At 40.3% G+C, this 70,822-nt stretch overlaps 1 protein-coding gene and 1 long non-coding RNA gene across 2 annotated transcripts; one reads left to right on the forward strand and one right to left on the reverse strand.

The window, feature by feature from the left end:
* The first annotated feature begins 3,115 nt into the window (after positions 1-3,115).
* On the forward strand, positions 3,116-40,413 carry LOC137636159 (uncharacterized). The gene is made up of 4 exons (XR_011042974.1): positions 3,116-3,222; positions 9,157-9,300; positions 19,683-19,820; positions 38,565-40,413. It is a non-coding gene; the product is annotated as an uncharacterized lncRNA (long non-coding RNA).
* Positions 40,414-49,914: 9,501 nt separating this feature from the next.
* LOC137636160 (uncharacterized) lies at positions 49,915-50,670 on the reverse strand. Its single transcript, XM_068368559.1, has one exon. It carries the CDS (start codon positions 50,668-50,670, stop codon positions 49,915-49,917), a length of 756 nt encoding a protein of 251 aa, XP_068224660.1.
* Positions 50,671-70,822: the final 20,152 nt, after the last annotated feature.

Genomic DNA, 70,822 nt, shown 5'->3' on the forward strand with positions numbered 1-70,822 from the left:
GTAATGTATTATAAATGGTATCACAATAAAAACAGGACATTTACACATTCAACAATTAAGTACAGATTGACCACTGAAATTGAAACGCCATGAACCATAATCGGTTCAGGCCACTCTCGTCCAACTCCGACCAAGTTGACCCCCCGTCCCACTCCCTCCCAAAGAATGATACCACCCACAACCGACAAAACCGAACCACACACACACACACACACACAAGGCCATGCAACTTCCCACCAATTTCCTAGACTGGTCCCTCCAACTTTTTTGTTCTATTGTTAATCCATATATATTAGTATTTGCTTCTTATATATATATATATATATATATATATATATATATATATATATATATATATATATGTGTGTGTGTGTGTGTGTGTGTGTATATATATATGTATATAGATAGATAGATAGATAGATAGATAGATAGATAAAATGAACCAAATGTTAAAATACTATTATAACAAATAAACATCTTTTTCGTACTACAAAATATCATGTGAATATTGTAATTCTAAGATAGTAATAAATGAATATGATTACGTAATATTCTATGTAGCAATATGCTATAGATTTTATCAAAAACTTTTGAATCTATTCAAACGAAAATTGCTCAGTGGCTACTTTCCATTTGGTAAGGGTAGCAGCTTTTCTAGGAGGACACTCCATAACCAAACCATTGTTCTCTAATCTTTGGTAGTTCCATAGCCTCTGTACCATGGTCTTCAATTGTCTTGGGTTAGAGATCTCTTGCTTGAGGGTACACTCGGGCACACTCTTCTTTCTTGTTTCTCTTCCTCGTGTTATTTTATTTCAATGTTGTTATTATTCTTGAACTTCTTGTAGTTTGTCCTTATTTCCTTTCCTCACTGGGCTATTTTTCCTGTTGGAGCCTTTGGGCTTATAGCATCCTGCTTTTCCAACTAGTTCAATACAATATTTTCCATCGTTTATTTATCAAAATTGAGATACAAGTAATCAATTTTATAAACGAAACACGAATGGAAATCTTATTTCATAATCAGGGAAATTCGTCAACTTCATGTATTGAATAGTTTTTATATGAAAGATCTAATTTAATGTTGTTACATATTTTGAAATATTTTATTTTTGGTTATATTACTTCTCATGTAATGTATTCATTTCCTTGTTTCCTTTCCGTACTGGGCTATTTTTCCTTGTTGGAGCCTTTGGGCTTGTAGCATCTTGCTTTTCCAACTATGGTTGTAGCTTAGCTTCTAATAATAATAATAATAATAATAATAATAATAATAATACATACATACATACATACATACATACATACACTGAATAGGCTGGCGTATTCTTTGCACATTCTTGTCTTTCCTCTTACACCTGACAACACTGATATTACCAAACACTTCTTCGATCAAGGGACTAATTTCTATACTGTAATTGTTCAGTGGCTACTTTCCTCTTGGTAAGGGTAGAAGAAACTCTTTTAGCTTTTGTAAGCAACTCTTCTAGGAGAAGGACACTCCAAAATCAAACCATTGTTCTCTAGTCTTCGGTAGGGCCATAGCCTCTGTACCATGGCCTTCCACTGTCTTGGGTCAGGGTTCTCTTGCTTGAGGGTACACTCGGGGACACTATTCTATCTTATTTTTCTTCCTCTTGTTTTGTTAAAGTTTTTATAGTTCGTATAGGATTTATATATTTTAATGTTGTCACTGTTCTTAAAATATTTTATTTTTCCTTGTTTCCTTTCCTCACTGGGCTATTTTCCCTGTTGGAGCCCCTGGGCTTATAGCATCCTGCTTTTCCAACTAGGGTTGTAGCCTAGCAGGTAATAATAATAATAATAATAATAATAATAATAATAATAATAATAATAATAATAATAATAATAATAACAATAACAGGGTTAGAGTTCTCTTGCTTAAGGGTACACTCGGGCACACTATTCTATATAATTTCCTTTCTTGGTTTGTTAAAATTTTAATAGTTTATGTAGGAAAATACTGTTCTCAAAATATTTAATTTTTCCTTGTTTCCTTTCCTCACTGGGCTATTTTTCCCTATTGGAGCCCTTGGGCTTACAGCATCTTGGCTAGTAATAATAATAATAATAATAATAATAATAACAATAATAATAATAATGTTAGTTCTCTTGCTTGAGGGTACACTCGGGCACACTATTCTATCTAATTTCTCTTCTTGTTTTGTTAAAGTTTTTTTTTTCTTTTTTTTACAGTTTATGTAGGAAATATGTATTTTGATGTTACTGTTCTTAAAATATTTAATATTTCCTTGTTTCCTTTCCTCACTGGGCTATTTTTCCCTATTGGAGCCTTTGGGCTTACAGCATCCCACTTTTCAAACTAGGACTGCAGCTTGAATAATAATAATAAAAAAATCAGTAATACAGTAATTCATTTTGTTTTTGGACAAGAATGAAAATAGCAATTTGCTGACTTATGAAACCGGTTTTAAATATCTTGGACATATAACAATGTATGAAGGAAAGCAAATACATTAATGTATGTGTTTTTATATGATTATGTATATACGTATCAACATGAATCTTTCCCATTGTACTGCAATAACTAAATCCTTATATATGGAATGTACATCTTATTTTAATGTTCTATTTGTCATTTATACATAATATAATGTACATTTAATTAAAATAAATGATTTGGTTTATCTTTTATTGGAGATTGAAATTATACCAGCCAGAAATGAAAAATAGTAGTGATCTTTATATGTGAATAATATAATTTAGCATAACTTTATTAAAATGTTATAATAAAGTAATTATTGTGATAAAATATAATACTTATTGTATTAAAATAACTAAATTTATTATATTATGATGTATAAAGTAATGATAATATACTGTAAAATGCAGTACAATACACAAAATTGGCATCTTCGGTTGGCCCAAATAATGCCAGCATATGTATTAACATTTCATATTCCGTACTGTATTTTAACATAGAAAAGCATAAGATAAATCAAAATAGAACTGAATTTTATATTTAATCCTTTTAAAAAGTACAAAAACTCTCATAAATTATAAATAAGAATTTAAAAAATATAAAATAAATTTAAAAATTGGAACCATTTTACTTATCTTCCCGATATTGGATCCCAGAATGAATGTAAACAAACATTCGGAATTCGGATGATTCTGTCCTTATTTAAAAAAAAAGTATGTTTTAACAAACGGTGTCTATTTTACATAGGAAATTTAAAGGTAAGATTAATGTAAACTTTTGCATAAGTTTATAAATGTCATGTATGTCATATATATATGAAGATTATAAACTTAATTTCGTTGATTTTACTTGAATCTTAGGGCCTAGGGTCTTGGCCCGCTTACGATTCATATTAACTTAAGCTATATAATATTTTGAGAACATAATAAATATTCGTATCATATATCACGTTTCGGTTTTATTTTAGTTATATACAGTAAATGACCAATCTAGTATAACTAGGGAGCAGTTATAGTATTGTTTTCATATAACTGGCTTATGGATGCTATCGCTTATATTTACCCTGGCACCGCTAACCTAATCTGGGAAGGTAGCTTTACCCTGGTACCCCAATGACCAAATATCTGTTCAGTGACTCCGTTCCTACCCGCCACACCTCAAAGTATCTCGGGACAGTGCACTGACAAGGGGTGTATGTTTGATAGCGGCCACCTGTATGTATGATGACGGCTGGGGAAGAATATGCCAGTGTAAGGGGGATTGTAGGGGGCCGTTATACCCCCCTGTTAGGTGAGTAGGTAAGGACACGGGTTGTAGGTTAGGTTAGGGGGAAAATTTAAGTTAGTTAATGTCAATTTTTAAACTGAATGGGAGGAAGTGGCCGCTGATGTACAAAGGCTGCAATAGCTATTCCCTGGTACCCTAATGACCTAATGTCAGTTCGGTGACTCCTTTCCTACTCGCCAGACCTCGTAGTGTCTCTGAACAGTACACTAATAAGGGGTGTATGTATGATAATGGCTGACTAAGAATACGGCAGTGTAAGGGGGCGCTAAACACCACCACCACCACCCACCCACCCACCCCCCCGTTAGGTAAGTAGGTAAGGACATGGCCTGTAGGTTAGACTGAAATCTTTCTATCCGGAGATAGCTACCCGAGGATAGCGTTATGTTCGGCTAGCAGTAAATAACTTTCTCGATTAGTAAGGCCAGGTAATAACAGACGATGCTATAGTACAGTGTATCGATAGGATCCTAGTAGGGAAATAAGGAAATGAAAAAAAACGATATAAATAATGAACAATCAAAATAAAATATTTTAAAATATTAGCATTAAAACAGAATAGAGGAAAATTTCCCTGTTTTAGGAAAATGAGAAGAAATCTTCGAAATCATCAGAGAAATTTTACTGTTTCGGATTTATGAAAAGCACGAGACTTAAATGGGAGAAGCTACAAAATAGTAGAGAAGTTGGTTCTATTAATGAGGGTACTAATACTCTGGTGTATATATAGCCCTAACCACTGATAGTCATAATGTGGCCAGTTGGAGGAAAATTTCCGTTTTGGGGAAATTTTGAGTCCAAGAGGGTAAAAAGGGAAAAAAATACTAAAATCAATTTGGAAATTTTATTCAAAGGTTTCATATTTATGAAAAGCAGGATATATGTAAAATGAAATTGGGAGAAGACACAAAATCTATAACAAATAGCAAAAAGATTGTTTCTGTTAATGAGGGCACGAATTCTGAACAGATTGTAGTGGGAGTAGATCGACAGTTTAACTGTTATGTTGTTGCAGATTAACTATTATCCCTCCCGGCAAACAAAGGATTAACAAAGCTTTTAATCCGACCCAAAACATTCCTATTAGACAATAAATAAGCTTGTAAACAACAGAATCAGTTTTCATGTTAGATAATTTTACTATTTATTTGGAATTTACTCCTCAAATAATTAGAATTATCTTATCGGCATGCATTCAACACATTGTGTACTTCCTTTTTTTCATAACTTTATGTATGATATTTTCTAAAATATCCATCCTTGCTCATTATCAAATATTATTTTTCTTCCCTCACACTAACGGAAAAAAAAAATTGGTTTTCAAAGAAACGAAGTTTTTCTTTTAGTAAATTCGTAACTTTTTCTTCACAAATATTTGATTTGTATCTAGATTTCTATTATGCTATAGGCCTACTGTATTCCTATTGTTGAATGTACCCCAAGTTCAGGAGATAGCCATGAACCAATTTTGAAAGACCAAAACAGGGATATTTAGTCTAGCCCATCATGCAACACTGTCACTATGCCTTTTCATTCAGACTTGTTAATGATTAAGGGAAATATTGTTTGCACAAAGCTTACTCATCTTAAAATCGAATCAAAATACTAATACACCTATCACTGTATCACTCACAAATGTTGACGAATGAACTGTGGGGTTAAATGACTGCACAGATATTAAAAAAAAAAAATCTCATTCCTAGGTTTGCTCACAATGTGGAATAAAGAAAGAATGAAAGCAAATTAAAAACAATGAGAATGAAATTCCGTTTTGGCAGCATGTTGCATCCGGAAGCAGGACTGGTGGTTGGGCGATAAAATTTGTAAATTTTCAAGTTTTTGCCATTTTAAAAAATTATTATTATTATTATTATTATTATTGTTATTATTATTACTTGCTAAGCTACAGCCCTAGTTGGAAAAGCAGGATTTGCTATAAGCCTAGGGGCTCCAACATGGAAAGCAACCCAGTGAGGAAAGGAAACAAGGATAAATAGAATACTGTATTTTAAGAACAGTAACAACATTAAAATAAATATTTCCTATATAAACTATAAAAACTTTAACAAAACAAGATGAAGAGAACTCTAACCCAAGACAATGGAAGACCATGGTACAGAGGCTAAGGCACTACCCAAGACTAGAGAACAATAGTTTGATTTTCTTAGTCACAGGTGAAATAAAACTTCTAGAACACAGTGTAGTTTTGAGCCTCATAGTGGAGAAGGCCTGCCTATTAGAATGAACTGCATGCCTAGTAATATGAACAAGATGGAACTGTCCGGGAAGATTTGAATGTAAAGGATGGTCAGAATTATGAAAAATTTCATGCAACATGCATAATGAACTAATTGAACGAAATGGGTTAGATACAATATTATTCATGATTCTGATTATACTATGTATGGGGCTCAAATTCTATACCAACTCAATGTGACGCAAAAATTGTTTCTATGTCTGGCAACCAGATACTGTATGTATTTCAGTCGAGAAAAGTAAAAAAAGTGAAAATTACCCGTTTTTACCCCTCTATCGCAGAATTCTGAAATGGGTTAGATACAATATCATTCATGATTCTGATTATACTATGTATGGGGCTCAAATTCTATACCAACTCAATGTGACGCAAAAATTGTTTCTATGTCTGGCAACCAGATATGTATTTCAGTCGAGAAAAGTCAAAAAAGTGAAAATTACCCGTTTTTACCCCTCAATCTGCAGAATTCTGAAATGGGTTATCTACAATATTATACAATGTTTAATTCAATATTCTCTATTCTTGGGTAGTGCCATAGCCTCTGTACCATGGTCCTCCACTATCTTGGAGTAGAGTTCTCTTGATTGAAGGTACACTCGGGCACACTATCTTATTTCTCTTACTCCTGTTTTGTTTATATAGGCGATATAGGAGATATTTATCTTAATGTTACTGTTCTCAAAATATTCTATTTTTCCTTGCTCCCTATCCTCACTGGGCTATTTTCAATATTGGAGCCCCTAAGCTTTTAGCATCCTGCATTTCCAACTAGGGGTGTAGCTTAGCAAGTAATAATAATAATAATGTGTAGGAATGAGAATTTTTTTTCTTCAATGTCTGTGCAGTCATTCAAACCCACAGGTCGCATGTCAACATTTGTAACTGATACAGTGATAGGTCTATTATGATTATCAGTGATAGGGGCCTATTGATACAGGTCGGGGCCATTATATATGAGTGGCCACCTCCCCAAAACGTGCATAAAAAAGGGATACTAACTAATTTCACCCCCTCTAACCAAACCTACAAGCCATGCCCTTAACCCTTTTACCCCCAGGCTATTTGGAAATTTCCAACCCTTAACCCCCAAGGGGTTATTTTTTCCCAGTACATTTTGCAGTATATTTTTTTTTAATTGCTCTAACAGCCTTATTTTTTGTCATAAAGAGGTCAGGTTGATCTCATTCTCTTGGAAAATGCCTGAATTTTCTCAAAAAATTATCAAAAATATGAAAAAAAAATTTTTATAGCATTTTTTGCAAGGACGTACCGGTACGTCCATGGGGGTAAAGGGATGGCATTTGTGAAACGTACCAGTACGTCCTTTGGGGGTAAAAGGGTTAAACAGCCCTAGTCTTTGTCAACCGTCACTATACATACAGGTGGCCTCTAATACCCTCTATCATACATCCACCCACACGTCTACTACCGTAATAGTGATATATTTAATAGATAAGTGAACATTGAAACACTATACAAACATTCTTTATGTATTTTCGTGTATAAGTACCTCCAGATAAACACATTCGAAAGCATCGTCTGCTACTACCTGGCCTTACTAGTCGATAAACATTTCTTATGTCCAGGTAGCTATCTTCGGATAGAAAGATTGTACCGTAGGTTAGGGTGGGGAAGTTTAGGTTAGCCGGTGTCCATTTTCTATGCACTCATGAGGAACTGGCCGCCGATATACTAAGGCTCCTTTGATAAAGTTGAACCGAAGGATTTTCAGAAAGAAATGCACTTCAATATAGCATACAAAAATAGATCAAACTGATTACATTACTGATTTCAATTTATTCTTTGTAGTTTGAATGTTGTGAATTCCTTGAAACCAATCCAATACTCTATTCTTTCCGACTTATATGGGAGTAAGTTTCATTGGAATATTCTTTTCATGACCTCAACATTTGTCGCCATGATGCCTTTCAATTGAAAGGATCTTTTTTGAGAATGGAGAGTTGAAACTGATTAGTATTTTGAGAAGCGGTGCTTTGGTGGGCCTTCTCTTAGCTCGATATATACAGGACAACGCGCTAGCATTGTAAACATTGACCATGTATTATCATTGTCAATATTCTGTTCTGAATCAAAGTCATCGACGAGGGGTCTGATATTGCTGTTACTTCAACAATATCTTCAATATGGATAAGAAGTTCTTCTTTCAAACCATTAATAGAGGAAAGAAAAGAACCAAAATAACATGGAACATAAAAAATCAATTTTCCATCTATATAGAATTCTCCTTCCCGATTCATTCCTCTTTACGTAAACAAAGCTTTTACCGAGTTTTGTCTGCCTGGTGGACGGTCGGAGTTTGCGACAAGCTTGCATCTCAATAGTTCCCAGTAGTGACCACAACTATACTTTCTTACAAAGCTGAGGAAAATTTTTTTTTTGTGGAGAGATGAGGTCATCAGAACAAATTTCCTTGTCTTCCCTGGTCTTACCATGGGTGGAGAAGTATTGTAGTCAATGATCAAGTGTGCTGGATATGTATAATTAGGACATTATTACTGTGACATTTCCGTTGTCGCTGTTTCCCATGGTCCCACTTTGGCAGCACGGATGTCAAAAGCATTTATCCCTTTTACCCCCAGGCTCTTTGGAAATTTCCAACCCTTAACCCCCAAGGGGTTATTTTTTCCCCAGCACATTTTGCAGTATATTTTTTTAAAATTGCTCTAACAGCCTTAATTTTTGTCATAGAGAGGTCAGGTTGGTCTCATTCTCTTGGAAAATGCCTGAATTTTTTCAAAAAATTATAAAAAATATGAAAAAAAAATTTTTATAGCATTTTTTTGCAAGGACGTACCGGTACGTCCATTGGGGTAAAGGGATGAGTTTTGTGAAACGTACCAGTACGTCCTTTGGGGGTAAAAGGGTTAAATATGTATTGTAATGCCATTATCGTGTCATTTATTTTTCTCTAATAATAAGTGTTTTTGTGAGGACTAGAGCAAAGTATATAGAATAAGATTTTTTTATCCTAATGTTTACAATCTTTTTTTTCATTCTAATGTATTTACAAACTATCGTCAACATTTAATCATTATTAACAGGGATATGATTTCTTAAACTGTATGTGTCTGTTAACTTCTGTGGCAACATTCTTATAACAGGTTTTAAACCATATTTTTCTTTGCAGGCCAGTAAAGGCGAGAAAAATGCAACTATCCACAAAGATGAGTAAGGAACCAAAAATATGGACGTTAGGGCGGTCATTAGTGAAAACTTGAGGGTACAGATGACCAACTTTTAGCATTGCGTCTCTGCTCTGGTTGTTCTTTAGGTAAGCATATTATTATTACTTGCCAAGCTACAACTCTAGCTGGAAAAGCAGGATGCTGTAAGCCCATTGGCCCCAGCTAGGAAAATAGTCCAGTGAGGAAAGGAAAAAAGGAAAAATAGAAGATTTTAAGAACAGTAACATTAAGATAAATATTTTTTATATAAACTTTAAAAACTTAACAAAACAAGGGGAAGAAAAATAAGATAGAATAGTATGCCCGAGTGTTCCCTCAAGCAAGTGAACTCTACCCCAAAACAGTAGAAGACTATGGTATAGTGGCTGTGGCGCTATCCAAGACTGGAGAACAATGATTTTATTTTGGAGTGACCTTCTCCTGGAAGAGCTGCCCTTACCAAGAGGAAAGTAGCCACTGAAAAGAGTAGCTGCAGAGAGTAGTTCTGGAAATTGGTGGTTCTTTGCTTTATGGTTTAGAAGCATATGTTTCCTCCGGTCATTCTTTTCTCTCAGTTAAAATCTTTCATCTTCCAAGAGATGTGACTTGATGTTCTTGAGTTTAAGATTTACTGTAATCTTTTTTTCTGTTGTCTCTATCTCGCTTCCATTGTGGCTCGGCTTGACGAGATCTTTCAGTTGCCTGTTCCGTTTACACACACACTACGTTGCTTTGTTGACGCAGCATCGGACGCACCGCCAACAATATGCATTCTCATACCGAACGCGCGTCCACCATTCTGCATATTCCTAAAACGCATACGATCGCGCTACGTAATAATAATTCCCCAGCTTCTAGATCTTTACCATCTTCAAGAAGGTTGACAGTCATTCCACAGTTATTCACAGGTCAAAACCAACAGATGTTAATGAAGAATCCTTGTTATTATTGTTATTATTATTACTTGCTAAGCTACAACCCTAGTTTGAAAAGCAGGATGCTATAAGCCCAGGGGCCCCAACAGGGAAAATAGCTCAGTGAGGAAAGGAAAAATAAAATATTTTAAGAATAGCAACAACATAAAAATAAATATTTCCTATATAAACTAATAAAACTTTAACAAAACAAGAAAGAGAGAAATTAGATAGAATAGCGTGCCCGAGTGTACCCTCAAGCAAGAGAACTCTAACCCAAGACAGTGGAAGACCATGGTACAGAGGCTATGGCACTACCCAAGACTAGAGAACAGTGGTTTGATTTACGAGTGTCCTTCTCTTAGAAGAGCTGCTTACCATAGCTAAAGAGTCTCTTCTACCCTTGTTTTACAGGTTAGACCAACACATTAGCTAAGGAGTACTGAACCATATACCCAGTACTCCTTTTCCTAGAGTTGACGCTCCTACTTCTTGTCTTGTCCAACAAGCTCTTCGTCAGCGTCAGAGACAAAGGGAATTTTGATGGGATTACGCAGAAGGTCCTGATTATCACAGATATGAGGATAGATTACAGAATTCAACTTATTATTATGCCTTGGCTGAAAAGGAAACCAAATCTTTGTTGCCAGCGCCTTCTTACTCTGACTAGGTCGCACCTGATCGTGGTATTTCAAATTACGATCAATCACCATATGTACCCTCTGCTTAGTTTTTATTTATTTATTCTGTATTGACGAAACTTTATATACATTGTAGTACAATATTTGTATTTGGTTTGCACAAAACAGTGGGTTTTATTCTGTAACAATTATACACCTTCCCCCATTACATTATAAAATATTTTGTCCAGAAAAATTAAATTATTTTCTTCCATAAAGAAATATAAGGCTATTAATCAACCATCACAACAAAACCGTCGTACATCAATACCAAAACAAAACAAATATTTAATTATAAATCTTTAATACTTCAAATATATACTGGCACAGGTCAATTACGTGATTTTCTTCTCCAAACAGTGCTTCCATGTTCGTATAATTAAGATTACTAAATTGCTGCCTCTTCGATCGTGACATTGTACATTTAATTAGGACATGCACTTCATTCTGAGACTGCATAATAAATCTCCTTACAAATTTCAGACTATACTAACTTATTTTGTGTTGTGACCGCTGTTAATATGGGAGAATATCTGATTTGCTATGACGTCATCAGGGGGATGGTCTTATTTCGCCCTGAATCTGCTGCGACTATAGATGGCAATGAAAAGATATTCCAGAGGAGTAGAGAGTTCCGCAGTATATTTGAAACCAAAACTCCTTTGCTCCGTAACTGAAATACAAACCACGCTATTTACATGGGGTAATTACTTCGGCGTAGCTGAATGACGAGCCATAAAAGTTTTAACGAGGGTTTACTACCCCACCGCTAGTTAGCGGGAGGTAGGGAGGGGTAGCTAGCTACCCCCCCCCCCTCACACACACCGGTGAATGCTTCACTTTACTTTTGGCTCGGGAAGAGAACAGACCTGTGTGCGCTCTCCCTCGCTTTGACTGCCATGTTAATCTGTTTTTGCTTTTTCTCTTTTGCAGTGTGCTTGAAGTTGGCCTCTACTGACAATGCGTACTTGCGTACTTGCCCTGGACTTCCCGGCCGCCCTTATGGGACCTTTATTTCGGCAGTCGACACCGATCCCCACACCTTATGTCCTCACTGTAGGGGCCAGCGGTGTTATAGTGATAATGTATGTATTGAATGTAGGGATTGGTCTACCTCCCAGTGGGAGAGGTTTGCCCGGTGCCGGAAGAAGAAGGCCAAAAGGGATCTTTCTCCTTCAGAAGCTTCTCTGAAGAGAGAAAATTCCAGGACTTCTTCTTCCGTTGCCCTTTCCTCCTCTGAAGCTCCCCCTCGAACGGTCTCTTCCGAGAGGCCGGCGAGTGGTTGCGTAGACCGCTGTGCTGTTGACCGATCCCGGGGTGTGGGAGAGGTAGTTGCCTCCCATAGCGAGGCGGCTGCCCCTTCTTCCCCCGGAGGAGGATTTAATGTCTAATCATGATTTGTTTCAGCTTTGGGCTTCCTTGGGGCTGCAGGGTTCGCCCTCGAAGGAAGCCCTGTTTGACATGATCAAACTGGGTGCAGCCGTCAAACAATCGCCAACTACAGCAGGGATAGATCCTCTGTCTGTGGTTGACGTTGTTGTGACGGAGTCATCTCGTGGGTCAAGTCAAACCCCCGTTCCTGTGGCTGAGGTAGCTGACGGCTTAGATTCCCCCTCCGAACACCCTTCGAGGGAGGATCTAAGTCCCACGGTCTCTCCTGCCGGTGATTCTCCCCCTCGGGGGAGTTCACTTACAGAGACTCCTCTTCGGAGGCCCCTTGATGGTCAGCTTGCTGATCCCACGGCCCCTCGTGGGCGTATAAGGCGGAAGGCTCATCCTCCCCTTCGCCGTAGAGGCCTTCCTTCCCCTTACAAGGGGGTTAAGAGGCGCCTCTTCGGCTCGTCGTCAGCACAGTCCTCTGTGGAGGAGACGACTCGCCGTTCACCGATCCTGCCAGCTACCACCCTAGACCTCTCCGGGGATCGTTTGCGATCACCTTCGGATGATGGTCGTCCTTCGGGACACAGTGACCAGTCTCCCAGACCTTCTACATCTAGTGTTCCTGATGCACGTGACGCGCCACCTGATCCTGCCACTGCGCAGTCTCCGGGCCTTTCGGGGCTGAAGGGTCTTGAGCCCAAAACCACTCCTCTCGCCCTCAAGCGCCAGGTTCTTCCTGTGCGCTCTCCTGCTGCTGTCGCTGCTGTGCCTGCCGTTGCTGCTGTTCCTGACTTAGCGCCACGGCGCTCACCCTCGCGCGTTCGCTCCACCGTTCCTGCCACGCATCAGGGTTCCCCTGCGCGCCCACGCCCTTCTGCGCCCTCCAGCAGTTCCTGTTACAGCGTGCCAGCGCTCAACTGCGCACACGCGGCCACCTGCACTCACGCGCCCACCGGTGCCCCAGCGTCCCCCGGTTCCTGCCTCATCGCGCGCAGTCCAGGAGGCTCCTTCGCTGGCGGACAGGCGCCCACAGGTTCCTCCGGACTCGTTGCGCCCGTCTGGAGAGACGCGCGGTTCCAAATCTAGCGCTCACCAACGTGCTTCAACATCTCAGCGCGTCGCCCAGGAGGCTCCCAAGCTAGCGCACGGGAGCTCACGGCCGCCCCTGGGCTCTCCTTCCAGACCAGCATGCGCTGCAACCGCTCGTGACGCCCCAGTTACGCACCCTGTTCCTGTCACACGCCCCGTTCCTGTCCTCAAGGCGCCTAATGTAACGCTCCAGCGCACACCTGTGCGCCCTCATCCAACCGCGCGCCCTGCGCAGCCGCCGCAGCAGCGCACCCCAGTGCAACCACATCCTGATGCGCGCCTAGCGCGCCCACAGGCGAGCATGCCGGTCCTATCGTACCAGCGCCAACGCGCCATCCCTGCCGCACGCGATCCTGCACCAGCGCTCACGCGCCCTCGCCCTGTTCTCCTGGACACAGAGCTCTTGTGCAGGTGATTAAGCCCGCCCTCTCTGATGGGGTCACAAACCAGCGGCAGCTTCCATCCCCCTGAAGAGGAAGAGAGGAGTCTCTCCCGTGGAAACTCCTACGAGGCCTATATTGTCTCCTCACAGGTCCTTGCGCAAGGCTCCTTCTCCCCCCCAGACTTTCTCTCCCTCCCCTGCGGATGAGGACTACCCATCCTCAGGAGAGTCGGATAAGCCGGACCATTCCCCCATCGCACCAATGGGGGAAGCGCCACCTCTCCCTGAGAAATCGTCTCGTCCAGGGGTGGAGAAGAGCCTGCCCCCTTCGTTGCTCGAGTCCTGTATCCTGCCCAGGAGGGACCCTAAGGACTCTAAGACGATTCCCAAATCGTCAGCAAGGATCAGGCAGGAACCGTCTAGAGCCGCCAAGGATGTCCACGTGTCCCCCCAGGAAGAGCCACTGGGGATGGGAGACATCGCTGCCAGTCCTTCAGGAGGAGAGCACCAGGAGTCAGAACAAGCTTTCTGGCAAGTCCTGACCCTCATGAGGAACCTCAATGGGATCCCAGACCCTGAGATTCCCTCTTGTGAAGGTAAGGACACGGTCCTGGACTGCGTCTATGGCACCCAGAAACCCTCTAAGGCCAGTGCAACTTTGCCCGGGTCTCAGGGGATGAAGAGTGCCAGGGACAAGGTCGAGGGCCAGCTCTCTGAGCTTGCCTCCTCCAGCAGATCGAGTGCCGGTAACAAGCTCCTTCCTCCTCCTCGAGTCCATCAGAGGAGGTACTTCGAGATCCTTGAGGAGTCTTGTCTGAGTCTTCCGTTGCACCACACTGTGGAAGAACTCACAGGAGGAGTCCCTCTTGAGAGACTCTCCAACTGGCACGTGTCCTTTTCAGCCACTGAGATCTTGAGCCAGGAGAAGGTCACCAAGTGTGCCATCGAGGCAACTTCGTAGCTCGACATATGGCTGGGGTCTCTGGGCTTCCTGGTGCAGTCCGAGGACCTCTCCAAAGAAAGCACCAGGAAGGCGCTGGAGACTTTCTTACTCTTGGGCACACGGACCATTGAGTTTCTGGCCCACCAAGTCTCGAGCTTGTGGGCCAATACGGTTCTCAAACGTCAGGACGCTGTGGCCGAGAGGTTCCACCAGAAGGTCCCCAGTTCGGAGGTTAGCAGGCTCAGACACTCTTCTGTGTTTGGTAAGAGTCTGTTTGAGCCTAAGGACGTAGAGCTCACCACTGAGAGGTGGAGGAAATCCAACCAGGATTCCCTCATCCACAGGGCCCTGACATCGAGGCCCTACGAACCTCCAGCGGTCCAGCAGCCCCGTCCAGCTAAGGACACGAAGAAGACTACTGCAGCGAAGCCAAAGGTGTCTAAGCCCTTTCCTGCCAAGAGCAGGAGCAGCAAGAAGTCCTCAGGGGAGGCAAGAACCCTAGAGGTAACAGCCGAGGCCGAAAACGCTAGGGTTGGCAATCCCCCTGCATGTCCACCAGTGGGGGGATGCCTACAGAGTTGCGCGACAAGGTGGCAGCAACTCGGGGCAGAAGCCTGGACGATCTCCGTGATAACTTTAGGTTATCGCGTCCCGTTCACAGCCTCTCTACCTCCCCTAACAGCGAATCCAGTATCGTTGAGCTCTTTTGCCATGTTGAAGAAGGACGCACTCCAGGAGGTTGTAGACGGGTCCCCAGGCTTCTACAGTCGAATCTTTCTTGTGAGAAAGGCGTCTGGAGGCTGGAGACCAGTCATCGACCTCTCAACCCTGAACGGGTTTGTCAAGCAGACTCCGTTCAGCATGGAGACGGTAGATACGGTCAGACTTGCGGTGAGACCACTAGACTTCATGTGTACACTGGACCTGAAAGACGCGTACTTCCAGATCCCAATCCATCCGTCTTCAAGGAAGTACCTAAGATTTTGCCTAGACAACAAGATCTACCAGTTCAAGGTGCTGTGCTTCAGTCTCTCCACAGCCCCTCAGGTGTTCACCAGAGTATTTACCCTCATCTCTTCGTGGGCTCACAGGATCGGCATCCGTCTCCTTCGTTATCTGGACGACTGGCTGATCCTAGCGGACTCAGAGGCAACCCTTCTTCGCCACCGAGACAAGCTCCTCGAAGTTTGCCAGGATCTAGGGATCGTGGTAAATCTCGTGAAGTCCTCCCTGCAGCCCTCTCAGAAACTGGTATATCTAGGCATGGTCATAGACACCAATCTCAACAAAGCCTTCCCATCAGATGACAGGATAGCAAGGCTGAGGAAGGTCGCGAGACATTTCCTCAATCGAGAAGAACTCCCAGCCACCTCTCCTTCCTGACCCGTCTCGTTCCCAACGGTCGCCTCAGAATGAGATCCCTCCAGTGGCGGCTCAAGTCCCGGTGGAGTCAAGGCCACGACTTCCCGGACACTTTGATCCCTCTGGGCCCTGCGGAACGGACGGATCTCTGGTGGTGGGTGGCGGACGAGAACCGACGAAAGGGAGTGGATCTTCTAGTCCCTCCCCCAGATTTGATGCTGTTCTCGGACGCATCAAACAAAGGGGGGGGGGGGGGGTCCCACGTTCTGAGCCACAGGACCTCAGGCCTGTGGTCAGAATCAGAAAAGTACCTTCACATAAACCTGCTAGAAATGTAAGCCGTGTTCCTGGCACTTCAGAAGTTCCACCAAGTCCTGGCGGGCCACTCTGTGGTGGCGATGAGCGACAACACCACGGTAGTGGCTTATATCAACAAGCAGGGAGGTACCTTTTCAGAACAGATACCCCATCTTGCAGTAGAGATCCTGAGATGGTTCGAAGTCCACTCGATTTCACTATCGGCTCACTTCATTCCAGGCAAAAGGAATGTGCTCGCCGACAGTCTGAGCAAAGCGACACAGATAGTGAGTACCAAATGGTTTTTGGATCCTCAGATAGCCAACAAAGTCCTGACTTTGTGGGGTTCCCCGACAGTGGATCTGTTCGCTACGGCGCTGAACACCAAGCTCACGCTGTACTGCTCCCCAGTCCCGGACCCCAAGGCTCTCTGGCAGGATACCTTCCAACAACGGTGGGACAACGTCGATGTGTACGCCTTTCCCCCGTTCTGTCTGATGAGGAGGGTACTCAACAAGACCAGAACATCAGTCAATCTCTCAATGACCTTGATAGCTCCGCTATGGCATCACGCAGAATGGTTCCCGGACCTTCTGCAACTCCCCACGGAGGTTCCGAGGGAGCTCCCTCCACGTCACGAGCTACTCAAACAACTACACTCCAACATCTACCACAAAGCCGTGGCTTCGCTTCGATTTCACGCCTGGAGACTATCCAGCTTCTCCTCACAGATAGAGGATTTTCGCAACAAGTTGCTAACAGGATGTCTGGCCACCTGCGCAAATCATCCGCAGGAGTCCTCCAGGCGAAGTGGCGAGTTTTCTGTGGTTGGTGTCGTGGAAGCGGTATCTCTCCCCTCGATGCCACTTTACCAGCAATAGCGGAGTTCCTCGTTTATCTGTGGGAGGAAATGCGCCTTTCAGTCTCGGCAGTGAAAGGCTATCGCTCAGCCTTAAGTCTTGCCTTCAGGCTTAAAGGAATGGACATTTCTTCCTCGCAGGAACTTTCCCTTCTCACACGGAGTTATGATCTTACCTGCCCTCAGTCGGAAGTGAGACCTCCTCCATTAAACGTGGTTCGAGTCCTCAGGTCTCAGAAGAGACCTCCCTACGAACCATTACGCCAGGCTTCCGTTCGCCACCTTACCTGGAAGACGGTTTTCATGCTAGCTTTGGCCTCGGCCAAGCGAGTCAGTGAGCTTCATGGTTTCTCGTACGACGTCGCCCATTCAAGGGGATGGGGGGAGGTAACGTTCAGGTTCGTCCCTGAGTTTGTTGCCAAGACTCAGAATTCGGGAGTGCCGGACCCAAGGTTCGACTCCTTCTGGGTTTCAAGTCTCCGTTCTGTAACAGATAACCCAGACCATCTCCTACTGTGCCCAGTTAGGAGTCTGAGGTTATATCTTAAAAGAACAGCTGCAGTTCGTCCCCATGTGCGAGCCTTGTTTGTGAGCACTGGGGAGACGAAGAGGAGGGTCACCAGAAATACCATCTCGGCCTGGATTCGCAAGGTAATACATCTGGCCTTGAATCCTGACCCTCTTCCGTCACGTCGCCCTAGAGCGCATGACGTCAGGGGCGTGGCTATGTCCCTGGCCTTCAAGAAAAACTATTCAGTGACGCATGTCCTTCAAGCTCGGGTTTGGAAGCGTCAGACCACCTTCACGGCCCACTACCTGCAAGACGTGACACATAGGAGACTCGATACGTTTTCTATCGGCCCTATAGTGGCTGCACAACAGCTGGTCTAACCTCAGGCTCCTTATTGGACAAGTAGCAGAAGGTTGAGGTCATTGTTACCTGGTTTTAGTCTGCGTGAATGAAAAGATCTGCCTGGCCATTATTCTTTTCTTCATCCTCTCCTCCCTTGGAGAAAGCAGCATCCTGGGTTCTCTGCACAGCTGACCTCGAACCTCTGCAGGTAAACCATGCTCCCTTGTGTTCCTAGTATTAAGATGTAATACTGTCATGTCCCCATACCCTGACGAGGTGGTATTGGGAGAGTCCTACCCTAGATTTCCATCTGAAGAATTCCAGGTCAACTTCCTAGGACAAGTCACTTCTCACCTTAACACACAGCTTACGTAGGCCGCAGCAGTTTCACAGCTGTCAGCGAGGAGCAGGGACCCCTTACTTCTTGAGTTCCTACACACTCGAGTTTGGGGTCCCCGGGCAAGCCAAAGCCAGTATGGCAGGGTACTTACCGCCCTTCCTGAGGGTTAAGTCATCCCATGTAAATAGCGTGGTTTGTATTTCAGTTACGGAACAAATGACAAATTCGTAGATAATTTGTATTTTTCCTAACTATACAAACCTTAGCTATTTACACATATGTGCCTGCCAGCCCTGTCCCCCAAGATAAGTCCTACCTCTAAGCAAAGTGAAGCATTCACCGGTGTGTGTGGAGCGGGGGGGTAGCTAGCTACCCCTCCCTACCCCTAACTAGCGGCAGGGTAGTAAACCCTGTTAAAACTTTTATGGCTCGTCATTCAGCTACGCCGAAGTAATTACCCCATGTAAATAGCTAAAGTTTGTATAGTTAGGAAAAATACAAATTATCTCCGAATTTGTCATAGTTTGAATACTACTGATAAATGCTGTGATATTCTCAGACAAGTCCCATGTATGAAGAACTGTTGCCTTATTTACAGGAGCTCAGATTTACTAAGCTACAACTGTTGTTGGAAAAGTAGGATGACATAAGCCCAAGGGATCCAAGTGGGTAAATATTCCAGTTTAAAAAGAAAGTAAGGAAATAAATTAACTATATGAGAAGTAATGAACAATTGAAATAAGATATTTTGAGACCAGTAACAACATTAAATTAGATCTGTCTTAAATAAACAATGAGGAAAGACTTCTGTCAGCCTGTTCAACATGAAAACATGCGCTGCATGTTTGAACTTCTCAAGTTCCACCGATTGAACTGCCCGATTAGGAAGGTCATTCCACAATCTGGCCACGGCTGGAATAAAACTTCGGGAATATTGTGTAGTGTTGAGCCTTGTGATTGAGAAGCCATGACTGTTAGCATACCTGATTATCATGTATTTATTTTATTGTTACTGTCCTCAAAATATCTTATTATTCCTTGTTTCCTTTCCTCACGGAGCTGTTTTATCTGTTGGAGCCCCTGGGCTTGTATCATCCGGCTTTTCCAACTAGGATTGTGGCTTAGCAAGTAAAAATAATAATAATAGTAATAATAATAATGGTAAGATTAAGAAATACTGTAATGAAACAAAATTTTTAGTAACCTGATATCTATTTCATATGAAACCTGACTATTTGTTGACCTTTCTATCAGAAAATCATAGTCTTGGGTTTCAGGTTAGGCTGACCCTAGGTCAAAATTTAACATTTCACTCACAAACAGCATTATGTAACCTATTAAATTTGTAAGGTTAAGGACCTTCTGTACTGTTGATTTCTTCTTTTTGCAGATCTTGTGGAAGATGGGCATCTCACGGCACCCCAGATGTGTGTCCAGCTGTTTCCAGTCCAATCGGAGCCTTGGGCCTCATCTTGGTCCCCTCGTCACCAGAGAAAGACGCTGTCCTTAGTTTGATGTTTGATGGCTGGTATGTAAAATGGAAATGACCTGGGGATTTTCTAGAAATTTAAGGAAACAATCTTTGTTCCGCAACTGAAATACAAACCACGCTATTTAATATGGGTTATTACTTCGGCGTAGCTGAAATGACGAGCCATTAGAATTTTAACGAGGTTTTACTACCCCACCGCTAGTTAGCGGTGGTAGGAAGGGGTAGCTTGCTAACCCCCCCCCCCCCTCCTCGCACACACCTGTGAATACTTCACTTTGCTTTTGGCTCGGGTGATGAACAGACGTGTCTGTTCTCACCCTCACTTGACTGCCATTAATCTGTTTTTGCTTTCTCTTTTTCTACAGTGTGTGTGAAGTTGGCCTCTATTAATAATGCGTACATGTCCTGGTTTACCTGACCGCCCTTGTGGGACTTTTATGTCGGCGGTCGACACAGATCCTCACACCTTGTGTCCTCATTGTAGGGGCCAACGGTGTGATAGGGGTAATGTATGCGGTGAGTGTAGGGAGTGGTCTACCTCCCAGTGGGAGAAGTTTGCCCGGCGCTGGAAGAAGTCCAAAAGGGATATTTCTCCTTCAAAGGCTTCTTTGAAGAGAGAAAATCCCAAGGCCTCTTCTTCCGATCCTCTGTCTATCGTCAACGCCCTCTTAACGAGAGAATGCCTTGATGAAGTCATCAGGCTTCAGCACGGCATATCATTCTCGTGCTGAAGGCTTGTGACGGGCAAGAGGGCTCTCGAACTGGGGAATTTCTTTTCCTCAGTTTGACTCTAAATTTCTCTCATTCTTTTTCTATTACCTCTTATTGCTTATTCCTCCTTCATAATTATCAGCTGTCTCCAACCTTGCTGTCAAAACTCTCTTACCCATTTCACTGTCCAGGTTTTTTAGAGGGGACATTGTATCCATGATCGGTTTTTATTTCAAAATCAATTGTGGGAGCTGTGGTGGTCTTGCCAACTGCCTGAAAATGTTTGGACACCTAGGAGTGTCAGTATTCCCATACTGGCACGCGGAACTATCTCGTAGGAAATTTGGCCTTCGGATTCCAGGGGTTGGCGATTTCATAGAGATAGGACTCACGGCATTCTGTCCGGTTTGCCTGCCACTATGATTAGAGTGGGGATGATTGTATTCTTGAATTGCTCTCAGTCCCATCAAGCGGGTTTGGCATACACTTGAGCCACTCTAATCATAGTGGTACCATCCCTTTGTGGTAGGGTAGGGAGTGGACATTTGGTAAGCAGCTTTCACAGGTGTCATTGGTGGAGAAATTAATTCCAGGAAAGGCTAACGGTGTCTTCTTTGGAATTTCAGACAGTCTTAATTTTTTCTCTCCCTTAAACTTTATTTTTTTCCATTGTTTTTTTTTTTTCATTGTTATTATGACCCCTTCCCTCCCCCTAAAAAAATAATTAATGAGTAAACTTAATATTCCCCGTACCCCTGGATCAAATGGCGAACCCCAGACACCGTTGACGACTTCTGCTTGTTTAAATAGGGAAAGCTCTGTTGACAACCTCGGCAATAAAAAGGACTCCAACAATACTTCTCTGACCAGTGTAGTTAAAGACAATTTATCGGCACTGGTGGAAAATGATTCTTGTAATAACAGTAATACTTTACTCTCTGGTTCTGGCTCATTACCAGATCCAACAAAAAATCTGAAAATTCTCCACTTAAAAAACATACCAATTGGTTGTAGCTATGACATAATTTATGAAGCCTTCTGTAGATTTGGGGCAATCAAAGAAATTTTAATGGAGCTTAATGGTAGTAAAGGCTTTTGGGAAGCTTGGGTATCATTTTCAAGTTTTGAGATTGCTTTAGAAGCAAATAAAAATTTAGAGAGCATAAAAATTGACAATTGTTTGATTTCTGGGGCTCTATGTGATAAAGCACCAAGACACCTAGAGGTATATAAACCAGAAGAATGGATGGAAAAAGAAATAGAGCATAGACTTCCAGAAGTAAGAACCCCCAAGCCCCCAACATGGATAATTGCATCTGGGAAGATAGATAATTATAACTATTATAAGATTAGTAAATTTATACAAAAAAAAAGTTGGTTTAATTAAAAGTAAGGATATTAGTAGATACGGTAAGCAATCTGTTTTGATTAATGCAAAATCAGATACTCAAGCTCACATGCTTTGTGGCAAGAAGATTGCAGAAATTGATCCTATTAAGGATATTAAACCACATATGAGCTTCAGCTATGGTAAAGGAGTAGTTTTTGATAAAGATCTATATGAATTTTCAGAACCAGAAATTCTGGACATGTGCCCTGCTAATGTTTGGAAAGTAAGAAAGATCCCTCAAACAAGCATGGTAGTTTTAACATTTGAAACCCCTGTTATACCAGATCATATAATTATTGAGAATGAAAGAGTACGTGTTCGAGAATATAAACCTAGGCCTTTACAATGCTTTAATTGTTTCAAGTACGGTCACCCTTCCCGGTACTGCAATAATACGAAGATCTGTATTAACTGTTTTTTGTTAGAACATGGCCAATGCAACAGAGATACAACCTGTGCAAACTGTAAAGATCATCATAAATCAAATGATAAAAGATGTAGAGAATACAAGAAAGAAGCTGCAATCTTGAAAGCAAATGCTGAACATATAAGTGTAGGTTATGCAAAGCATTTACTCAATCGGCAACTTAATTTTGCTCGCGCGGTTAAGATGCCAACAAAAGATTATAATCCACTACCACAGGGGGACTAGTGGCAGCACCTGGCCCGTCAGGTGCATCTCCCTTAGTGGTAGTAGCCCAGCCATCTGGGTCAAGTGCTCAGCCTATAAAAGCCAGAGCACAAACCTCCAAAGAGGTCAATATGGTTTCCAACACACCAAAAGTATTGTCACCGATAGGAGCATCTCCCCTAGAGGTAGTAACCCAGCCTTCTGGGTTAAGTGCTCGAACTGTTGAAGTTCTAGCACAATCCTCCAAGGAAGCCAATGTGGCTTCCACCACCTTAAATGGATTGTCTCAGGCAGAATCTCTACCTGATTTGATGGAGATTGGAAAACAAGATCTTCCAAAGAGGAAAAGGTCCCCATCATCCTCACCTTCATCTAAGTCAGGTAAGTGCCCTACTGCTCATGATCCTAAGGTTGACTCTTATAAAGATCCTAGAAAGAAAGAAAAGAAGAGTGGGGGGCTAGTAAAGCCTTCCATCTCCAGGCCTTACATGGCTTCATCTGAAAAGTCCCAAAAGACAAATGAGACAAAGAAAAATAATAACAAAAGATAATGTCTATCATCCAGTGGAATTGCAGAGGTCTAAGTACTAGCATTGAGCAAATAAAAACTTTAACCAGGGACTCAGACATGAAGGTAATTTGCCTACAGGAAACCAAGATCAGTGACAAACCATTTAATCCTGGACTCAATTATCATTTTTGTAGATCCCCTCCTTTGCAAGCTGCAAGAGCTCAAGGTGGTACAGGTTTTATTATTCACAAATCTGTAAAATTTGAGACAATCCCACTCAATACACCACTACAGGCATGTGCAGTTAGAACTCATATCGGAAAAAAAATTACTTTGTGCTCGCTATATATTGAACCATCCTTAGAACTTTTCCTCTTAGATCATGCTGGTAATCCAAGAAGGCTTAGACTTTCTGACCTCCAAGACCTGATCAATCAGCTTCCTGCCCCTTTTATTTTAATGGGTGATTTTAATGCAAAGCATACTTTATGGGGTGGAAATGTGTGCGATAGATGGGGTAATCTTGTTGAAGAATTAATCGACAACAATGATGTAATACTAATGAATGATGGTTCTCCAACTAGGTATGATGTATTCCACAACTCTACATCAGCCATTGATTTGTCAATCTGTTCCTCATCCATTCGATTGGACTACCTTTGGTCAGTAAATGAACACCTACATGGCAGTGACCATTGGCCAATAATGTTAAATTATGTCCATAATCTTCCTTCTCAGTGTCCACCAAAATGGAAGATAGATGAGGCAGACTGGGCATCTTATGAAAACTGTTCACACACCGATAAAGAGTATGATGAATTTATATCTCCAGTGCATGCCTATCAACATCTTGAAAATATTATTGATGATAATGCGAGCAAGTTTATACCTAAAACATGCAGTTTACCTCATTGCTCTGTAGTTCCTTGGTGGAGTAAAGAATGTGCCAACGCAAGAAAAGTGACCCGAACTTGCTTCAGAAGATACTTGAGAACAAACTATTTAGCAGATAAAATAGCATATCTCAGAGCCTGTGCCAAACAAAAAAGAATTTTTAAAAAAGCAAAGAGAGCATCTTGGAAGAAATATATATCGAATATTAATACCAAAACGTCTTCAAAGGAAATATTGGACAAGATTATAAAACTTCAAGGTAAATTCGTCCCTAAGCCTCTACCAATATTAAGGGAAAATAATAGATATATATCTGACCCCAATGATGTAACAGAGGTTCTTGCTAAGCACTTTGCCCATGTATCGAGTGCTGACAACTATTCCCCAGCATTTCAACAAATTAGAGCATCAACATTTGTTGTTCCTCCTGCTTCTTCAAATACTGAAGCTTTTAACCTGCCTTTTAGTATGGAGGAGATGCAAAATGCTATCTTTAGCTCTTCTTTAACTGCCCCAGGTGAGGATGGCATCCGGTATGAAATGATATCACATCTTCCAGTGGATACCAAGGAATTTTTATTAGAAACCTTTAATGGTCTATGGGCTTCCCATACATCTCCTGATTCCTGGCATACTTCAATTGTAATTCCAGGCCACAAGTCTGGTAAAGACCCAGAACTACCATCTAGTTATAGGCCCATATCCTTGACCAGTTGCATATGCAAACTATTTGAGAGAATGATCAACAACAGACTTGTGTGGTATCTAGAATCAAAAAATCTTTTATCCAACAGACAGTTTGGTTTTAGGAAGAACCGAAGTACTCTAGACCCTTTGCTGATGTTATCAAGGGAAATTTCAATTGCTTTTTCTAACCAAAACCAGGTGGTGGGTGTCTTTTTTGACCTCGAAAAGGCATATGACACCACCTGGAGGGGTGGTATTTTAAAGCAATTGGCCTCGTGGGGTATAGGAGGACATATGTTCTCTTTTATTGAAGAATTTTTATCAAACCGCTCAATTAAAGTGAGAGTAGGGTCAGAACTATCTTCATCCTACATGCAAGAAGAAGGTGTCCCCCTCTTGCTTGAGGGTACACTCAAGCACACTCTTCTATCTTATTTCTTTTCCTATTGTTTTGTTAAAGTTTTTATAGTTTATACAGGGAATATTTATTTCAGTGTTGTTACTCTTTCTGAAATATTTTATTTTCCTTGTTTCCTTTCCTCACTGAGCTACTTTCCCTGTTGGGGCCTCTGGGCCTATAGCATCCTGCTTTTCCAACTAGGGTTGTAGCTTAGCAAGTAATAATAATAATAATAATAATATTGAGTGTGACCTTGTTTGCTGTTGCTATTAATAGTCTCATTAGTCACATACCTCCTGGCATACAAGGATCACTATTTGTCGATGACTTTGCAATTTATTGTAGTGGATCATCTGCACTACAAGCATGCCAAAATCTTCAAATTGCAATAAATGCTGCTTCCGCATGGGCAAATTCTCGTGGATTCATGTTTTCTCCTCAGAAGACCAAAGCCATTCGCTTTACTCGTACTCGTAAAAGGGAAGAGATCCCCACCCTTTTCTTAAATGATTGTATTTTGCCATATGAGGATAGTGTCAAGTTTCTTGGAGTCATTTTCGACAAGAAAATGACATTTGGTCCCCATATAAATGACCTATCTATCAGGGTTAAGAAGTCACTGAACATTCTGAAAGTGGTATCGCATTTTGATTGGGGTGCTGATAGAACAACTTTGCTTAGAATTTATACATCTTTGTGTCTGAGCAAGTTAGACTATGCATGCCAAATATATGGGTCAGCTACAAAGACTTTACTTGGAAAACTTGATATTGTTCACAATGCTGGGCTTTGCATCTGCACAGGTGCTTACAGAACATCTCCCATTGACAGTCTCTATGTTGATTCTGGCATACCTCCCCTTTCCATTCGCAGAGAGGAGTTGAGTTTGAGGTTTTTAGCTAGGTCCCTTGCTGTGAGAAACAATTCTAACTGTAAATATGTTAGGGCGCCTTTAGATCGGGCTCCTAACAGATCTAGAGTGCTTAAGCCTTTGGAAGTACAGCTGAAAAATGATGCTAGAGAAGTAGGCTTGTTAACAGCACAGATAGCAGAGGTAGGATATCCCAAGTCTCCTCCTTGGTGTAATCCACCTGTTAACCCTTTTACCCCCAGGCTCTTTGGAAATTTCCAACCCTTAACCCCCAAGGGGTTATTTTTTCCCCAGCACATTTTGCAGTATATTTCTTTTAAATTGCTCTAACAGCCTTAATTTTTGTCATAGAGAGGTCGGGTTGGTCTCATTCTCTTGGAAAATGCCCGAATTTTCTCAAAAAATTATCAAAAATATGAAAAAATAAATTTTTATAGCATTTTTTTGCAAGGACGTACCGGTACGTCCATGGGGGTAAAGGGATGGGTTTTGTGAAACGTACCAGTACGTCCTTTGGGGGTAAAAGGGTTAAAGTATGTTTTACGGCAGGAGGGAAAAATACCTTACCGAGTAGGGTAATGAAAAGTGAGTTTTTAAATCATGCTGCTCAACATCATGGGAAACATGTTTTTACATATGGCTCCAAATCGGCTGCAGGAGTTGGAAGTGCAGCTGTGGTGGGGGATATTGTTATTAGAAGGAAACTCCCATCCTCTTGTTCAATTTTTACTGCTGAGCTGTACGCAATAATTCTCGCAGTCCAACATATTTTTAAAAATGGCAACCAAAATAGTTTTTATACAATTTTTACGGATTCCAATAGTGTTTTACTATCATTAAAACAAATTATGCCAGGCCATCATCTAGTACAAGAGGTGCAGGACTGGTTAGTACTTCTGCAGTCTAGTAAGAGTATCAGTGTTCACTTCTGTTGGGTCCCTGCCCATGTTGAGGTGGATGGAAATGAACAAGTAGATAAGGCAGCAAAGGAAGCTTCAGGGCTAAGTAATCCATCCCCCTTGAGTATTCCTTACAAAGATCTTAAAAGTGAGATTCATCTTTACTGTAAAAATAAGTGGCAAGCTCGATGGTCTGAACTGACCACCAATACAAAATTGAAACAAATCCACCCATTGGTGGATAAATGGTCATCTTGTAATTCTACAAGTAGAAGGGATACCATTATTTTAACTAGGCTGCGTATTGGCCATACACATGCAACGCACAATTATTTAATGAAGAGTGGGGAAGGGAGACAGGCCCCTCTTTGTAATACCTATCAAGTGACAATGGATGTTAAACATATTTTAGTCGATTGTCCTGTTTTTAATCTTCAGAGGAGGACACATTTACTCCAGGACAAACTTTTAAGAGATATACTGGGGGAAAACTGTAATACCCTGAACTTCAGAAAATTTATACAAAGTATTGGGTTATATTACGAGCTATAATTGATTTTATTAATTTATTTATTTATTTTACCCTTTTAATCCCTATTTATTTCACATCTAGATTTTATTGTATGAAAGTGTTATGATTTGTATTAAAGGTTAAAATGATACTAAATGGTGTGAGTGTACAGATATGATTGAATGATTTTCGTTATATAGCGCTGAATGGCCTTTGATGCGCCAGTGCTTGGCTTAATGCCTAAATCCTATATTCAATTCAATCAATTCTTTCTACAAACCCTAGCTACATGCCCATCTGCACCACATTCAGTACACTTACCCCACGGCTCCTTGCACATTCTAGCATAATGACCATCCTTACCACAAATCACATTCATACGATTACTACGGCATCCACTCGCTATGTGCCCAGTCATACCACACCGATAACACTTAACCACTTTCTCTTTCTTACAGTCGCTAATACAATGCCCTGTCTTTCCACACCCGAAACATGCTCCTAATGCCCATCTACACTCGTTCTTTTTATGTCCTACCTTCCCACACCTATAACACCTCTCTTCACGGATACCACTACCTAACCTAACTTGCTGCGTACTAGCACTTCTATCTCTCCAGACTTGATTTCCCTGTCTAAACCCTTCATTTCTCGGCATGGGTATTCCTACATTACTCACCCTAACACTTCTATCTACTACACTATCAGCTACCCTCATCGGCCCTCTCGTAACAGCATCTCTAAAACTACCAAATTCTGGCACACTGTCCTCCATTCCAGTTCTTACACTCACAGATTTACTTTCTCTCATACACCTATCCAACTCGTAATCCTCAACTATCTCTAAAATATCATCCCAAGTCAATCTCTCTCTAGTCCACCTCATTTTCTCCTTCTGTTTCAAATTAATAAACTCACACACACTCTCTGGTACTGTACCCAAAAACTTCTTCATTAGTTCCTTATTTTCATTTATTCCTTCGTCCCCATACTTATTTCTAGCTAATGTTTCTAACTGACATACATACATCGAGATTGTTTCACCCACCTTCATTCGTGCTTCATCAAAATAATTTTTCCGCTTATACCTATCAGTACCCTTCATACGTTTTACCTATTCAATTATTCTCTTCTTTACACTTTCATACTCAACCTCTCCTACACTCATTATCACCCCATACATCGTCAACAAATATCCTGACAAAAATTCTCCTAGCTCCTTAGCCCAAACTCTCTTACTATCCCCATACTTAGCCTGACAAAACCTTTCATATTCCTTAAAGAAGTCATATACATCCCTACTGCTATATTCATTAAAACTTCCGCACCTAGGTACCTCTCTCATAAACACTGTCTTACAAACTTCCTCTACTTCATTCTCACTACTATCTTCACTGCCTACTCCCTTTTTGTTGCCTTCTTCCTCATTTGAATACAATGAATCTAATTCTACACTCAAAGTCCTATCTTTAACTATTCCCTTCTTACCCTTTTTCTTATTTACCACCTTCACCCATTCATGATCATCCTCACTCACACCCTGACCTTTCTTCTTTTCTTTCTTCACATTATCTTTACCTTTCTTCTCAGTCTTCCCATCACCCTTCGTTCCAATCTTACCATGTCTAGTCCCTTTTCTTTCAATATGACTATCACTACCTTCCCCATTATCACTTACCCTATCCTCTTCCACCATCAACCCATCACCCGAAGCCGAAGCTACTCCTCCGACTGCACCTTCACCCATGACAGTTTTCATCATCCCCATTACTTGCCCTATCATAGCTTCCATTCGTTTCTCATTTTCTCGCATCCTCATCTCAACACCCTCTTCCACTCTCTCTACAGTTCCCTGAAGTTCCCTAAGTTTCCTTTGCATCTCCTCATTCTCACAACTTAACCTCGCATTCTCCATTAACAACCTCTCCTCTCGCTCATTAGACAACCGCAATTCCTCCTTTAAAATATATAACTGTTCCTCCATTTCCTCCATTTCAATACCATTAATATCTTAAATCTAATTCCTAAACCTATTTTAATAACCTTGTTCAACAGTCCAATTTCTATTCCACCTTCGACAGTCCCTGTTCGAGCGCCAAATTTATGTGGCGGGATGTAAACAAAAACAAACCCCCACACCTTTGATCACTCTTACTTCCAAAATATCCCACAACACAAACTTTCCCCTTACTTTACTTCAAACTGGACTATTGCACGAAGGGAAAAACAAACAAAACATAGCCTTAAAACTATATTAAGCACAACCAAAAACAGAACACAAATCATTAAACTGACTTAACACTAAAACAAATCACTTATCACTAAACCATCCACCATATGCCATAAACTAGAAACAATCACAATTTTATCATAAATTCAACAGACAAAAATAACAATACACAAAATTTGCTGTAGATATCGGTGCGTGAGGGTACCGAGAACTCGCCAACAATCGGAAAAAAAAAACAATATCCTTTAAATATACCCAACACCGTCAGTCCACGCACAGTATCAAAAGCACTCTTAAGACTAAATAAATTACTTTGAAACACCAATCATATTCTGTAACACAAAAAAAAGTAATACCAAACCAAGAGAACCTCTTGGTTCACATGCAACAGTCCTTTGCGCAAGTTGTAGCCTACTGGCACTGGCCAACAATATCGTACGGCCAATTCGACCGTGCAATCTTATGCGGTGGTGGTCGTCGTCATCAATTGTCGTGAGAAAAATCCGTATTTTATAGCCGGGTCATCAACGTTCAAAAATTCTTTATTTCAGCAGTCTATTCCTACATTCATTGTCCGGTCCGGGTCGTCATCATCAAGAGATTCATATAAAAATACACACGGCTGGCAAACACCACCTTCCAGGCCAAACTAAAACTCCAAGGAGTCTAAAGGAATCCAAAGGAGGAATTCGACATGGAGTTCCCCCTGCTGCGTTGGACGTGTCAGGCGATTCGGCGGATTCCCTCTCCTCCTCCTCGTCATCCTCGTCCTCGGATTCATTGCCATCGGAGGACAGAACCAAGTCCACGAAGAGGAAGCGGGAGAGGTCCTGGAAAAAGAAGAAGTCCCGCTCCCATTCCAGACAAAACAAGAAAGAGTCCAGACCCTCCAAGAAGAAGGCTAAAAGGAGTAGATCGAAGGATTGGGTGAACATCACGGTGCCCCGGAGCGAGCTGTTCAAGGTTACCACAGCCGCGGCTGCTTCCGGTTGGCTCCCTAGAGCCTCATCTCCACTGTCTCGCCCCTCCTTCTCCTCCTACGGACCAGAGTCCCGTCAGGGGAGGTCGATCCAAGCCCCCTGTAACGCGCCTAAGTCCACAAAGGCCTCCACTACATCAACCCTGCGGAGGGAGGCGCTCCACAAAGGGCGCCCGGCGGCCCGGGATAATCCCACGGACACGAGAAACGCCGCAGGGCAAGGTAATCCCATGACGGATACCTTCGCCTCTGCGGGTCTGCCCGTGCCACGGGCAGGCCCGTACAACGTTACCCCCCCACCGTCACCGAAGATACTCATGCGGAGGGACTGGTGACAGAGGCCCTGGTAGAAGGAGGAGAGTGCTCATCGGATGACATCTCCTCCTATCGGAAAGTGTTGGCTCTCATAAGACGGCACCATCGGCTAGATGAGCCCAAGCCCGCGGCGGAACAGACCTGTCTCTTCGGACTCAGTAGGCTTGTGGAGAATCCAGTACAACAGAAGCCCTCCTTAGCTCTACCCTTAGCTCCTGACGTCAAGCTTAGTATGGAGCACATAGACAAATTCTTGGCCGGCCTGGCAGACGCCCCTAGGAGCCAAAGTTCCTCGAAGCTGCTCCCGGGGCTAAGGATGCAGAAGAGGGTCTACGGGCCAGAAGGTCATTGTGGAGGGCCCAGCGCAGTGGAGTCAGCCATTACCACGTTGAACCAGGGTGCCGCTGAAGACAGAGCGTCCACGGCCCCGGTGAGCTTTTCCCCTACGGAGACTTCCATGATGGAGGACATGGCTCAAGACTTGGTTTACGTGTCCTCCTGGTTAGACTGGTGGGTCTGCACTTTGGTAGGCTTTCAGTCGTCACATGATCTCTCCCTCCCAGAGAACCAGTCCTTATTGAAAAAGCTGATTAGGTCAGGGGGCAAAGCCCTAAAGTTTTTATCTTATCAATCTCTCTCCCGGGCCACCAATTGGGTCCTGAGGAAGAGGGATACAGTCCTCAGAAAGTTAGTGAGGAAACTCCCCGACCGGGAAGCGAGAAAGTTGAGGAATACCTCGGTGTGGGACGAGTCAATCTTCCCCCTCAAGCTAGTGGAAGAGATGATGGAGAGGATGAGGAAAATGAAGGACGTGGGAGAGCATAGACCTCCCCCCATGAGACGCCCACCACACAGGAGACCCTCTGTGGATGTCCCTCACTCATCCCGTGCATTCCCTGCCCAACCTAGAAGAGAGGCTTCTTCGGACCCTTGGCTTCAAGCAACACGGCCTCCCCGTAGGGGTAACACGGGCCCTCAGTCAAACTTTAGACCATCCTTCGGCAACTCAAGGAGAGGTCGGTCCGGCCGCTCCTCCAGAAGGAGATAGGAGGTGAGGCCCCCTACTCCTACAGGAGCCTCAAGTATGGGGATGCCTCAAACACTCTTGGCAAGCATGGCGGGATTACGATGCTGATCCCTGGACAGTGACAGTCCTGAGGGAAGGTTACAGACTGCCCTTCCTAGCAGAACCTCCCCCTCTCATTCCGGCCCTACAGGCCGAGTGGTTGATACCCAAGGACCCCTTGAAACGGGCGGCGTTGCAAGAACAGGTGTCGTCCATGATCTCCAAGGGAGCGTTGGAACCAGTCGAAGATCCCGGCCCGGGGTTCTACAGCAGGCTCTTCCTGGTGAAGGCGACAGGGGTGTGGAGGCCAGTAATAGACCTGTCGGCCCTCAACAAGTTTGTGGCAAAAACCGACTTCAAGATGGACACTGCGAGGACAGTGTTGGCCGCCTTGAGAGAAGGAGACTTCATGATATCCCTGGATCTCAAGGACGCTTACTTCCAAATCCCCGTTCACCCCTCCAGCAGGAAGTTCCTCAGGATAAAGTGGGATACCCAAGTCCTGCAATTCAAGACCCTTTGCTTCGGACTGTCGACAGCCCCTCAAGTGTTTACCAGAGTTTTCACGACGGTCTCCGTATGGGCACACAAGCAGGGCATCCGTCTGCTCCGATACCTGGACGATTGGTTGCTTCTTTCAGCCTCAAGGGAAGAACTGAGGGAGCAAGGCGCAAAGTTGCTCCGTCTTTGCAAGGAATTGGGTATCACGGTCAACTTAGAAAAGTCCCAGTTGAGTCCCACCACCAGGGTGACCTACTTGGGGATGGTCCTGGACACCCGATTAGTGAGAGCCTTCCCCTCATTGGAGAGGTTGGAAAACCTGGAGCGAGTTCTGCAACCCTTCCTGACGGACCTACCCAGGAGGGCCAAGGATTGGCAGAAGTTGCTAGGCCACCTAGTGTCGTTAGAGAAGTTAGTGGGGAGACTCAGACTCCGGGCAGTGCAATGGAACCTGAAGGAACACTGGACCCAAGGAAGAAATCCCCACAAGGTGGTTCCGGTCTCCCCAGAAGCGAAGGTGGTCCTACAGTGGTGGCACGACAGAACGAACACCGAGAAGGGGATGCCCTTCGCACCCGACCCTCCGGAGGTGCTATTTGTCGACTTGTCGAGTAGGTGAGCCCCCCAGGCTCACCTACTCGACAAGTCGACAAAAGGAAAATGGTCGCGCGAGGAAGCAACGCGACACATAAACATTCTAGAGATGATGGCCGTACTGAGGGCGAGTCAGGAATTCGTTCACCTCCTCCGGGGAGCACCGTGGCGTTAATGTGCGACAACGCCACGGTGGTAGCCTCCGTAAAGAAGCAAGGGGGTCTAAAGTCGAAGGAGCTATACACGTTATCGACAGAACTGCTAGAATGGGCTGCAAAAGAAGGGTTCAAAATCACAGCAAGGTTCATCCCAGGAAAGAAGAACATCCTGGCAGACGGCCTCAGCAGAGTAGGCCAGGTGATAGGGTCAGAGTGGACTCTACACCCGGGAGTAGCTCGGGCAGTCATACTGAAGTGGGGCTCTCCGGTAGTGGACCTTTTCGCCATACGTCTGAACGCCCAGCTCCCCGTGTTCTGTTCTCCAGTCCCAGATCCGTCAGCGGCGTTCGAGGACGCCTTCCAACACCCTTGGGATGGCCTCGATGTGTACGCCTTCCTTCCCTTCGGGATGATCAGGCAAGTCCTCAACAGAGCGAGAGCAACAGCCAACCTCCAGATGTCTTTGGTTGCGCCTTGGTGGCTGGAGAGGGAGTGGTTTGCAGACCTAAAAGAACTGGCCCTTCTTCCTCCTTGGCCGCTTCCAGACAGGCCAGACCTCCTCCGTCAGCCCCACTTCCAAAGGTTTCACGAAAATCCTCGGTCCCTCCGCCTTCACGCATGGAGGTTATCGAGCGGCTCCTGAAGAAGGATGGATACTCATCGAGGACCGCGGCGAGGATGTTAGGTTACTTAAGGCGTTCCTCAATCGCAGTCTACCAGGAAAAATGGGCAGTCTTCTCAAAATGGTGCACTTCCCGGGATATCAAACCGTTGGGGGCTTCAATTCACGACATAGCGGACTTCCTGGTGTACCTCAGAGACGATGTGGGCTCTTCCATTCCAGCCATAAAAGGAGTACGTGCAGCATTAGGTCAGGTGTTCCTCCTAAAGGGCATTGATTTGGGAGCCTCCCGACACATCTCGATGCTCATCAGGAGTTTTGAGCAGTCATGTCCCCCACAAGAGGTGAGGGTACCGCAGTGGGACCTAGCTAGAGTACTCAAAGCCCTGTCAGAACCGCCCTTCGAGCCCCTCAAGGACATCCTGGATAAGGAACTCACCCTCAAAACAGTCTTCCTCTTGGCCCTGGCTTCGGCAAAGAGAGTTAGTGAGTTACACGGACTATCGTACGAAGTCTCACACTCAAAGGGGTGGCGTGAGGCTTCGTTTAAGTTCGTCCCTAGCTTTGTGTCCAAAACACAGAACCCGACTTGTTGGGATCCTCGGTTCGAGGGCTTTTGAGTGCCAGCGATCCCTCGGTCAGACAACCCTAAAGACTTGCTCTTATGCCCGGTCAGAGCAGTAAGGAAATACCTGGAAAGGACATCCAAGCTCCGACCTGAGATCAAGAGTTTATTCGTTTCGACCGGACATGGGAAGAAACCAGTCTCCAAGAATTCAATCTCCTGGCTACGCCAAGTGATCAAGAGGGCTTACGATGCCTCAGGAACCCCTCTCTCAGGCAAACCAAGGCCTCATGATATTAGGGGTCTTAGCACCTCCCTAGCGTTTGAAAAGAACATGGCCGTGGGCCAAATCCTGAAAGCGGGTACCTGGTCCAGACAGTACATGTTCACGGAGTACTACCTGAAGGACTGCACTAGGAAATTCTTGGACGGGTTCGCCCTTGGCCCGGTCATTTTGGCCCTTCAAAAGATTTAAGGTCATGGTCCCGGGGAAACCAGGGGCGGTAAGCCAAGAGACACATGTTCATCCCTTACCTTTCCCCTTATCATCCTTCCCCTGGCCCTTAATCCCCTGCGTGGAAGTGACTCTAAAGGCCCTAGCGGCCAGGATATACGTCTTTAGCAAGGAATACGTCTCGGAAGTGTCTGTACAGAGGTAAGCCACTTAGACACTAAGATAGTTTTTTGGGTAGTTTCCCCTATTTTCATACAGTTTTCTAGTAGTAGTCGTCGGAACCTAGTCCCCTATCTAGGTTCCTTTTCCCCTCGTGCTTCCAACCTTCGGTCCCTAGTCCCTGCAGGACACTCCCACCTCCTAAAGTTTAAGTCTCCTAAGAAAGTAGTTCTTGGTAAGTACTCTGTGTTGGAACAAATCACAAATTTTTAAGTAATTTGTATTTTTCCTAACATACTTACCTAGAACTACTTTCGGGTTATGGCCCACCCATTCTTCCCCAAGGGCCCTGCAGGGCTGAGGAGAACCTTTCCGACGAAACTTACTGAGGAGCACGACCTGAGCTAGCACGCTCTCCGACCCCGGGTCGCCTCAGGGCACGTATCACTCCGCCTGAGGTTACCCCCATAGAAAACGGGAATAGGGTAAACTACACAAAATTCTGGTTAGTTGGGAAAGAGTTACCAGTAACTCTTAAGAAAGTAATTCTAGGTAAGTATGTTAGGAAAAATAGAAATTACTTAAAAATTTGTGATATTAAAATAAAAATCAATCCTCCACAATCTACTTATCGTGTTCGACTGCCTACAACAAAACAGTCATGTAGTTCGGTACGACAAGTGTACCTTTGGCGCCAAAAAAGTATCGTTCTTAGGGCACTGCATCTCTCCTGAAGGAGTCCACCCCTCCCCGAGAAGGTAGCAGCCATTTAGAACTTCCCTACGTCCTCAACTGTCAAAGTACTGCAAGAATTCTTGGACATCATCGACTATTATCACAGTTTTCTGCCAGCCATCGCCGCCACTCTTGCCCCCCTCTATGCCTCCTCTAGGGCAAGCCAAAAGACCTGAAGTGGGGTCGTCTTCAAGAAGCAGCCTTCTGCAACGCAAAGAATGTCCTATTAACTGCTGCTGCTCTCACTTTTCCCATGCCACTTGCACCTCTCCTTCTCTCCACCGATGCCAGCGATGTCGCTAGTAGGGCAGTCCTTGAGCAGGTGGTCAATGGCTCGCCATGCCCATTGGCCTTCTTCAGTAGAAAACCGTCCAAGGGGTAATCTGGCTACTCTACCTTTGACCGCGAATTGCTGGTGGTGCTCTTGGCTGTCCGTCACTTTTGCTGGCGGTGCTCTTGGCTGTCCGTCACTTTTGCTGGCGGTGCTCTTGGCTGTCCGTCACTTTTGCTGGCGGTGCTCTTGGCTGTCCGTCACTTTTGCTGGCGGTGCTCTTGGCTGTCCGTCACTTTTGCTGGCGGTGCTCTTGGCTGTCCGTCACTTTTGCTGGCGGTGCTCTTGGCTGTCCGTCACTTTTGCTGGCGGTGCTCTTGGCTGTCCGTCACTTTTGCTGGCGGTGCTCTTGGCTGTCCGTCACTTTTGCTGGCGGTGCTCTTGGCTGTCCGTCACTTTTGCTGGCGGTGCTCTTGGCTGTCCGTCACCTTTGCTGGCGGTGCTCTTGGCTGTCCGTCACTTTTGCTGGCGGTGCTCTTGGCTGTCCGTCACCTTTGCTGGCGGTGCTCTTGGCTGTCCGTCACTTTTGCTGGCGGTGCTCTTGGCTGTCCGTCACTTTTGCCACTCCAATTGAATGATCACTACTACACAGTCCATGGAAGTTTTATTCCAGCTCTGACCAGATTGTGGAATGACCTTCCTAATCAGGCAGTTGAATCGGTGAAACTTCAGAAGGCCAAACTTGTAGCGAATGTTTTTATCTTGAAAAGACTGACATGAGTCTCTCTTCATGTGACATTTATTTTATTGCTACTGATCTTAAGATATTTTACATTCTTTATTCATTGCTTTTCATATAGTTTATGTTGTTATTTCCTTTTCCTCAGTGGGCTATTTTTCCCTCTTGGATCCCCTGGGGTTACAACATCCTGCTTTTCCATCAAGGGTTGTATCTTAGCTATTAATAATACTAATAATAATAATAATGATAATAAATTTCCATATCTACTGTAATATAGTTGGTTAATGTCATTAGCTGTTTCATTTCTAATGATGGAGAAGGTCCAGTTTCACACCAGCGGTGCTCAAGGAACCAAATACTGTACATACTTGGATATTAGGAAACTGAACTTTGGTGCACTTCTAGTATGTGGGTATTTCTGCTTCCCCAATTCAGTCCAATGTAAAGCAATTGGTTTGTGGTGAAAGAATTATATATTAACCCTTTTACCCCCAGGCTTTTTGGAAATTTCCAACCCTTAACCCCCAAGGGGTTATTTTTTCCCCAGCACATTTTGCAGTATATTTTTTTTAAATTGCTCTAACAGCCTTATTTTTTGTCATAGAGAGGTCAGGTTAGTCTCATTCACTTGGAAAATACCTGAATTTTTTCAAAAAATTATCAAAAATATTAAAAAAAAAATTTTATAGCATTTTTTCGCAAGGACGTACTGGTACGTCCATGGGGGTAAAGGGATGAGCTTTGTGAAACGTACCAGTACGTCCTTTGGGGGTAAAAGGGTTAAGAATAATGAGATTATGAAAAGAATTTTTTAGCCCATGATTGTATTAAAAGCCCTTTCTGAGTGGGGATACCTTAATGTTGTGAAAGGGTTGGCGTATTGCCATGATCATCAAAGCTGTACTATAGTCAATTTCTTTTAGCGATGCAGATTTGCACCGACTCGCAGCGGTGCCCTTTTAGCTCGGAAAAGTTTCCTGATCGCTGATTGGTTGGACGAGATAATTCTAACCAATCAGCGATCAGGAAAATTTTCCGAGCTAAAAGGGCACCGCTGCGAGTCGGTACAAATCTGCCTCGATAAAAGAAATGGACTATAGTCAAGGCCACCCATGTTAGATTGGTTTGCTGTGAGCGATCAAATGAAAATATCCCACCATCACCAATCCCCTCTGGCCAGCATGGTGATGAAAAACTGGCCAAATCCCAGACATGAATTGACATGACTGAAGCCTATGTCCTGCGGTGGACTAGAAATGACTGCATTTGTTGTTGTTGTTGTTGTAGTTGTATAAAAAGCAAATGAACAGTAACAGTTAAGCAGATTACATGTCACTGTTTACTTTGTCAGATTTCTTAACCCTTTTACCCCCAAAGGACGTACTGGTACGTTTCACAAAAGCCATCCCTTTACCCCCATGGACGTACCGGTACGTCCTTGCAAAAAAATGCTATAAAAAATTTTTTATTCATATTTTTGATAATTTTTTGAGAAAATTCAGGCATTTTCCAAGAGAATGAGACCAACCTGACCTCTCTATGACAAAAATTAAGCCTGTTAGAGCAATTTAAAAAAAGTATACTGCAAAATGTGATGGGATAAAAATAACCCCTTGGGGGTTAAGGGTTGGAAATTTCCAAATAGCCCGGGGGGTAAAAGGGTTAATTCTGGTTTTCAAATTATTGAGAAATTTATTAATGCACAGTTTTTATTACGGTGTTTTGAAATGACGAGCTAAGATAGTGTGATATGTTTGACCTCAATAGTCTTCATACTATAACCTATTCAAGCTTAGTATAGGAATTAATGGAATGATTAGATTATTTCGATTATTTTCAAACGGTTAATGAAAAAAACTCTAAAATTGTAATTTTCTTTTGCAGATTTGAATAGTATAACACAACCACCAAATTCAAGTCTCCATAAAGGGCAGGAATCTCGTCGAGAAGTGTCTCCTATTTCGCCGTTACTTCGAAGTCCTACGCTCCTACAGTCACTTCAAACTTAAAATATAATTTGAAATAGAATTATATATATGAGCTCAGTTATTTTCTTAATGAATTGAGACTTGAATGCCAATAATTGTAGGTTTTAACAAAACATTATTACTATATTATTAAAGTCTTGCTGGTTGGGATCACATTTTTCAGCAGAAAGGTAAAGTCAAACTTGACCGTTCCCAAAAAAATGTATAAAAGCCTTCAGTGCTTATAGTCTGAGCTCTCTATGGAACATTTTAAACCTGAAAAAAAAAAGCTTTATATTGTAATATGTAACAGTTAACATTTAAGCATCATAAAATACAAGGATTAGGGAAGTCATTATTTTTAGAAGGAAGACTTTCCATAGAATTTCTGTAATACTTGTTTAGGTTTTGTTGCCATCGTAGTTAGTTACCGATAAAAAAATTAGTCTCATTAGTTATATTCAACTCAAAGTGCCTATAGTGATTTCATGCAATCCATATTAAGTAGACATCCTGGCACTCTGTTCCTCAGGCGTATTCGAATTTTATGTGATTTTTAGGGCTTAGTAGGTATTTTCATAACATTGTTAACCCTTTTACCCCCAAAGGACGTACTGGTACGTTTCACAAAACTCATCCCTTTACCCCCATGGACGTACCGGTACGTCCTTGCAAAAAAATGCTATAACATTTTTTTTTTCATATTTTTGATAATTTTTTTAAAAAATTCAGGAATTTTCCAAGAGAATGAGACCAACCTGACCTCTCTATGACAAAAATTAAGCCTGTTAGAGCAATTTAGAAAAAATATACTGCAAAATGTGCTGGGGAAAAAATAACCCCTTGGGGATTAAGGGTTGGAAATTTCCAAAGAGCCTGGGGGTAAAAGGGTTAAGTAATTTTGTAGGAAATAGATAATGGTTTTTAGCCTGTTTAGCTCTGATAAATGACTTTTTTATAAATATTTTCATCTTGTATAAATAGATCACGTTTCTCTCAGCTTGCTAAGAGACTTTTAAATGTATTCTGCCTGTTAATGATTATAATAGGGTTTGATATTGTACATATACTGCAGAAGTGGTAACACCTCGCCCAATTGAAAAGGTCTCTAAACTTACTCTATAGTCATGTCCACTGCATCACAGTTATTGGCAATATTAATTTATTAATTTTCCCTATGTTTTCCATATTTGTCTATGTTCATCTATTTTAGCGAAGGCTTTTGTAAGAGGATAATGTCACCTGTAAGGTGTATATCGCTCGTTTGCGACAACGTCGTCATAACTCAAAAATAGCTATTTTTCAGGAGAGCCATTTTAATCAATTAAAACACTTATATTATTGTATGTCGTTAGGAAATTTAGCGCCTCCAGCGATCAATTTTTTAGCCACAATTATGAAACTTTTTGCCAAAAAAATCAGCATTTGAAGATGAATATGTCTATACGGATAACTCATAAATACATTTTTTTTGAGTTATGACGATGTTGTCGCAAGCGAGCGAATTATGTGTTCATATCTGGCCTCACAGATTGCCAGTACAGAAGGACCTTAACATACAAACTTAATTGGTTCTAAAAGACTGTTTTTAGGTCGAATTATGTTAAATTTTGTCCTAGGGTTGGCTTAACCTGAAACCCATGCCTATGATTTCCAGGTACATAAGTCATCAAATAGTCGTGTTCATAGGAAATAGATATCAGGTTACTACAAATAGAAACCTTGTCACATTCCTCCAAAGAGTTCCCTCGGTTTAAAGGTTTAAAGGTCGCTCATGAATGGCAGAGGCAAGGGACAGTGACATTGTCCTAGCAATCAGGACAATGCCCTAGAGACTGACCATATATTGTATGATCAGCGCCCAAGCCTCCTCTCCACCCAAGCTAGGACCAGGGAGGGCCTGGCAGTGGCTGCTGATGACTCAGCAGATAGACCTATAAGCTCCCCCAAACCCCCCAATCTTAGCTCACACGGTGGTAAGGTTGCAGACACTAAGGGCACTAACGAGTCTGAGTGGGACTTGAACCCCTGTCTGGCAAACACCAGGCAGAGACGTTACCAATCAGGCCACAGCAACCCAAGTTGAGGAGCTTGAATAGGAGAAATATTTATGGCTCGCCAAGAAGTTAGAAATGGCTTGTATTCAAGATTTCTTTGAAGGTCTTTCATGATTAGTTCATAGGGAGAGAGGTTTGAACGCTGTCAGATGATTTTCTGACAGTTTCTTGTGAATGGAGAATCTAAGTATGACACTATCAGGGATCCTAAGTTCTGTACGTATTCCTGGAATGAAAACACATTCGTACTTATTTCCTTAAGCAGAAAGGAGAGGATTCTTTTATTACAGATTACAGTAGTACCTTGGTGTACGAGTTTCATTTTTCTTCCAAGAGCAAGCTCGTAATATAAAATAATCATGTTTTAAAAATTTTTTTCCATAAGTAATAAAGGAAATTCTCTCAATGTATTCCATAAATACACATAAACACTCATTTTTAAAGGTTTGTAATGGAATTGAATGAGCAAATTATAACCCCCAACATTATAAAGGTGAACATTAAGTGAAATCTTTGCCTTGTAGACCAATACAATGCCTGTAAACTAATTTGAATCTTTGTGCTTGTACACCAATTTGCTATTACGGTACAGTATGCTGAATTACTCATAAACCGAGGTACTACTGTAGCTTCTTTATCTGTATGGTTGTAGGGAGGTGTAGAATCTGAGAAGACCTTCATTATTCGATTTTTAAGCTCAATATATAATATTTCCCATATCTGAAGTACTTTGATGAACAACAAACATGTTTGTGAAGTAGATTTTTATTTCAGTTGGACTGATGAAATATTGATATACACATTAAATAGAGTTAGAGAATTTGCATATCTTTAAACCGAGTGCTTCCTTGTCGAATGAGATATTTTCCATGAGAATGTAGCCTCATCTTTAGAAGTTTTGAAGGGGACTTACTAAACTTTTAAAAACTGCATCGTAGAGGGATCTCATGCTTGAAATGTTTATCCTTTTGTAGTATTTTATACCCAGAGGATAAATTATCTTCAAAGGGGATTCATTGAACAGAGTTGTGGGATCCGACAGATTACTAGTACCACCAAACCAAAATTTATTTCCAACAAGTTTTATTTTTCCGCTAGTAACCCTCTAGCTATTATGTCAGCCGGACTCTTTGATCAACTACAGTCATGCCAGTGTAGTTGAATCAGTGTAACATACAAACCCAGGTTTATTATTAAAATCAAGAGCCTTTTCAACAAATCTCACCAATCAAGCACTTAGTAATAACTTGGGATGTTTTCGGTTAGGTTTGTCCCACCGTGTGTGGGGGCTCTTTTGCTGGCAGCCCATAAAACGTGGGATACATTTAAGGAATTGTGTGGCATTGGCAGTTTGTGAGTACAGTTTTCCAGAGTTTTTTTTTTATTACATTGATGTTACAATGTTTTTTTTCTCTGGTTTTTAATCTGACCTCACAAATTGCCAATGCCACACAATTCCTTAAATTCAGTTTCTGTAAACTTTTCCAGAATAGTACCTTTCTTGCCGAAGTACAGTTGATAGTCAGGAGGGCTTTGTAAGCCTTTGACATTCTATTCATAGAGCAGAAGGTTGCAAAAGTATTATTACTAGCCAAGCTAGAACCCTAGTTGGAAAGGCAAAATACTACAAACCCAAGGGCTCCAAGAGGGAAATACTGTATACAAAACCCATGTAGTAGTGGTAAGATCACCATTTCCCCCCATTAATATCCTGACCCTGATCATCTTTGGCCATTGGAAAGGAATTGTTTTTCTGGAACTCTAAGGTTATACTTAGGTTTTGTCAGGGAGTCTCTTGTGATTTGTTTCGAGTAATCAGTTGAGATTCTGAGTTGCCGGCATCAGAGCAGGACTTTCCTTTAATAAGATTTTCATCGGTTGAAGTTAGTCATGACATTGATGTTAAAACTAAACCTTTAAAGTATATGTGTTTATGTAGATTACTCTTGAGTCTTTTTTGAAGATTTTTTACATCAGTTATAAGCTTAAAACATGTAGTCAAGCATGTTTATTGTTTAATTGCAGAGAGATATAGGGAGATGTCGGTCAAGACTCTTCACATACTGTCTTGGCTATATAATACTTATGCATTGTATTATGATAACTTTTGATTGGTCCTACAATAGTGGGAGGGTTAACTGGTCACCAAATGTAAACAACATGATATTTAGGGCTTCTTTCTGTCGTACTGAGGTCTGTTCTATAGCTTGACCTTATTCCATAAGTTGTTTATTTATGGACTAACTTAATAGTTGATCCAAGATGACCAAAGATTTCAACCATCTTAGAAGTACCACATAACAGCATTGTAGTGGTCCCTCTTTTGAATGAGCTTGGCAAAATTGTTTCTTACGAGCCAGTTCTACGTGTCGGTTTTAATTCTCTTGGATTATTATTATTATTATTATTATTACTTGCTAAACTACAGCCTTAGTTGGAAAAGCAGTATGCTATAAGCCTAGGGGCTTCATCAGGGAAAATAGCCCAGTGAGGAGAGGAAACAAGGAAAAAAAGTATTTTAAGAACAGTAATAAAATTAACATAAATATTGCCTATATAAACTATTAAAACTTTAACAAAACAAGAGGAAGAGAAATAAGATAGAATAGTGTGCCCGAATGTACTCTCAAGCAAGAGAACCCTGAGAAAGAATGATACTCAGAGTAGTGCAAAGAAGTATAGGGGTCATTAAGCCTATTAGAAATATAAAAAGAAACAGGTTTGTTTAAAAAAGATGTACAGTAATCTTGATTGAATGTTGCATATTACTCTTGCTCAGAGTTCTCTGTTTTTCTATTGTGTGAAATGGCCTTTATTCAAAATGCAAAATGTTGAAGCATAGGCCTTTATTATTTGAGATGGCACAATTTCCATAACAAGTTAGATAAGGTTTGTGTTCATGAAACATAACAGAATTTTTCATTTAAGATAGTTACTTTGATCTTGGTTTTATGATTGATTATATAATGTTCCTTTGTATGTGCCTATGATAAGAACAGGTTCAATCATTTTATCGAATTGATATTGAAGGTTTATTATTAATGTTCACATGCACTTTAATTCAAAATTGTAGAAATTTATATAACATTATAGAGATGAATAGCAGACATTTTGATAATTATGACCTTGGCCACTCCTGCAGTATAGTACAACTTAGTTAATTTAGTATATATTTTGTGTAGGTTGAAAAGGTTGTATAATTTCATGCTGACTGTGATATGATTATTGTTAAAGAGAACTTCTTTATATTTTAATAACTTTGTAAAACTTCTTTTGACATAAGTCTGGTATTTTATTGTTTCAAAGGGAGACCCCTTAAGGGTGTCATTGCTGATGGGATAAGTTTTTTTATCTTATTTGATGTCTTTACAAGTATTTTGTTTTGATATTTGACATTCCTGAGCAAATATTTGTAACAGGTGATTTGTTCCTACAAAACTAGCTGACATACAGCTATAAAAACTCTTAACAAGGGGTAAGCAACCGCCCGTTTGTTAACCAATGGAAGCGGGGAGAAGCACCGTTTCCTTGCTCACTCATACCTTTCTTACTCTGATTTCAGCTGTGGTCGAAGATAGATTCCTTCTTCCATGTAAACTGACTTTAGCTAAACGTTAAAATCTTTCCAGTTTGTCTTTTCAGGTGTAGCTTTCACATTTGTCCAGGCACATTGATGTTCCAGGAGGACACTCCTACACGCAGGCTTCCCATTGCTCAAAATGTTGGGAAAGACTCAAGGAAGAGCCACGCAAGTTTCTGGCTCGTCATTTGCCATAAACTCACCTGTGGCAACAGCGGCTGGGACACCTGGCTTCGTTAGAACGCTCGGTCCGCAACAGTTGTCTTTATAAGTGGTCACTTCAGTGGCAACTGAAGACCTTATGGTTTCAAAACAGGGATCCCAGAGCAAAAGGAAGAAAAGAGTTGGTGTGCCTCAGACACGAAGCTTTTCAGTGATGTAGATCTTCTTCCTCCTCCGCCCAAATTGATGCTCCTCATGGGAGAATCAAGAGGGGTGTGATACACTCTTATTGCACCCTGTGGTCTCTGAACTATAGTCCGAGTTAGCCCACATAAATGCTACATAAACCTCATGGAGTTGAGGACAACCATCCTTGTCCTTCAAAATTTCAAGCCACTCGGTAGTGTTGTTGAGTGACAACACTGCCATAGTGGCATATCTAAACAAACAAGGAGGTTCTATTTCATGTTAACTTTGCCAGACTTTAGAAATATTGCGATGAATAGAAGACAGCTCAATATCCCTGTCAGCCAAGTTTAATGTCGTGGCGGACAAACTGAGCAGACAGGCTCAGATTGTAGCTTCCATCGGATAGTGAAAAAAGTCTTGACTTTGTGGGGTTTGCTGACAATAGACCTGTTAGCAGCGTCCCTGAACCAGAAGCTCTCGGTTTACTGCTCTCCAGTACCGGATCCGCAGGCGGTCTTTCAAGATGCCTTTCAACATCTGTGGGATCACCTAGATGATTATGCATTCCCCCATGCTTCATATTTAGGAGAATCCTCAACAGGGAGAGATTTTCAAGTAACCTATCTATGACATTAACCCTTTTACCCCCAAAGGACGTACTGGTACGTTTCACAAAAGCCATCCCTTTACCCCCATGGACGTACCGGTACGTCCTTGCAAACAAATGCTATAAAAATTTGTTTTTCATATTTTTTGATAATTTTTTTAAAAAATTCAGGCATTTTCCAAGAGAATGAGACCAACCTGACCTCTCTATGACAAAAATTAAGGCTGTTAGAGCAATTTAAAAAAAAATATACTGCAAAATGTGCTGGGAAAAAAATAACCCCTTGGGGGTTAAGGGTTGGAAATTTCCAAATACCCCAGGGGTAAAAGGGTTAATAGCGCCGATGTGGCTCCATGCAGAATGGTTTCTGGACCTCCTTCTGCTTCTGACAGAAGTGCCGGGGGAGCTCCCTCTTATACCCGACTGTGATAGGTTGGAGAGTAAACCCTCTTCATAATAATCCAATCAGATTAGAAACAAAATACTAGAACCCACTTCTACTGTGATGCTGTAGTACAATAGAAAATAACTAAACTTTTAAGGGTTGGAAATTTCCAAATACCCCAGGGATAAAAGGGTTAATAGCGCCGATGTGGCTCCATGCAGAATGGTTTCTGGACCTCCTTCTGCTTCTGACAGAAGTGCGGGGGAGCTCCCTCTTATACCCGACTGTGATAGGTTGGAGAGTAAACCCTCTTCATAATAATCCAAGACTTTGTTAGTATAAGTCAAATATACAGTAGAGCCATGAACATAAGCTAATGCTACGAACTCCAAAGGAATACTGCCCTTAGGTTTAACAGTAAAGTTTAACTTTATGTAAGATAATTATCATAACAGTTATTTACATGTAAAAATAGTTAGGTAGTTAAGGATACTAAACTGCTTAACTAGCAACAACTCGTTACATATCCCCTTCTTCCAAAAGAAGTTTGCATATACAGTAAATTAGTTTAATAATCAATAAAATAACTATATATAAATACCAATGCTGAAAACAGTCATTAATATACAAATAAACTTTAACCCTTTTACCCCCAAAGGACGTACTGGTACGTTTCACAAAACCCACCCCTTTACCCCCATGGACGTACCGGTACGTCCTTGCAAAAAAATGCTATAAGAAATTTTTTTTTCATCTTGATAATTTTTTGAAAAAATTCAGGCATTTTCCGAGAGAATGACACCAACCTGACCTCTCTATGACAAAAATTAAGGCTGTTAGAGCAATTTAAAAAAATATACTGCAAAATGTGGTGGGGAAAAAATAACCCCCTCGGGGTTAAGGGTTGGAAATTTCCAAAGAGCCCGGGGGTAAAAGGGTTAATATACATGTACTATCAACAATCATCTATGCCATAATGTTTAGGTTTACTCTTGAAGCGTGTTGAACGTCTATTTTGGATTTCAGGCTCGGATGTCTCAAGAACATCGTCCTCCAAATAGGCTTCTTTAACGACAAGTGGCTCACAGGCATCCTCGCTTCTCAGCTCAGGTTTACTCTTTTCTTTCCGTTGTGGACTGCAGCTCCGTATCAAATTCTGCTCTTGTAAGATCTGTTCCAGATCATTATCGTCCAATTGCTCGTCAGTATCAACCTCAGTGTTCTCCAAGTCATCCGAACATCTCTCTCCTGTAGCCAATAACTGCCGTCGATTTCTTCTGTACTCTCTATTTCTCACCTTGACTTTGTAAGATCTAGGAGCGACTTCTCCCATGCAAAGCGCAGGAGTCCATACCTGGCAGTCTGAGGCGTAACACCTCTCCTGCGGGTATAGGCTTCAATGCACATGTCCCTCTGTTACAGTAATGGGCCTGCTTGTCCTTTTTTTCCAAGATAACTAAAGAGTCTTGCTGTGTAGGATATCTAGGCTTTAGTAATGCTAACATGCAGGGCATGATAGTTTTACGTCTACCCATAAGTCTTTGGGCTGGGCTAGTTAACATGCCATCTGTTGCTGTGTTATTTCAATTAAGTAAAGCCAAAATTTCCGATTCTCCAGTCAGTTTACACTTTGTGAACATTTTCCTTACTATTTTCACGGCATTCTCAGCCTTTCCATTTGATTGTGCAAACCTTGGACTAGAAGTAATGTGTTCAAAAGACCATATCTTTGCAAAAGAACGGAATTCTGGTGTGATAAACTGTGGCCCATTATCTGTTACTAACTGGTCCGGTATTCCATGACAAGAAAATATAATTTGTAGTTCTCTAACGATGGCAGTCGATGTCATATTATTTACTCTTGATACTTCAAGAAAACTGCTAAAATAATCAGCTACTATAAGGAGTATCCGATTATCAAGATGACATAGATCAGCTCCTACTTTTGACCATGGACGAAGGGCAAACTCATGACTTTTCATCGGTTCTTTAGGAGGAAGGTCTCTAATTGATGAACAAGCATCGCACTGTTGAACCAATGCTTTCAGATCCGAGGACATTCCTGGCCAGAACAGCGCTTCTCTCATCCTTCTTAGACAACCCTCCACTCCAATGTGTCCTTGATGTGCAATGTCCAACATCTGTTTCCTGAGACTCTTAGGAACAATTAAACGGTTTCCTTTGAACACTAAACCATCTTCAGTATGCAGTTCATCTCTATAATCATGGAAAGCTCTAGCACACTCAGGAGCTTTATTTCTAGCATCTGGCCAACCTTTTCTGATCATTTTTGTAACTGCTTGAAGATTGCTGTCACTTCCACTGTGAGCTTTTATCTCTTGCAATCTGCCATCTGTGATCATCAAGGTATCTCCGATCAGTGTTGTAGCCTCATTTTTCACAGTTTGAAGGTAATTTACAAATATAGAATTTTCAGAGCAATTAGGCAAGAACGCACAGCTTAATGTGTCAGCAATGTACATATGTTTTCCTTTGACATAATTAACCTCCAAAGCATAATACTGCAGATGTAGCAACATCCTCTGAAGCCTAGCTGGGGCTGCTGCTAACGGTTTCTTGAAAATGAACTCCAGTGGTTGGTGGTCAGAATGCACCGTGACCTCGTCCCGTCCATATACATAATGGTGAAACCTCTCACATGCAAAAACAATAGCTAGACATTCCTTTTCAATTTGTGCATAACGCTGCTCTGCCTCTGACAAACTTCTGGATGCAAAAGCCACGGGCTGGCCTTTCTGCAAAAGGGCTGCTCCAACTCCATACTGGGATGCATCACACTGAATAATAACCTCTGAAATTAAACTATAATAACGTAGAATAGGTGTTTTACTGACTGCCTCTTTAACAGCTTTGAAAGCTTTTTCTTGAACATCCTGCCACACAAAATCAGAGTTCTTGTGCTGAAAATCCCTCAGAGGAGCGGTCAGTTCAGCTAATTTTGGCAGAAATTTAGCCAGGTGCTGCACCATTCCAAGAAATCTTCGTACCCCTGCAACATCTTTAGGTGCTGGCATCTCCACTAAAGCTTTCACTTTCTCAGGTCCTGGTTTTAATCCTTTGTCTGTTGCTACATGATCCATGAATGAAACTCCCGTTTGTCTCAATTGGAGTTTATCAGTTCCCAGTACCACGTTTCGCTCTTCACAGCGCCTGATAAAGGACTGAAGATTTCTATCATGATCGTTTGTAGCCTCTATGTCAGTAGCTCCTTTTCCATACACCAAAAAGTCTTCTGCAATGACCTCAATTCCCTCAATCAGCTGATGCATACAACGCTGAAAAACTTCCGGTGCCGAGCATATTCCAAATGGCATTCTCAGCCAGCGGTAACGTCCAAATGGAGTATTAAAAGTTGTTAAGTACGAGCTCTCCTCCTCCAAAGGCACATGCCAAAACCCGTGTTTCACATCCAAGACTGTGAACACACGAGCTCCTGCAAGACGAGAGGCAATGTCTTCCAGTGTTGGTAATTGATGGTGCTCACGAAGCACTGCCTTATTTAGATCCCTTGGATCAATGCAAATTTGTATTTCTTTATTTTTCTAGGTATTAATAAAGAGGAGACTCACTCTGTTGGTTGCTGTACCTTAGCAATTATGTTTTCACTTTCAAGCTTATCTAGTTCCTTTTGCAGGACGGAACGTACTGCCGCAGGTACCCTTCTAGGAGCATGCTGCACTGGGTTAACAGACTGATTAACTGATTTTATAACTGTAATCAAGCATACCGGCAACACCTCTGAAAACTTGTGGATGCCGTTCAATCAGAGGTTCCTTTGTGATAGCAGAAGAGCAGGCTAAACTGACGTGCAAGGCGTTGTCACAAATGGGATTAATCTGGTCATTATCCTTTATTTCCAGAATATGAAGTGCCTCACATGCTTGATAACCCAAAATTGAATGAAATCACTGACCCTGCAATAACTCGCACCTCAAATTAATGGTACGAACTCCCCTCCAAACACGAATACACACACTGCCAAATGAACGAATGCCTTTTTGCCCATAAACATACAATGTGGTTGATGACGGCCCTTCCCCCTTCAACTCTGAGTCGCCAGTTGCAGTTTGGTACACATGGAGTGGCAGCACATTACAATCTGCTCCGCAGTCTATCTGGAATCTTATGTAGCGTAGTGGAGTAACTTTAAGTGTAACAGTTTGTTCCTCAGTCATCTTGATACTAGCTACCGTTTTCACTGTGAATATACATGACGAGTGGTTTTCTTCTAAATCAGCCTCCCTCATGCTATTAAGCGATTTCAAATTAGTTTGTTGCACCACTCATGCTGGACCGCTTACCCCAAGCTGGACAAACTTCCTTTACTTTCCTGTGACTTTTACCACAGAACCTACAATCAGTAATCCAGTCCGTTTCTTCCAATTTGCGATGAACATCTGTCACTGGCTTCATTCTTCCAACTGGATCCTTCAGCTTTGCAGACACAGTAATAACCTTGCTTTCTAATACTCTGTTGATCTCCTCTTGCTGTGCTATAGATACCTCGCTAACTCCACAAATCTCTAAGGTTCTCTCCAAAGTTAGATTCCTTTCCCGAAGAAGACGATCTCTGACCTTATCATCCGAAATGCCAAACATAATCCTGTCTCTCAAAATTTCTTCTTGTGTTATATTCGCAATATCACAATCCCACGCTATATGACGCAGAGCCGTTACATACTGATCAAAAGATTCTCCATCTATCTGTGCCCGAATATTGAAATGGTAACGTTCAAATGCGGTGTTTTTGCTTAGGTGAAAATATCTTTCAAGTGCTGCCAGCACTGCATTCTGATCTTTCTGATCTTCATCAGAAAGTTGAAATGTGCTGGAAACCTCATGAGCCTCAGGCCCAATAACTGTAAGTAACACAGAGACTTGCACTTCGGGAGTCTTTTTACTTAATTCTATTGTGACAGCATAGCACTTCCACCTTTCTCGCCATTCCCTCCACCTTTCTGCTGCATTCCTATCATCCACATTGAAAGTGGCGGGTGGAGGAAGACTGTGAAATGAAGACATCCTGGTATTTCTGCACGTATGGGTCCATTAAGATACCGCTGCTCCCATGTGATAGGTTGGCGAGTAAACCTTCTTCATAATAATCCAAGACTTTATTAGTATAAGTCAAATATACAGTGGAGCCATGAACATAAGCTAATGCTACAAACTCCAAAGGAATACTGCCCTTAGGTTTAACAGTAAGGTTTAACTTTATGTAAGATAATTATCATAACAGCTATTTACATGTAAAAATAGTTAGGTAGTAAAGGATACTAAACTGCTTAACGAGCAACAACCTGTTAGCAGCGTCCCTGAACCGGAAGCTCCCGGTTTACTGCTCTCCAGTACCGGATCCGCAGGCGGTCTTTCAAGATGCCTTTCAACATCTGTGGGATCACCTAGACGATTATGCATTCCCCCATCCTTCATACCTAGGAGAATCCTCAACAGGGTGAGATTTTCAAGTACAGTAACCTATCTATGACATTAATAGTGCCGACGTGGCTCCATGCAGAATGGTTTCGGGACCTTCTTTTGCTTCTGACAGAAATGCTGGGGGATCTCCCTCTTATACCCGACCTCCTACACCAACCTCATGCCCAGATTTAAAATCAGATTCCGAGATCCCTATGTCTTCATGCCTGAAGGTTATCCAGCATATCCTCTTGGAGAGAGGCTTTTCGACACCAGTGGCAAAACGGATTTATGGATATCTCAGTAAGTTCTCGATCTCGGTCTACCAGGCTAAGTGGGCGATCTTCTATGGTTGGTGTTGTAGATGGGGTATCTTTCCAGTCAGTGCCACTCTACCCCTAATAGTTGAGTATTTACTGTACCTTCAGGAGAAAAAACTCTGCTCTGTGTCACCAGTGAAAAGCTACCACTCAACCTTGAGCCAGGTCTTTAGACTGAATGGTCTAGATTTCGTTTTAGATGGAGTTTCGAACAAGTTTGTCCTCAATTGGAAGCGAGACCTCTGGAACGGGGGGAAATTCCTTCATCCCCTGAAAGGCGTACCAAATGAGTCTTTACGTCAGGCTTCAGACCGTGACTTCACCTCGAAAATGGTCTTCCTTCTCACCTTAGCCTAAGCCAAGAGGATAAACGAATTGCATGGTTTCTCATAAGACGTCGCCTATTTAAGGGAACGGGGACAGGAGACGTTCAGTTTCATCTATGAGTTCGTGTCGAGGACTTAAAATCCGTTGATGTCAAACCTAGGTTAAATTCTTTCCAGATTTCAAGTCTTCAAGAAGTAGCTAATGACCGTCACAATTGCTGTTGTGTCCTGTAAAGGCTCTAAGCTTAGCATTACCTCAAACGAACTGGAGGAGCTTGTCCACAGGTCAGACACCTGTTTAATAGCTCGGCCAAGTTCAAGAGAATGGTGACAATGAACACCGTTTCCTCTTCGATTTGGTAAGTCATTGACCTAGCCATTATTCCTCTATCTAGAGCTCATGATGTCAGGGGCATCAGCATGTCCCTAGTGTTTGAAAAGAACCCTTCTGTGATGCAGGTTCTACAAGCATGGGTTTGGAATAGACAAACTACTTTCACTGCCCATTATCTGCAAGATGTGACCCACAGGTCCCTAGACACATTCTCGATAGGCTCTGTGGTAGCTGCCGTAGCTCCTTTATAGGATCATCAGCATTCATTTGAGTACATAGTTGCAGTGTTAGTCTGGGATAAATTTAAAAGGAATGACTGGCCTTTCTTATCTTCATCTTCCCTTCTCTTGGGGAATAGCATCCCAATACTGTGTCGGCGAATGCCTACGACTGCAGGTAAGCCCCTCTTTGACTTGAAGCTAGAATATATTTCATATATTCAAGGCATGTCCCCAATCTCTTGGAGATGTTGAAATTGAAAAGTCAGCTGTCAGTATGTACAAACACAAATCCATTATTATACATAGCCTTAACAGTTACACTTGTGTTTTAACACTCATACTCACTTCACTTGAGACATGAACCCATTGGTTTCAGGCCGCTGGTTAACGAGATGTGGATGTACTGTACATCCCTCGCATTATCATGCATGGATGTTGCAATACTGGGAATGTTTTTAGACTTGCACACACTGTAGTGCGAGTCTCATTTTGTAAAGAATGTAAGGGTTTATATGCAGTGTAGGAACAAATCACAAATTTGGAAGTAATTTTTATTTTTCCTAACTAAAAACCTGTACTTATATACACATACACTTACTCGCCATCACCTAACCCCAGAGGAAAGTCTCAACTGCCATCAAAGCATGAAAGGTATGAGTGAGCGGGGGCTGGTGCTTCTCCCCACTACCACTGGTTAACAACCTGGCGGTTGTTTCCACCTCGTTAAAAGTTTTTATGGCCATACATCAGCTAGCGCTGATTTCTTCTCCTATTGTAAAGAACCACATGTATGTATAGTTAGGAAAAATACAAATTACTTATAAATTTCTGATATTTAGGTGATTAGAAATGAGTTAGTTTTATAGGTAATTAAAAGTTAATTTGATTTTGTAAATTACAGTACAGTACAGGCCATGAAGTTAAAAAAACACAATTAACTTTTGCTTAGACTGAGTGAGTAGAAGTTTAGATAAAGTGACAGTATTTAGTCAAAAAGGTTAAGAAATAATCATTGACTCTGTAGAATATCTAGAAGGTGAACTGTAGGTATAAATTAAGCTTGTTTTTCCTGTTTTTGTGCTGGGTTAAGAGCATATTTCTTGTATTATTAAAAAATCTTCATAGTTCCAGACTTATGTCTAAAAGAATTTAATTTTTTTTAATGATGCAACTCGAGTGTATTCTGTAATCTTGTGACTTTATTGTATTCTTGAATCTAAAGTTGAAGTTCTCTTCCAGATTTAGATTGTATGTATTCCGAAAAAACAAAATAAAGGCCGTGTGCCATCACCTAAAGGGGCTGACCTCTGGAACAGGCCTAGCAATATGTGTCTCCCCTGCAGCCTCGCCACCAGAAGCCGCACATGTAGAAACCCTGGACGGTCCCTGGGTCCCTCGTGTGAGTGTTGTGGTGACACAAGGAAGTTGTTTTGAAATCTACGTGCTGTACTCTTTGTTTACTGTAAGTAGTTTCTCACTGGGCCATCTTCCATTTGGTTAACGTGTTGACTCAATATGTATTTTAAAGAGCTTGATACAGTACTTAGCCAAGAAATATTTGTAACTTAAAACTCTGTTGTAATTTTTTTCTTATTGATAGAGTTACAATATTAGCCTGTCTTGAATTCTCAAAGGTGTTTAAAAATATCACAGAAATAAAGATAATTTTTGTCATTGAATGTCTTGAAAGAATTCTTGAGTTGCGGCTGTAACTTATGACTGACGAGGTAGCAAATGGATTTATAGTTTTTAAATTCTTGAAGTGACCTAAGGTCTTTGACCAGTTTGATATGCCATTTGAAGAAAGGTTTCCAATTAGAATGATTCCTTCCTGGTTCCATTGTAACTGATGTAAAGTAGTACCGTGGTTGGATAAGTTTACCGTGGAAGTGAAAAAGTTTCCTTTTCATCTTATGTTTTATAGGATATTCACTTTTATTTGTGTAATCTGACTCTTAAAGTGATTGCATAAACTTGATTATAAGTTCAGTTATTTTGAATAGAATGTCTAGAGAACAAAATAATCGGCTGTAGCTCTAACATCCGCTTTGAAACTTGAATGCTTTAATAAACAAAATAAAAGATGCATAATTTGTTAAAATATGATTGCAATTTGATAATCACTTTTTTTTTTCTGGTAACTGTCTATCCCTGTATTTATGATTTAGAATTGATTACCAAGAAAAACATCTCTATATTTTTACAATGTTATCTCTATTAATTTGATGTGAAGAGGAACAATTTAATGTAAGTTTGATTAGGCTTATGAAGTTGGTGATATTGATTTTTGTGATATTAGTAGTAACCTGTCTGTATTTTATAGTTGAAGACATTAAAAGTCACAGAATGTGAATGCCCAGAAATCATTAATTGTAGGGATTTTTAGTTTATGTACAGTAACTTGTCCCACGAAGGACACGGAAGAGTTTCGGAACATGTCTTTTTATATTGGGATGGTAGAAACTATTTAGAAAGGAGTCCAGTATCACCCTATACATGACAAAGCACAGTTGCAATGCAACGTGTTGTGTTTCTGGAATGTGTTTTTGATTGAAGAAAAGTGCAACATGCACACGGCTGCGTCATTTCGCCCTGATTTGATGCAGTAATCTTTCATTTCATTAATTTTTTGTACACGTAAATTTATTAACTGCATACCAAAAGGTGAAGCAAATATGTTTGGCCATGCCAGGTTAAATTCTTGTGAAAAAAGGTACTATTGAATATGAAACTGAACCTGTATTGTCCTAATAGATTGCCAAATGTGTCACACGTATTTATTACGATGTGGTCGTTAATATTTGTTGAGGTTTTTTGTAAACAGGACATGATTCAAATGTGTCTGATTTGCATGAAGGGACTTTTTTCAAACGCTAAAGTTAAGGCGTAATTCTTAGTCATTCATGGTAAAATTTCATGAATGCTTTGGTTTCAACCAAGTTTGGTCAAGGAAGAAGATATAGCTTCTTTTTTACTTTATTCTTCTATATTTCTTGGTTTTAGGTGGTCTGATTTTGTCAGGTTCTGCTCAAGTTTGGCCTAAGTTAAGCAGTATGGGTTTTGAACCATGTTGTTGTATGACTGTTGAAATAAGAAAGTTTTCAGTTTCCTCCTGAAAGCCTTAATGTCTTCAATCATCCGAATGTTTCGTGGGAGCTTATTATATAGTCTCGGGGCCGCATAATTAAAGGCTCTGGAGCCTAAAGTAGACGTAAATCTAGGTTCCAACAGTTTGAAGCCATCTGTAACTATTCTCGTGTCAACACGATTTGGCTGTGCAATATGTAGCAATTCTCTTAAGTATTTTGGACGCCCGGTTCTGATAACTTGGTGGGTTATTGTACATAAAGAACTATGGTTTAAAGTTTGCTCTTGAATGGCAAAGGCAAGGGACAGTGGCAGTTCTCAAGAGACTGACCATATATGCATATGATTAGTGCCAAAGCCCCCTCTTCATCAAAGTTAGACCAGGGAGAGCCAGCCAATGAGTCCTATAGGGTTCCCAAAACCCCACCATCCCTATCTTACAGGGATGGTGAGGTTACAAACACTGGAAGGAATTATTGGGCTTGTAAGCTGTACTCGAACCTCCGTCCAACGGATCGCCCGGCAGGGACGTTTCCAATAGGCAGTTACAGAGATAAATATGGTGTAGATTTTCACATTGAATATGATTTCTGTGATAAAAATCTTGTTAAGCAATTTTGGTTTCCACTTCAGAAGTGTCCTTTTATTCAGAAATATTTTCTGTTTACTTGAAGGTTACTAGTCATCTTTAATTCTTTTCCAGTTTGATGATGTTTCAAGCTTGTATTTTCTGAGCCAGTCAGGATTACTCTTCTCCTCTTGAAGGATTTAATCTGTTAACTTCATCCCTATATTGTATTTGTGTGAGATTTATTCAACAAAAGTCATGATGTTTCTCTTGTGTGATATGCGGATATTGTGATCATGACCCCGAATAGTCTTAATTCTTCCTTTTGTCTGTTCCAAGGATTTATTTGTGCATTTGATTTCCTTTTGTCTGTACCTAGGAATTTTTTTGTGTATTTTATTTCCTTTTGTCTGTTCCAAGGAAATATTTGTGCATTTGATTTCCTTTTGTCTGTTCCAAGGAATTATTTTGTGCATTTTATTTCCTTTTCTCCATTTCAAGGATATTTTTTTTGTGCATTTGATTTCCTTTTGTCTGTTCCAAGGATTTTTTGAGGCTTTTGGTAAATCTTAGGTAGATTTAATTCCATGTCATGTAAGGAATATGCATATTCCTTGTTATTGTTAAACCTGACTCTGTTTTTCCTGAGGAACTAAAGGAGTAATAAACTTTTGCTTTAGTGTAAGTGACTAAAGCTTAGCTACCGGTATATATATATCCTGTTTGCCTTTTCTAAGCACAGCTCATGAAGATGCATCAAATGTGTGTCCTGTTTGAAAACTGCTCTTTAAACCTTAATTTCCAAAGGCCTGCGTCAAATGCTCTCCGCAGATTTTTGTTTTGATGTTGTTGTAAACAGCTGATCTTTAGAGGAATATTTGTTTAGGTGCTTCTCTCAACAGCTGATTTTTTAGCGACAAATGCTCTCAGCAGATTTCTGTTTTGATGTTGCTGTAAAAAGCTGATCTTTATAGGAATATTTGTTTAGGTGCTCCTCTCAACAGCTGATTTTCCTAACGTCAAATGCTCTCTGCAGATTTCTGTTTTGACGTTGCTGTAAACAGCTGATCTTTAGAGGAATATTTGTTTATGTGCTCCTCTCAACACCTGGTTTTCCTAACGTCAAATGCTCTCTGCAGATTTCTGTTTTGACGTTACTGTAAACAGCAGATCTTTAGAGGAATATTTGTTCATGTGCTCCTCTCAACACCTGGTTTTCCTAACATCAAATGCTCTCTGCAGATTTTTGTTTTGATGCTGTAAACAGCTGATCTTTAGAGGAATATTTGTTTAGGTGCTCTTCTCAACAGCTGATTTTTCTAAATGTTTGTTTTGCTTGTTACCTTCATTAGTTGCATGCCTGAGTACTGTGCCGCATAAGTTATAGGCATTATAGTTTGCTTTTAGAGTCTCTTGCCCTTATCTAAGTGTTTTCATCTGTCAGTGTTCAGAATGCAGTTTCAGCCATTGAAGGAAGGAAAGTCAATATCTGTTTTGTTTGATTTTCTGACGTAAGAACATTGGTTTCTGTGCAACTCAAATGTAACTATACCTCAAATGCATTTGATTACTGTATTTTCAGTATTTTTTACTAGAGAATATATTTCCAATAATCTTCCTTTCATCTGATTTGTGGTTTCGTAAATCCCTATCAGCTTGACCCTGAGTCGTAGACTTTTGTCTTTGGCTATTGAATAAGAGGCCTAAGTCATTTTCATTATGTCTTGTAAATTTTATCCTAATGTGATCGTTGTATAGTTCCCTTACTCATACAAGGTGAACTTAATTCCATTGTGCCTTTTCAAAATTATACATGTATTAATATGAACAGTTGTTGATACAATGAGTCTTTTTCCAAATATCTTTTGGGATCTGTAGCTTCGGTCATAGGTGATTTGTATGCACAAGGCAGCCGCTGATATTTTGTCACACTGCCTCGTGTTTTCTGTACTTATTCATGTTTCTTAATGTGGATACCATTAGGTTTACCATCCTGTTGTCTAATGGAATTGCTGTAATGCCATCAGCTTTTCTTGTGTTTGTTGGTGACATTAGCCATTTTCAGAATTGAGATTACTTGTGCTTCGATCGGTACAGTATTTGATCAAGGAATTTCCATCGACGTTTCTACTGTACTTATTTCACGAATGTCTTTTGACTCTGATTTGGATTTTCAATTATGAATTTGCTTTGAAAATAAATGTAGTTTTGCTAGTATTTTTTTTTCTATAGCTGGCATTTTTATATGGAAGATAATTTCCCTTTGAGCAGTTTGTACTCGGTAATTTTTGTCATTTTGGAGGGAAATTTATTGAAGTCCCGAGCTCTGTTGTAAAACCCAAGGCATATTTCTCTTGAGTTCTGTAGCTATGGTCTTTGCTTAATTCTGTGCGCAGGCAGACTTAGATTTTTTGCCTCACTATCTCATCTCTGCTGCACTTCATGTTGCTTACTGAGGATATCATTAGATTTTTCCCTCCTTCTTGTGTAAGGAAATCGGTCTAGTGCCATCAACTTTTCTTGTTTTTGTTGGTGCCATTAGCTATTTTCAAAATCAAGATTACCTGTGTTTTGACCCGTACAGTATTTGACCAAGGAATTTACATCGACGTTTTTACTGCACTTTGTACGAATGTCGTTTGCTATTGTTTTGGATTTTGAATTCTACATTTACTTTGTAAGTGAGCGTATTCTGCTAGAACTTATGATGGATTTTAATATCTTTTAGCAGTTCGTATTTTATCTGCTGAGGTAATTTCTCCCTGGGCAGTTTGAACTTTCTAACTTTGTCCTTTTTGGACAAAATTTATTGAAATCACCATCTCTGTCATACAATCTAATGACCAGAGATTATAACAGCAAGTTCCAGTTTAAGTTTTGTATTTTACAAAGATCAAGTGAAAATGAATTTGTCTTCTTGCTAATCATCGAAGACATGAAGCAAATATTTATCTCCAATCCTGTTTAGGTGTTGAAGAGTGTAAGCTAGTGTAGGACACTTTCCCTGTTGCAGTGTTGTATGTTTTGGATCACAGCAGTGTCAATAGGCCTCTGGAAGAAGCAATGAGTTAAATACTATAAGCTGTTCATTGTTTCCAAGTACCAAAATCTTTGTTGCAAGCAAGTTTGTTATTGCTAACAACTTGCTGGGAATGTCCTTAGTAATTGGATGATGTTGAAGGATTTTGCCTTCTGTTTTTAACTTTACAATATGCTGTCTTCTAATTACTGGATTAGTGCTCGGATGGTGTAATCTCCTGTGTGGGTTGACATGAATGCCAGTCTCCACTTGGAATTCCTTTCGTGTCGAAAGTCCAGCGTACAGCCCTTTTATTTTCTGCTCTGGTGTCGACTGTCTAAATCCAGAAAATGTGTTATTGTTTGCTGTCTTCAGCTGAGTTTTTGAGACTTGAAATTGCTCCATTTGGCTCAATTTGAACTGTTTTTTTATCCTGTTGGTAGACAAATAGTTTCATCATTATCCTTGTAATGACTTATATCTCTTCAATTGAGAAACTGTAGGTCTGTTGCCTGTAAGAAAGAAAGAAAAGCAAACCAAAGGCAGAGGATCGTGCAGAAATCTGTAGGAAGTGTTGGTTACTAATTTCCTATTGATAAAAGTCTTGCATGGTCTTTATTTCTTTGAAGGGAAAACTCTTCTTGTTTCTTGGGAGTAAATATAGTTTATTGCCGTGTGGAGCTATTCTTGTGGACACAGATTTTCTTAGAGTGCGTGAGTTTTCAGTTGAGTAACTTTCGCACATTTCTGTGCAATCTTTCTAGATTAGAAAACTATTCACAAGTTTTGGAAATGTTTCGGTCTTCAAGTTGATTGTCACATGTCTCAAGCTTATTAGCGAGTAGTAAATTCATGTTGGAGTTGATTGCCATGGGTCTCAAGCTTATTAGCAATTGGTAAACTTGTGTTGTTGAAGTTGATTGCCACGTATCTCAAGTTTATTTGAGAGTGGTAAAGTTGTGTTGAAGTTGATTGCCACTGGTCTCAAGCTTATTAATGAGTGGTAAACTCAAGTTGAAGTAGATTGCCACTGGTCTCAAACTTATTAGCGAGTGGTAAACTCATGTTGAAGTAGATTGCCACTAGTCTCAAGCTTATTAGCGTGTGGTAAACTCGTGTTGAAGTAGATTGCCACGGGTCTCTAGCTTATTAGCAAGTGGTATACTCATGTTGAAGTTGATTACCATGGGTCTCTAGCTTATTAGCAAGTGGTATACTCATGTTGAAGTTGATTACCATGGGTCTCTAGCTTATTAGCAAGTGGTATACTCATGTTGAAGTTGATTACCATGGGTCTCTAGCTTATTAGCAAGTGGTATACTCATGTTGAAGTTGATTACCATGGGTCTCTAGCTTATTAGCAAGTGGTATACTCATGTTGAAGTTGATTACCATGGGTCTCTAGCTTATTAGCAAGTGGTAAACTCAATGTGTGTTTTATCAGTGATTTGCATGAGGTTCTCCTCATAGCTTTGATCTGTTTGGTGTGTTCCTTTATGGTGACACAGTAATTCCAAGGTAGTTGAACTTTCATGTGTGTTAAGTGAGGAATCACACTGGTACAATATTCCTTTAGGAATATGAGTTTTATTATCATTTGCCTAAGGTTTGTTGGCATGGAATGAGATTGAATTATCCAGGTACATTTAACCTCATCTTAAGAAAGGTTTTTGTATTATATTCTCAGCTTTATATGAATATAACGGCAGCTTCTTGAAGGGAATTGAGAGTAGCTATATTTTCTCTTAAGTTTGCTTGAAAAGGAAGTTGCTGTGAACACTTTCTTATAATGTACAGGTTAAAAAGGAATCCATCTTTGGTTATTTCGGCTGAATCAGTTTTTTGGTGTTTTCCCTGTGGTGGGAATATTTTGTCTACAAGTTTATTGCAGCATGATGGGTCTTTAAGAAATTTTTGGCTCAATTTTGCATCAGATGCTTCTTTTGAATCTGTTGTCGCATCAGGAGTCGGTTGAGACAGAATTGAGTTTAGTGAAATACAGTACGGTACCTTAGAATGAAAATGGCAGTCAGTACTATATCGTAAATTAAGGACAACCTGGCAATTAAGACGGCCATTTGCTCAAAAGACAGCAATACGAAAGGGCACATTTCAACTGTCTTTTTATCTTTTGGTATACAGAATATGCAGGAAATTACTTTACCATGTACATAAATTTTAATTTAATGTAAAGGTCAGGTAGTTACCCTCCAAGGGAGTTACTGACAGCTGCGTTTTGGTATTTAAGATTACCTTGATACCAATACCACGTCTTTCAGTTCCCCTCTTGAAGGGTGTGCTGCCTGTGCTAACTCGTCGGTGCAGGGGAATGCGACCTCAGTCCAATCTGGCACATAACCGGCTGGGGTGAAGCTGGGGTGTCAGGGCAGTACCCTGCATTTGATGTCATCCCCTTTTCCGAAGTCTTTTGCGCATTTGAGAACCATCGCACGAATTTACCTTAGTTGTGTATTTGGTCTTACTGCTTTCTAGGGAGTTTCTACCATCCAAATATAATAGACTGTACTTGAAATGAGGACTCCGGTTCTCAGTGGTGACTTGGGACACTAAAGTAAACTATAAATGCCTGAATATTAATGATAATTCATTCACATTCAGGGTTTTTTGCTTAAACAAAGTGACTTTGTTATGTTAACCGATTCAATTATATATTCTTCAGGTTATCTACTGAATTAATCATTTTAATCAATACTGCTTAACTTCACAAGTTTAATTGAGCTAAAACTGTTCCTGTTCAGGTCATATTAAAGAGATATCTGCATGAAAATAGAGAAATATTTTCCTTATAATCAAAATAATCTTGAATCCAGGGAAACATTTGCTTGAAATTAAAAGTATTATTAAGATGCATTCTTACTTTGACAATTATGCATTTATGTGGTTGAATATATTTTGCTTATTGAAGTGGTATTGCTTTAAAAGTGTTGAAGAGTTATGGATAATTCTTCCGCTCTCTGTACATTCTATTTTTTCCTATACTGGACTTAGCATCAAGGCTATGCACGGTATCATTGGATTGGGGTACACAACGAAAAGTGAATTGCTGTTTATAAACGTCTCATGAAAAGGATATATATTTCAACTCCACAGTAACATTACCCAAGTACCTTCATGGTATTACTATTCATATCAGTTATAATGTTAAGCAGGATTTAGTCTGATTGGTAGCATTCTTCAAATGGTTTATGAAACTAGTCAAATATGTTCTTAGGTCATTGAAAGAATCTAAGTCTCAACTCCATTTATTGCTTCAATTAAAAGTCATGAGTTTACAAAGGAAATTTGCTTTGTAAAATGGAACTTTAAAAAGCAAATTATTGGTTGTTACAACTCAGGAATTTTCTCAAGTCCAATGTCCAAAGGCATCTCTGGTTCTGTGATATATCTCAACACCTTTTAGAATTATAGCTAAATATTTTACTCTATCAGTAAGTTTCAAAATGTCTGCAGCAGAGTTTAAAGTTATGATACTCCTTGACTTATTATCAGGCTTTTTCAAAATACATATTTCAGCTATGTTAACCAACTGGGAGGTGTCCCAGTGACAGGCTGCTTACAGTAAGCAAACTGCAGTCACTTAGCATTTCAAATCAACATTCCAAGATATGATGTCACCTCACTCTTCACAGGAGAGATTCAGGGACCGTTCAACTTCTACATAGGCTTTACGGTGATCGGGGCAGCAGGCAGAGCTTCATAGAGCTAGAAAAATGCTGTTCTAGAGGTCAGCCCCTTATTTGGGGGGGGTACACAAATGTGCTCGGAAAAAAAAAAAAAAAAAATTTATTTCAATTTTAACTTTGAAATATTTTTTACCTTTGTATTATTATATTTTTTACTTTTTTACCTTAGTAATTTTATGGAAAATAAAAGTTTGTTGTTAAGTTCTGTTTTTTATTATATTCTAAAATATCTTTATATACAAGTTTTTTGCATGGTATATTACAGTAAAATAAAGTTTAGTATTTTTTTTCAAAAATATACAATATAAAGTTGTAATGGAAAACAAAAATAAGTCCTAAGAATGTTTTCAAACAAATATCACCACAAGTTTAGGTTTTGGTATTTTGTAAAGCTAAGTGTTTTTTAGAGCCGAGTGTGTGAAACATAAAAAATCTCAAGTTTTGAAAACTTGTGCTTCCTTGTGGAGTACTGTAGTGATTAACTTTTGATGTTCTAGATTTAAGTATGAAGAACACGGTACTGTATAATCAATCACACGTGGTGAATAACTGGTATAGACACCGGAGAAATTAACTCCAGCATCTATACCAGTTATTCACCAAGTTTGATTGATTATACAGTACTGTATTCTTCAAACTTAAATCTAGAACATCAAAAGTTAATCACTACAGTACTCCACAAGGAAGCACTAGTTTTCAAAACTAAGATTTTCTATACTTCAAACACTCGGCTCTCAAAAAACATTTAAGTACAAGACTTTACAAAATACTAAGTAACAAAAAATTTTAAACATTTATACAAAACTTTGAACAGAAAAACATGGTAATTTAATTAAATTTCAAACATTTCTAATCAAATAATTTTGAAAAAGAAAAAATTATTTCTTCAATTTTCATCTATAAAAAAAAACGTTCTATCTTTGCTCAAAGTAAAGACTGCAGTCTTATCAATTTTTATATCCTTAATGATTCATGACTTTCAATGACAATATTTTAAACTGATCAACAAAATAGTATAAACAATTTTACAAATAACTTTGAACAGAAAAACATGGCAATTTAATTAAATTTCAAACATTTTTAATCAAATCATTTTGAAAAAGAAATAATTATTTCATCAATTTTTATCTATAAAAAAAATGTTCTATCTTTGTTCAAAGTAAAGACTGCAGTCTATCATTTTTCATATCCTTAAATGATTCATGACTTTCAATGACAATATTTCAAACTGATCAAAAAAATAGTATAAAAATTTTTTACAAATAACTTTGAACAGAAAAACATGGTAATTTAATTCAATTTCAAACATTTTTAATCAAATAATTTTGAAAAGAAAAAATTATTTCATCAATTTTTATCTATAAAAAAAATGTTCTATCTTTGCTCAAAGTAAAGACTGCAGTCTATCAATTTTTATATCCTTAATGATTCATGACTTTCAATGACAATATTTTAAACTGATCAACAAAATAGTATAAACAATTTCCCAAAATAACTTTGAACAGAAAAACATGGTAATCTAATTAAATTTTTAAAAATTTTAATCAAATTATTTTGAAAAAGAAAAAATTATTTCATTAATTTTTATCTATAAAAAATGTTCTATCTTTGCTCAAAGTAAAGACTGCAGTCTATCAATTTTTATATCCTTAATTATTCATGACTTTCAATGACAATATTTTAAACTGATCAATAAAATAGTATAAACATTTTTACAAATAACTTTGAACAGAAAAACATGGTAATTTAATTAAATTTCAAAAATTTTTAATCAAATAATTTTGAAAAGAAAAAATTATTTCATCAATTTTCATCTATAAAAAAAATTTTCTATCTTTGCTCAAAGTAAAGACTGCAGTCTATCAATTTTTATATCCTTAATGATTCATGACTTTCAATGACAAAATTTTAAACTGATCAACAAAATAGTATAAACAATTTTACAAATAACTTTGAACAGAAAAACATGGTAATTTAATTAAATTTCAAACATTTTTAATCAAATAATTTTGAAAAAGAATAAATTATTTCATCAATTTTTATCCATAAAAAAAATTTTCTATCTTTGCTCAAAGTAAAGACTGCAGTCTACCAATTTTTATATCCTTAATGATTCATGACTTTCAATGACAAAATTTTAAACTGATCAACAAAATAGTATAAACAATTTCCCAAATAACTTTGAACAGAAAAACATGGTAATCTAATTAAATTTTAAAAAATTTTAATCAAATCATTTTGAAAAAGAAAAAATTATTTCATCAATTTTTATCTAAAAAAAAACGTTCTATCTATGCTCAAAGTAAAGACTGCAGTCTATCAATTTTTATATCCTTAATGATTCATGACTTTCAATGACAAAATTTTAAACTGATCAACAAAATAGTATAAACAATTATACAAATAACTTTGAACAGAAAACCATGGTAATCTAATTAAATTTTAAAAAATTTTAATCAAATCATTTTGAAAAAGAAAAAATTATTTCATCAATTTTTATCTAAAAAAAAACGTTCTATCTATGCTCAAAGTAAAGACTGCAGTCTATCAATTTTTATATCCTTAATGATTCATGACTTTCAATGACAAAATTTTAAACTGATCAACAAAATAGTATAAACAATTTTACAAATAACTTTGAACAGAAAAACATGGTAATTTAATTAAATTTTAAAAATTTTTAATCAAATCATTTTGAAAAAGAAAAAATTATTTCATCAATTTTTATTTATAAAAAAAATGTTCTATCTTTGCTCAAAGTAAAGACTGCAGTCTATCAATTTTTATATCCTTAATGATTCATGACTTTCAATGACAATATTTTAAACTGATCAACAAAATAGTATAAACAATTTCCCAAATAACTTTGAACAGAAAACCATGGTAATCTAATTAAATTTTAAAACATTTTTAATAAAGTAACTTTTTAAGAAAAGGAAAAAATTATAATTTCATCATTTTTTATCTGTGAAAATATTCTATCTGCTCAAAGTAAAGACTGCAGTCTATCATTTTTTATATCCTTAATGATTCATGACTTTCAATGACAATATTTTAAACAGATCATTCAAAATAGTACCTAATTGTAAGGTAAAATTCACACCATCTCATACATTTAACAATTTAAAGTTCCTGTATGGTATAGATTGATGGTAAATTGGTCTCTTGAAACAAAAAATTAATAAAATTTATTTCTATATTCACCTGGTGTTCAAATTGCTTCTCCATGGAAGCTCAATTTCATCGACAATTCTCTAAAACTAAATATCCCGATTTATTTCCTTTCAATTGGGCTCCAAAAAGCACTGGAAGAGTTGGAAGACCCAGGCCTATAAGGCTGAGGACTAAGAGGCATGAAGTAGATGATGATGAATGAAGAAATATTGATTTAAAAGCTCAAAATATAGACGACTGGTGAAATTTAACAAAGACCCTTTGTGTCAATAGGAGTAGGAGGGGATGATGATGATGATGATTTCCTTTTAATACTTATGCCATTAGTAAAATAAGACATCTAGCGGTTAATAATAATAACCAATGGCTTGTGCAAGCCGCCGTGTCTGTCTTTCAGTCAAGACGTCACAACTGTGCGAAATCTTGACCTAAGGCAGTAGGGAGGGTAGTGGAAATATACGATGGTCAACCTATATATGAAAATCTGCCCAAAAAAACTCACTTGTATTGCCGACTTCCACAAAAGAAAACAGAGGTAATTTACCGCTCTAAATAATAGAAACAATTACCTAATAATATATCTATATACCTCAAAACCATATAACCAAATCCAGAATTCTGAAGAAAAATACAAATCAACCAGACCAAAAAATATTACTAGCTAAGCTGAAAAGGCAGGATAATATAAGCCCAAGGGCTCCAACAAGGGAAAATAGCCCAGTGAGGAATGGAAATAATGAAATTAACTATGAAAAGTAATGAATAAAGATAGAATATCTTGATGATCAGTAACATTGTTGAAATAAATGCGTCATATATAAACTACGGAGACACTTGTGTCAGCCTATTCAACATAGCCTTATGATGTCGGTATGTGAGTTAGAATTAACTGCATACCTAGTATTGCGTACAGGATTGTAGTCTAGGAAGACATGAAAGCAAAGGATGGTCAAAATTATGAAGTTTCTTATGCGACATGCATAAAGAACTATGGTAACTGAATGACAATGTCAGAGATTAATATCTAGAGCAGGAATAAAAAATTCAATAGACAACAAGTCTATGTCCAACCAATCAAGATGAACTTCAGCAGCTGAAGACCAGACGGGAGAATAATACTCAAAACAAGGCAGAATGAAAGATTTAAAACTTCTTCAGAATAGATTGATCACCGAAAATCTGAAAGACTTTCTCAATAAGACTAGTTTTTGTACAACTGACGAAGAAACAGACCAAATGTTTCTCAAAAGCAAATTTGTAATCAAGGAAAACAAACTTTAAAAGGGATTTTGACGCTTCATTCCACGTCGCAGCTGAGCTACTGTGAAATAGAGAAATAGAAGCCTCCGATGAGCAAAGGGGTAAGAGAAAAAAGTAGTAACGGGCGGCCCCTCAAGACGACATGGCTTTCTCACCCAAAAATAGATTTTTTCTATATCGAAATCTCTTTTTTGGGCTCAAGCCATATCGTCCTGATGGAAGTGTACCAGAGAATTATCTATACTCGGTGGGAGGCTTTGCATAAAAGACCTTGAACCAAAAAATTGCTCCCCACCTAAGTGACGAAGTATAAGTATTCAGTTCTAAACCTGGGAACCTGGAAGGGAAATGATGAAGTGCATTTTCCCTTTCTTCCCTGAAGCAAAAACTTCTGTTTACTCATTGCTAATAATGAGCTGAAGGAGTGCCCTAGGATGCATTGTGGGCTACGTTGTTGCCGCGGAGTAGATAACACCCCCTCAACCACTACATAATTATGCGTCTCCTCCAATTGCTTCATTTAATGCCTGAAGAAAATCCAAGTGGACTTCCAACCAGTATATGTCTGCATTCCCTCAATAGTCATATACTGGAAAAAGTTCTAGAAGGAAACCACATCTTACGAGCCGGGTCCTCTCTTCACAGAAAGTAAGTAATCTTATTTCATAACTGGTTTAGAGACAAATCAAATCCCACTGTATTCTTTTAAAACAAAAGACTACCCTTAAACTGTACTGCTCTCAGCAAATACACTTTTGGACAGTGTATTAGACCAAGGAAAGGATCACCATGAAGGGGAACTATTTTCCATAGACCCTAAGGTAAAAAGGGAAGTTCAAAATTTCGAAAAGCGGGTTCAGGGCATAAATTAACCTCACCACTTTCCACAAATTCAATGTATTTCTTGTCTCTAGAAATCGTTACAAAGTCACTAACCCGAGCATCGGAAGCCATCATAATTAAGATGACTTTCTGAGTGGGATTCAGAATAGTAGCCTTTTGATTGCCATGTCCGAAGTGAATTGCAAAACTTTGTCCACAGACCAAGAGCTAGGCTTCAGTAGAGCCAACAGCCGTAGCCTTGCACAAACCTTCAGAACTTTGTTGAAGAGATCCAAGTAAAATTCGACATCAAAGGCATATAATATAGATCTAGAGAGGGCCGAAGTGTACGACAAAATCGTAAAGGAGGCTAGACTTTTAAACAAGCAAAGCAAGCAACCCTGGATTTATGTCTGACATATTTGATCCATTTGGTCTATGACGTTTCATACCGAGTCGTGGTTCTAGACGACCCAGTTTCCACAAATACCGACTCCTCACTTTGAATTTTCAATTCCATTCCCAGGAATAAGGTGAAATCAAATATGAGATGAGGATTGAACGATCTCCATGATGAAGCATAGACAATCCCCTGCTGTCCATCCTGAAACAGAATCGAGTTAGTCACGGCACGAGTTGGAATCCAAATCTGTGACCATGGGAAACCAGTTGCTCATTGGCTACCAAAGAGCCACCAGAGCGCCATCCCTTAAAAGATCTACGCCTGTCAATAACCTTTACGAGGAGGTTAAACTGCTGCTTAAACCCCTTTCGGTGCTACTTAGCAGGGAAATATCATGCTGAAGCTCATAGCAAACAGATCCACTTGAAGGCCAGAGATTAGATCACACTGAAAGTTAGACGTTGACCAGTGCCAACCTTTCGTCTGATCTGACGTAAAGATGGTTATCATTACGTGTTTCAAATGAGGAGACCTAGATTCTTGTCTGTTGAATCAATAGACTATAACTCTGTTAACGAGGTTTAAGTGGATATGAATGTTCTCCTTCAGGTATAAGTTCATAAGGGAAGAGAAGACTGCCAGGGACTCCAAAATATTGATGTGGTATTGGTAAAATTTCTGAGACTAACAGCTTTGCACTTTCTTGGGTGGGTTATGACCCACCCAACCTCCCACCGAGGCGTCCAAACAGTGTCACTACTAGAGGAGGAAAATGTACTGTGAAAGACTTATGGCAGTGAACCATGGTCCAAGTTGCAAGAAAACCGGGGTCGTCTTCTGATGGTCAGGAAGAGGTCAAGGGATTCGGCAGAAAACACCTTGCCCAAAAGATTGTCAGTGTTGCCGTCACCAGTGGCAGCACACCCGTAAAGCCCTGTCCACCCGATCGGGCATGCCCGACGGGCAAACAGTGATACCAGGCCACAATAGTTAGTGAAAATGAGGGTTGATGACGTCAGAAGCCGCCTAACCGATTCGCCAACGAAGAAAAAATTTGCCATCATGGTACAAAAATTGCCATTAGTAACTGCACACTTAGGTCACAGCATTGCCATCTCCCAAGGCTCTTCCTAAAGCAGAGGCATAAGAACAATCCCCTATACGAGGCTTCATCTGCCGTCAGTAACGGCAGTGTTGGTAAGAATGGCAGCAAAGTCAGACAACTATACTTTCCACAGAAACATCATGCCATAAGCAAAGGTTGTGGCGGTACAGGCCATACTGCCTTAAATAGCGACGTATCACTATCGTGTGCCCAAGATAAGGAATGAGGTCGGAGACGTCGAAGCCGTAAATACTAGCAATGACGTCTGTCTGACAACACGCTTTTACATAAAAGGGTATGCTGACGGGTCAAAAAGACCAGAACCCTGAAGAGATTAGGCCTCACCACAACAATAGCAAAAACACAGCATTATAAATAAAATTGAGTTCAGTATCAGTAACAGGATTGATTGATTGATTTAAGGTAGTTACAGGAAGATTCACCATGAAGAAGCTTTACTATATCTAAAATTCTCATAGGCTAGGATACGGCAGCACACAACTGTCAGTGCACCAGCAGGAAAAAACTCTCCCTTCGCAAAGGGGAACACTATAGAACTACCGTAAGCTAACATGAGAACATATGAATGAATATAGCATAATGGACCAACGAACACGCCGTCGAAGGATAGGCTAAGCCTGGATACGAGAAGTCAAAAGAAAAATCCCAGGGGCTAAAAGAAAAGGCAGTAAGAGTCAGCGAACCGACTACACAAGATAAGTGAGCTCACCCTTTGCAAACGGGAACTCCAAAAAAACTGCGCCTTCCTAGCCTTGAGAAAATTCAGAAGCTTGTAGCACGGTCAGAGTACCGAGAAACGCCAACAAGTGGGACAAAAATCTCAGAGTCTAGCATGACCGAGTAAAAATCTCATCACCCTTTGATTGCAAAGGGTGTTACCTAAAAATTCAACAAAGATGGTAAGAAGACACACCTCCTGGCTGTTCTAGTTTGAGAACAAGGGCCTCATGATCAATATGGCCAAAAGCAGCACTAAAATTAAGGCCAATCATACAAATTTCCTGAAAACAGGGATTTTTGTATATCATTGGAAATTGTAAGGACATCACATGCTCCAGGGCCTTTGCAAAAGCCAACTAAAATAGGGAACAGAAAATTACCTTCAGCAAATCTATTTAAGTTTTTCCAAAAGGCACTCGAAGTGCAAGAAGAAACTCCTCTCGCGGAAAATAACAATAGTGGAGCTACAAAATCAGCAGACTTTTAGAAAAACAAAGGAAAAAACCACTTAGGTCTACATCTACATGATCAAAGTACATGAGGGTTTTAATTTCAAGACCGAAAACAAATTTGTTAGGTTAGCCTCAGGAAAACAGTAATGAGGAAGATGAGACAGTTTCTCATTATTCTGATTAATGTCAAACACATCAGCCAAAAGAGTTGCCTTTTCGT

Source organism: Palaemon carinicauda, unplaced genomic scaffold (assembly GCF_036898095.1).
Source record: "Palaemon carinicauda isolate YSFRI2023 unplaced genomic scaffold, ASM3689809v2 scaffold242, whole genome shotgun sequence".
Classification (NCBI taxonomy): Eukaryota; Metazoa; Arthropoda; class Malacostraca; order Decapoda; family Palaemonidae; genus Palaemon; species Palaemon carinicauda.

What these genes read in the sequence shown, in the direction of transcription:
- LOC137636160 (XM_068368559.1), bottom strand. Translation starts at nt 50,670, where the DNA reads ATGTCTTCATTTCACAGTCTTCCTCCACCCGCCACTTTCAATGTGGAT.